This window comes from Amblyomma americanum, chromosome 1 (genome assembly GCF_052857255.1).
Source record: "Amblyomma americanum isolate KBUSLIRL-KWMA chromosome 1, ASM5285725v1, whole genome shotgun sequence".
In the NCBI taxonomy this organism is placed as follows: domain Eukaryota; kingdom Metazoa; phylum Arthropoda; class Arachnida; order Ixodida; family Ixodidae; genus Amblyomma; species Amblyomma americanum.
In genome coordinates, this window is record NC_135497.1 from 222,285,051 (window position 1) to 222,357,139 (window position 72,089).

The 72,089-nt window shown below is 42.9% G+C and overlaps 3 protein-coding genes across 6 annotated transcripts in view; 1 reads left to right on the forward strand and 2 right to left on the reverse strand.

The window, feature by feature from the left end:
* Positions 1-9,410: 9,410 nt before the first annotated feature.
* Positions 9,411-10,726, reverse strand: mRpL3 (mitochondrial ribosomal protein L3). The gene has a single exon (XM_077648544.1). It carries the CDS (start codon positions 10,709-10,711, stop codon positions 9,491-9,493), a length of 1,221 nt encoding a protein of 406 aa, XP_077504670.1. The 5' UTR covers positions 10,712-10,726; the 3' UTR covers positions 9,411-9,490.
* A 202-nt stretch (positions 10,727-10,928) lies between these two features.
* On the forward strand, positions 10,929-47,694 carry LOC144114664 (uncharacterized). Of its 4 annotated transcripts, none has more exons than XM_077648546.1 (6): positions 10,929-11,212; positions 14,852-15,130; positions 17,201-17,475; positions 21,634-21,855; positions 22,923-22,992; positions 40,855-47,694. In XM_077648546.1, exons 1-6 carry the CDS (start codon positions 11,057-11,059, stop codon positions 40,990-40,992), a joined length of 1,140 nt encoding a protein of 379 aa, XP_077504672.1. In that variant the 5' UTR covers positions 10,929-11,056; the 3' UTR covers positions 40,993-47,694. The 4 variants fall into 4 exon arrangements, with proteins under 4 accessions (XP_077504672.1, XP_077504671.1, XP_077504674.1 ...); XM_077648545.1 differs by lacking the exon at positions 40,855-47,694 and adding an exon at positions 24,074-24,429; XM_077648548.1 differs by lacking the exon at positions 40,855-47,694 and adding an exon at positions 23,451-23,559.
* A 21,403-nt stretch (positions 47,695-69,097) lies between these two features.
* The window catches only part of LOC144114665 (dual specificity protein phosphatase 12-like), a 20,378-nt gene continuing 17,386 nt past the window's right edge, over positions 69,098-72,089 (reverse strand). The window contains exon 7 of the mRNA XM_077648549.1: positions 69,098-72,089. This exon is cut by the window's right edge and continues 1,241 nt beyond it. The gene's annotated coding sequence lies outside the window, so the exon portion shown is untranslated.

Consider the following 72,089-nt stretch of genomic DNA (forward strand, 5'->3'; position numbering starts at 1 on the left):
TCTACAGTGTGTTGAGCCAAGCTCTTGATCATGACCAAGAGCTCCTTATGCCAACACTTGTTCAGTACTGATAGAGGCATTAACCTATTGGCACTGTGCGGTGACAGTGCTGCTGGTGAAATGAATGCACGTGACAGGGTGAAAAAAGTTCTCAGATATTGTAGTGACAAATATCGGCAGTAAAATAGCATCGACATGGAACTCCCTCACGGCACAATTGAAGTGAGACAATTGCGCCCTTCCTTTCCTCAAGACCAGTTTACTTTTTTTATTATACAGCTACAAAGGAAAACCAAACAGCATTCTCTGAAGCTTTGTAGTTGGAAAAATTTGTCCTGATCTGGGGATAGAATCCAGGACCACCTCCTGTCCGTATGACAGTTGCTCTTCCACAGCTAAGCTAGCCAAGACTGCTAGCAGGTGGTTGAGCGAGACCAAATTGATCGATTCAAAGTGGGAACGACCCTATCCCAATTTATTTAGCGGAAACCCCCGTGTTGTTTCGGTTGGGAGTAATTCCTCATCGTGATCCACCGCCTTTTCAGGGCAGTCTCTGTACCATCTAAGCTAGCTGTCCTGGTTAGCTTAGGTAGTGTGTCTGAACAGGCTGTAGTCCCGGGTTCATTCCCGGACCAGGATGAATTTTTCTTTGGTTTTAGTTCATGAGAGTTTTAACGTTTCAAAGTGACTTGGGCTATGAGGGACGCCACAGTGAAGGTCTCCAGAAATTTCAACCACCTGGTGTTCATTAACTTTCAATGACATCGCACAGTACACGGCCCTCTAGCATTTTGCCTCCATAGAAATGCAACCACCAAAGCCAGGATCGAACCCAACCTTTTGGTTCAGCAGCTGAGCGCCATAACCACTCGGCCACCGCGGCGGTTGGTGTTAATGATAATTGCTCCCTAGCAGAAGGCAATTGGACTTTGACAACTACAAAATACTTGTAACTGTTGCATGTTTGCTGCATTGTACCGCCTATGGAATGACTAGTGCTTCTCGAATTCTCTATGTACATTCTTTGTTTCTCCCCTGCAAGCATTGTTATATGGTTTTTCTTGTGCATGCCTGCTTTGTCTCTTCTAGCTTCTGAAAGTGCAATGCTTGGGTTTTAAACGGGACTTGAAACATCATCAGGAACATGGTAGAAAAGATTTCGCTCCCTGCTCAACGCCTTCCAGCTTGTTTTTCTGCGGGCCCTTGTATAATGTTGCCTGCTCATAATCTTGCATCTTCTAGTCTGCAATTTTCAGTCTCTATAGGTTTCCAGCTATGCTAATCTGCGGCAAAACATATTGCGTAAACCTGCCATAGACCATGATTTGTCGCATTAGTTTTCCACCTCCTTAAAGGACTATAAACACCTAATTTCAGTTGCGTATTTCCTTCTCTGTAATGATGCATAAGAGGAATGCATAGTGGTATTAGCGCATGATAGCCTTAGTTGCTTATGCGCCATTAAACCAAATACAGCACGCATAGTGGTATTCGCCTACAACTGCTAAATTTTTTATTTCTTGTGCAGTTTCAGTTTCGTCAACTGAACTATGGCTGGGACGTGTAAATAGGTAGGTAGGTAAACTTTAATAAAATCACAGGACTGTTTCTTGAGGCTTGTGGGTGGGGTCCTCATTCCAGGGTTCCGCTGGCTTGAGTTGTCAGACGGACCTGTTTTATGAGGGCTCTTTGGTCCTCGAGACGATCACTTGTCAACATTGCCTCCCACCGCTCAAATGACATGTACTGCGTCTGTAAGTGGTTCGGTTTTGCCCTGCATCCCCACGAAAATGCAAGCGATTGAGCGGCGCATCGCAGTGAAAATTTCCAACTTGTTGGTACCTCGCGACTCGAAACAGATTTTTCCGCCACTGCGGCAGGATTCGCTAGCATTTTCGCTTGCATGTGAAACAGACTTAAGCGTTCTGTACGTGGAGGGAATAGGGATGAATTGGAATGTGCTGGAAGGCCCTGCTCAGTTGATTGCTGCTCGAGCTAAAGCGTGCGCCCTTTCATTTCCCTCTAGTCCCTAGTGACCAGGGTCCACGTAATCTGGTGGTGGTTTATTGAGGGGTTGGGCACCCATGAGTCGAGCGACGTGTCTTGGGACGCGTCCTCGCAGGAAGTTTTGGCAGGCTTGCTGTGAATCGGTGATCACATGAGCACTGCGCTCTTGCGCGTCGCAGTGCCGTATGGCAAGTGCAACGGCGGCGGTTTCGGCTGCCACTGGAGGGTCGGCTATGATGGAGGCAGCGAGCACCGGGGAGAATTCGAAATTTATCGCCACAACATTTTATCGGTATCGTATTTATTGTGTTCCAGGTACGCCTCGGCATCCACATACATTGTGTGTGCCGGCTGAGATGGCAAGTCGCTTGCGTAGGTAGGAAATTGCTTTGCGCCTGCTGGTGTGGACATCTTTGAATATATGCTTTGGTACCGGAGCTACTTTGATTGAGAATCCAGGGCTCGTTTTCCGCTGTCTTGCCTTAGGAGGGCGTGGCTGGCTTGTGTTTTGTTGGAGTCTGACTGATGTGAGGACTGCTTCCTGGAGTTCGGAATATGTGTTGAAAAGGCTAAGAGCGTGAAGTTTTTCTGTTGAGGTGCTGGGCGGAATATTAAGCGCCGTTTTGTATGCCCCTCTTATGATGGTGTCAATCTGTTGCCCTTCCTGTTTCGTGGTCTCGTGAAAAGGGTCCGTACGTTATTCTACTGAGGACTAGCGCTTGGACTAATCGCGTTGTGTCATTCTCGCATGCCTTGGCAATGTCAGGTGATTTGACTAATCATGCGGGTTATTTGAGTAGTGGTAAGGTGTGTTTAGGTCATGTGAGGCTTGAAAAAAACTGCAATATAACCACTGATACATAGTTGCCATTGCAGCTTTTGGAGGTTGTTGGCCTAAAGGCGTATAGACACCTAACTTTTGCGTGCATGTTTTCTTTTGTAATGATGTGTAAGGCATTAGTATACATGGATTAGCACATGGTGTTCTACAAGCGCTAAGCATTATCAAAATTATTTCTCGTGCTGTTTTGGTCCCAGTTTCAACAGCCGAGCAATGACAGTGACGTCAAAGTGTGGTTATAGGTCACGTGAGGCATGAAAAAACTGCAATATAATCGCTGTTTCTACATTCGTTGTCATTCCGTCTTTTGACCAACTTGAACACTGTAGTGAATTAAAATGATGCAGCGATTATATCGCACTTTTCCAACCCTCACGTGACATATAGCCACACTTTGACGTCACGGCCATCTTTCGGTTGTTGAAACCGAAACAGTGTGACGGAAAAATTTGATTTGATTGATTTAGCGGTCATAGTAGTATCTCTCTATCATTGTAGAGAAAAAAGCATGCCACCACAATTAGGTGTCTATACTCCTTTAAGCGTTGCAGTGAAATAAAACTGCATTTTGGCAATTATATTGCAGTTTTTTTATGCCTTGCATGACCTAAACGCGCATTGTATGTCATGGCCGTCATTTGGTTGAAACCAAAACAGCACCAAGTAATTCGATTGTAAATTATTTAGCTGTCTTAGTGGAATACCGTGGCGCGGTTCATCTATACTGATGTCTAATGCATCATTTGAAAGAAGAGCCGCCATGGTGGCTCAGTGGTTATGGTGCTCGGCTGCTGACCCAAGAGACGCGGGTTAGATTCCAACCGTGGCAGTCTTATTTTGATGGGGTCGTAATGTTAGAGGTACTGTGTGATGTCAGTGCATGCTGATGAACCCCAGGTGGTCAAAGTTATCGGAAGCCCCACTACGGCGTCCCTCATAGCCTGAGTTGCTTTGAAATGTTAAACACCATGGAACAACTATGAAAGAAGAAAACGCCTTGCAAAAGGTCTCTTTGATTTGGCTGCACTCTGAACTAGTCGGTGGTGCCGCCAGTGTGCAGCGTGGCACTGGCTGCTTCCAAAACGAATGGTCGAGTGCAGGCCTGGTCGTTTGCTAGTCTTGGCGTCGGTACCAAATTACAGCCAACTGTGTGCCACCAACATCAACGGGCGCCAAAATCCCGAACCACATGAATTTTCAAGCAGCAAACCACATGCCCCAAGAAATTGTCGTTCCACAGAAAAAAATGTTGCATGTACGCAGACAGACGATCTAAGAATATGCGTTGAAATGCTGCCCATGTGGCTCGACCACTTAGGTTTACAATTAAGACGTCATTAACAGTTCCTCACTTCCTGCTTTCAAGAAAGAGCTGTCATCATGTCATTTAGAGACTGCTCTCATATCTTATTCGCTTCTCCGACCTACTCGTAGGCGCTGCCATATTGCTGCACTACAGCTGCAGTTCCACTTGGGAGAGTGCAAGCCAGCTAAGAACTCGTGCTGCACTAGGCTGGCACTTTTGCAAAATGAAGACTGAAGTGCAGCAGGCACAAGCCGCACTGGCAAAACGAAGGCGAAAGTGCTGCACTCCTTGAACTGGTGCGGAAAGTGCAGCCAAATTGAAGAGGCCCAAAAATTTGGCGGCTATACGCCTTTAACTGCACGGAGTGCATCAAGCCGTGTTTTTGACAGGATAGTGTTAAAGGCCCTGTTGGCCAGAAAATCCAGTGTTGGCGTTGTCGGCATTGTGAGCAAAAAATCGCGGGCATGACTTCGGCAGGTGGGCCACCTAGGTCACGTGACCTTGCAGCGCCATAGCAATCTGCCCACCATGGCTGGTGGCAGTTAGTGATTGGCCGCTCGGGAAGAGCAATCTGGGTGGCACAAAGCCCACCACTGGGAGCACCTGCCATTGCAGGGAAGTGGCGCATCGCTTAACCGCTGTGCGAGAAGGGGTATGAGGATTTCTAGGAATCTATGAATGTAAAGCAGAGAATGACCTCTTGCATATATATGAGAATTGTCCCAATACGCTATCATGTCGTACCCTTAAGGTGGAACTTAAGTGTCCCCTCCAGTTCTTTGGACATGCCACACTGATGGCTTCATGATCTTGAGAAAGCTGGTCTTGTATTTCTTGGCACCTTACTGTATATTTCTCTTCTGTTGCACTGTGCTGTGGCTATGAATCAGCTAGCCGAAACCAAAGTACTGTTCTGGCACATTGTATGAGCTTAGCATCTCGTAGCAGCCAGCACGAAGGTGTTTGGTATGTTTTGTAGTTGCTATTTGTATTTAAAAGGGCCCAAATTACTGCTGTGAAATATTTGGTTTTATTCTCTGAACAGAAAAATGATATCGCATATAGTTGATGTTTCTTCAATCTTAATAATGCCTATTCGTGGCTCGTTACATGTTACCAGACTTAATGTTTCTGGTGCTGCCCTTTGTTGCTTTGGGTGGATACTGAGCAAGTAATTTGTTTGATGAAATGAGGATGCACTATCTGAAAGTTTGGTATTATTAGCTGCAACATCTTGAACTTCTGCAGAACATTGGTAGTGCCCAGTGATTAAGTAGCTTCTAGTACTTGTAAGTGCTGCAAGTAAACAAGCCGTAGCTACATGTCTTTTGACGATTGTTTGCTGTAGAATGGTTACATGAGGTTATTTTAATTGCTTTCAGTACTAGTGATTTTTCTCTAAAATGAATGAAAAGAAACAAAGTGTACATATCTGCGAAGTGAATTGAAGGCGTAAATTTTATATTTACAAAGCATTTTTAATTTATATTCACCCATTTCACCAAACCAAAATAGGCTGACTGTAGTTGGTAACAATGCTCAAGTGCATGGCCTTTGGTGCTTATAGAAGCACAGTGTGATAACTGGCATTAACGGCTTATGATTTGCATATGTTGTTTGAGTCAAGTTTTCCTCCTCATTACATTTGCTAATAAACCATGTGAGCCGTGCTGCAGTATTTTATGAACACTTGTGGGGTCTATGCAAGTAGCTTCAAAAGCTTACAGAGCACTGGCTCTGTGAAGAAAAAAAATTGGCAGGATGATCATGGTCTGATGTGAGAAAGCTGTGACAGCAGTTAGATTTACCCTCGATGATTACTTTGAAGCCAAGGCTTCAAACGTGCTTCAGAATTTTCCTGGAGAGAGAATGGGTGGTGCTTCTGGAGGGCAGCTGGCCTTCCCACTGCGTCTTTGAATTGAATTCAATTTTGCCAATGCTTTTTCGTTCCGCTGCTGCATGGGCTTCTAGTGGGTGGAAGCCTTGTGTCGAGTAGGTGGAGGTGCTGCTGGGTGGCGCTTCTAGAAGGTGGAGGCTTCTCACACACGATGCTGGTATTTTCACCAAGTGCCACTGGTACTGCAACTGCAGTGAAATATTAATTTCTGATGGCCTGGCCACACAGACAGGAACTGGAAGATGGAAAGAGGCAGTCGTGGCACATAAGATAGATTGCACCTTTGACTTCTTTGACACATGTGTTTGCTGCACAGAAATTGTTTTTTAGCAGCTCCCATGTGCTCTGTAAACTTTTGCAGCCTACTATGTTTACTGTACACCTGTGACCACTGCAGTGTTGCACAAGTAAATACAAGGGAGCCCTGCCCCCCCCCCCCCCCCCCCCCCCCTCTCTCTCCTCCCCACCATTGCAATAAACTGTCTCGGGGCCCTCACTTAAAAATAAAAAATCTTGGCTATATATGCCTGGTGCTACAGTTCGAGCTCCTTGCTTAAGGAATCGCACTAGTTCTCTGTTTGCTACTCTAGCTTTCTTGCCCAACTGTTGGGAAATGCTGAACTGAAGGTACTCAACAAGTCGCAGCCTACTGTACAAACCAAATAAACTTACCAACGCCCTTCATTTCAGATGTCATCTGATGCATCTAAATACTTGTGAAAATTCAGAATTTTTTGTAGTTTTAATTTTGTTGTATTTTGCCATAATCTTGCCAGAATACACATCACTTGTCAATAAATTTCCTTATTGTTCATTAGGTACACTTGAAAAAATCCTGCTAGATTGCACCCCGTAGAAGCAACATCTCAATGTGCAGCCTTACTGTTCATTCCAGCCCCTACAGAGGTCGTGCTCAATGTGCCAAAATGGCATCTCTGCCACTAAAAACAGGCTGGAAAGAAGTATCTGCCGGCAAGTATATTGTATAGCCTTGCTATTGTATAGCTTCACAGCTGCCTTTTTTTGTTCAAAAAATATTGCATTCCTTTTTTCTACGTATTGCACAATCAAACATGCCGCACTTATGACACTAGATTCACTCAATTCACAAGCACGAAGTGAACACATCATGTTGGGGCATTGCTAGTGGTCTTTATGCAAGCATTAAGTGTGACATGAATTTCATCTGCTTGACACTTCTACCTGTCTGAAATGAATAGGCAAGAGCCATGCATTTGAGAAGTGGTTCACAAAGCGAAGGGGAATCAAGTGGATTTCGCTTTCATCATTTTTGAATGGGACTGCAATTTATTTCCTAGCCTATATTTGCAGACGCTAAAAAGTACTTCATTTCGGGGCATGCCTTTAACCATATGTAAGTGGCACTTGCATTGGGGTACCAGGTTACCTGCAACGTGTGCCAAATTGCGGCTTTTCTAAGCAGAACTTTTTTCAAGAACTTAACAGCTTATGTGACTGATATTTCCTAAAGCAGTCGGAGAGGGTAGTATAGGTGACACTGCCCATTTCTATATTTTATCATTTGTCGGAACTTATCACAGCTACAAAATATCAGCTTCAACTCTGTAATTGGGGTGCACTAATATAAAACTCAATTTGGGCAAAACTCTATTTGCCCTTATCACTGCATCTCCTCACAGAAAACATTTTAACAATAATTATATATTTGCATGGACGAACTTGCAAAAGTGTTTAGGTCAGTTATTAGTCTTGTGTCAATTTAGCTTCCTAGCACAAACTAGCTGTCTCTCTGATAAATTCTAATTGTTTTATTATGCAGTATGAATGTTTCTCCTACATTGAACTGCCTTTCTATGTACCCAAAATTCTGTGCCGTCAGTTGAGATGCACAACTCAAAACACCTGTTATGAGTTGTATGGCACAATGCAGAATCTTTTAGCCCTCCACCATCTGCACCTTCTCACTATTGAATAAATGTACATTCTTGTGATTTCAGCACATTGCACTGATCAGTTGCATCTGGGATGTCTACTATTTAGTTTAGTTTAAGGTAGTACATCAGGCAAACATTTTAACCTCTGCTATCACCTCCAATATCTACAGTAAGTATGTGCATAAAATTCATCATCATCATCATCATCAGCCCTACTACACCCACTGCAGGGCAAAGGCCTCTCCCATGTCTCTCCAATTAACCCTATCCTTTGCCAGCTGCATCCACCCTTTGCCTGCAAACTTCTTAATCTCATCCGCCCATCTAACCTTCTGCCGCCCCCTGCTATCAAACCAATTAATGGTGCATAAAATTATTAAAAGCCAATTTTGTTACATTCAGGTTTCAGTGATCAATATAGTATAATGAACACACCCCTCTAGCGACCACCAATCACAGATACATATTTTCCCTCCAGCAAAAGGATGTGATGAGGTGTGGCTATTATAAATAACCTTACAATGGCCTCTTGGCCTCATTTTAGGGCTATAGCTGTGAATACAGGTGATGTGCGTGCAACCATCAGGAGGGGTTTTTTTTGTTGCAGGTTTTGCAATGGCAAAACCTGAAAAGGATGCTGACTGGAATTATAAAAAACTTTAAATTTTAAAGAGCAGAAAAGACATAACTGAGCGAGAGAGAGAGTTAAAGCTTATTTTATCAAGAAAGCTGGAGACAAATGGGTAAGCAGGCTGTCCTTAATGCTGAATAATGTGGAGACCGCTTTTCTCGAAGGAACCCTGTAGGTTTATGAATTTCATGTGCCCTTCTTCCACATTCTTGCTGGTAATTTTCTACTCTTTAACCATTTCCGATGCTTTTGCTTCTTTTCGTTTCATTGACATGGAGATGGTTCTCTAATAGGGTTCCTTTGGGTTTTAAATTTTCATCTTAGCTTTCTTTTTCCACTTACTTGTTGGTCATCTTTCATTCACACATTTTTAATTCATGTAGGAGTGGCTATTTTCAGCATTTTTTTTTTGCTTTGGACAAGTGTATACGTTTTTTGAGTAGTTGAATTCGCATTTTTAGTGTTGCATTTTGTTTTGCTACACTTGAAAAGTCATGGGACGTAGTCCCAATTTGCTTTTTCTGTCTTGATTGTAGTGCTTTCTGTTGTTGACTTCTTGGTAGTCCATCAGCAGTGATTCAAGATTTTGTGGTCTCATAGTGCATTATTTTTCTTGTCGAAGGGCACCTGTGATATTGCTCAGTTGTATTATAATATGGGCAGGCATATGCGAATAAAGTTCAATTGTGAGTGGTGCTGGTCCTGTCATTTTATGTGCCTTCTTTGTACCCATTCTCTTTTGCACCATCTTCATAATCCTATACAATTATAACAAACTAGTCCAAAACAAACCATTACTGTACTGCACATGATCATGGTGTGATCATTGGTTTATTCTACAACAAATCCATGCTCAGAGCATACACTTGAGTGCCAGTAAACATATGTATGACTACTTTCGGCCCTTTGTCTTGGCCTTGACCTTGGCTTTCTTCTTGACTTGCACCTCCTCGTCCTCGAACGTTATCGAAGGTGCCTCGAATGGTTGCAGCTCCTTGTCGTACATCTCCTCGGGGAGTGGCCGCTCTGGATCCGGATAGTAGGTGGGGAACGGCGGCGGGTCTTCGGGTGAATGGGCCCTTTTGGCGTGCGTCGAGTCGTACACTTTCACTAGCGCCAGTGTATGGCCTGGCACGGCGGGCCCTTGCACGAAAAGCACGTTGTGTAGCGTGTTGATGCGCCATACGCGGAGGCCCACTACCAGCCTCCGCTCCTGGCCCATATGTCCCGGCATCCGCTTCCCCTTTTGGATAATGCCACGGGGCCCACCGATGGCACCCAACCGCCGGTGGGCCTTGGTGGTGCCATGTGTCGCTGGGCCACCTTTCATGCCCCACCGCTTCATGACCCCCTGAAAACCATGGCCTCGGGTCTTGCCGTACACATTCACGTAGTCTCCCGGCCGAAAATGCGCTGCCGTCAGCGGTGTACCCGGTGGAATCGCCGCGTCCGGCGTAATCAGGAAGCGCGTGAGCTTCTTCTTGGGCATGACGCCGGACTTCTCGAAAAGCTTCAGGTAGGGTGCCTTGAAGTTCATGGGATCAGCACTGCCGGCGCCCACCACCAAGCAGCCGCGGCCCTTGTCCCGGTAGCCAAACCGTGTCTTGGCGTATTGTTCAGGAGGAATGTAGTCAATTACATGGTTGTCCAGCACCTGTATAAGCGTAGTGAGCAGCCGTCTGCCCGTGTTTGTCCACATCGGGTAGATGCCGATCTTGCGTCCAATCACTCCCGTCCTGCGCGATTCGGGCGTCCAAGTCGCCACAGGCCACGGTTCCTCCCTCAGCGGGCTTTCGCCTGGCTGCAGATACTTCTTTTGGGCCAACTCCTGGAGAAAAGCGTAGTTTTCAGGCAGGATGTGCTCCTGATCTCGCACTTTTCGCTTCCGCGGTGCCCACCAGTGGAAAGGATACGTTTTTCGCCTCTTGATGGTCGTAGAAGTCTTGTAGCGGCACTGGATGTTACATGCGACGGCCAAGCACGGCGTGAAAGTTTGTGTCGTCGAAGCATTGTGGACGGCGAAACCGGAAAATAACTTTATTTGAGAGAAGGCCTTTACGTACCAAGCCATTCTTCGCGCACATGGGCTCCTCAAGGAGCATAAACCTACCATGAACGACAGCGCCGCTACTGCGTCGGCTTTCCAGCTACGTTGGCTACGCGATAAACCGTTATGGTCTCAATAAGTAATGAGTTTTTAATAAAAAACGTAGTTGTAAATTACAATAACAAATCATTATTTGGTCATTTGTTTTTTGTTCACTTCATAGTATTTTTATCTCTAGAGATTTGTTGATGTTAGCCAGTTTTTGAGACAACCAGCCAACATTGGCCTTCAGCAGCAGTAGCTATTTTTCCTGCAGCGCTAGGTCTTCGGGCATGTGTGTACTTTCGGTGTATATTTAAGAACTCACTAACTTTTCTCAGTATTTCACTGAATTGTGCTCTCGTGCGGGATATGGCCGTCTGCTTTAGGGCGCTTAAGGGCTCCATCAACAGCGCTCTGGGGACTGTGAAGACTGGCAACATCAGGTCCCATACCGGTCTCCTGACCCTGAGCGCCACAACGCCATGCAATTGCTATGTAACCCTAACCTCTAGCCAAGGCACGAAGGTGATTCCTGCTTTATTGTGGTGTATTTCTATGATTCGTTCACGCTGTACGCTTCTGTAGCCTTTGCAGATGCGCTAGCTTTAGTATCGCTGCGCTAGTCGACTGACACCGTCACCCCTGCCCAATGCAATTCATTCAATGTGCAGTCAAGACGTCACCTGCCGCCAAAGAATTATAACCGCGTCCTTTAAAAAAGTGTTTCATCGATTCGAGCGCAATGCTTGTGGAGTACTTATTTTAATATTTAACTGACTGCCTGTCTAGCTAATGTTAGCGGCACTGAGCAAGTTACCGTGGCGTGAATACCATCCATACCGGTTCGGCTAGGATAGCTAGGTTAAAAGGGCAGCACGCGCCTTTTATTTATTTGAATTACTGTTATTAAACTGATCTAGTCAACGCAGCGGTGGCCGTAGGGATCTGTAGTGAAGCTCAGTTTTGTTCCGCCTGCTTTCAAACTGGTCGCTGTTTAAGGAAACATTAAGCGTGAAGCAAATTGTCTTTATAACACCCTGTTACTCTAGTGCAGTCGATAGCAAGTTGGCCAGTCGAGCGGGGAAGGTTTTAATGTGGAATTCAATATCCACTGCTGGTAAATGCTAGTGATGCCCTTTGAATGGCCTTGCTTGGTTTCCACTTCACTTGTCCTCGATGCAAGAGGTATAGTACTAGTTCTGTTTTATTTGAAGCCTGCGGACTATTTATGTTCTGCCATAATGACTTGGGCATAATGTGGCATACACAAACGTGCAGTAAGGTAGCCTTCATTTGTGTGGAGCTTGTTTGATAGATTCCCACAATATTTATTGCGGGGGTAGTGAGTGCTGGAGAGGGCAGTATTATGCTCTGGCCGCGCATTTTATAGTGGGCGAAACTGCGAGATTTTATTAAGTTTTTGAACAGCCGTATTACAGAATGTGGTTTTCGAGATTTTGATGTGGCCCACAAGATAGTCTTGCATATATATTTAGAGATTACATATTTACGTATCACAGTCTGAGATTTATGTCGCTGTGTGGTGATGCCTGATTGGAAAGCAGTGCGGCTTGCACCATGAGTCTCAAACATGTGCTTGCAAGCTGCATTTTAATTTCATTTTGTTTACCCTCAGCCGCATAAAGCATTACAGGGGGGAGTGGTGGCAAAAACACAGAAGCATAAAAAGCACAACAGCAAACAAATATGATGCTAATCTAATAGGCAGGCAAACAAATACATAAACATGAAAAGCACGAAGCAAAACAAAATACAAACTAAAATATGATGGTAATCTAAAATAGGTTACTACAGAAGAGGTGACATGGTGAATTCTAATAAAGAACAGGGTCTGTAATTGACTGGACGTCTTGTGGAAGGTGGTTCTAGTGCAGAAGTGTGAAAAGCAGGAAACCAAACAATACAAACTGAAATATGGCAATATGGCTCTTAGCTAAAGTAACGTACTACAGTAAAGGCGACAGTGAATTGCGAAAAAGAACAGGATCTGTAATTGACACGTATTGTGGAAGGCGGTTTCAGTCAGCTGTTGTGCGCAAAATGAATGAATAAAAGAGTAAGTTGCCAGTTCAAAATGAAAATATGAACTTTGTGAATCTGATCGATGTGCGATGAGATATAAAATGGCGATAACACCCATCAGACTTTTTAACGGCACTTCCATCCTTGAAAACTTGCAACAAAGTTGCGTGGTTCTCTTCAGTCTGCATGACTCAAAAGCATTAGAAGTGGATGAATTTCAAAATCTTTTTCTTCGGCTCACTAAGTACGTAGTCATGGTTTAAGTTTGTCACTGGGAAGGATGCATTGACAGTGTTTCACAAACCTCACATCAGTTCAGCATACAAATTAGCTTCACATGAGCATGTTGAAGCCTGTAAATAGTTACTAGAAGTGAACGTAACCAAGCTCTGTTTGTTAGCAGCATGTGGAATACTCTAAACAATGACTCTTCTGTTCTTGAAATTCTCTCTCTTGACAGGCAAAATTTAGTGCTTGCATGCTGCTGGATTGGGCTTGTAGCTTTTCGTTTGTGCTTGCAGTGCAGTGAAGCTCATGAACCTGTGTGTAGGAGTCACACATTGTGAATAGTTTGCCTCAGAAACTGTCAACTTCTCCAATTATATTTGTTCCCAAAAGAAGGTGGCCAGATGGTGGTCAAATGATTCCTTAAGTGAGGTGCTCATAGAATACGGCCCCAGTATTTTAGACAGACTGGAGAAAGTTAAGTCATTCTTTTTTTTGCACACAACTTGCAAAGCTTCAGCCCAGTCCATTAAAACTTAAGCTAAATCAGTGCTGAACACCACGTGTATACACTAGGTACATTCATTAAGTCGTAGGTGTCGTAATTATCATGAGTGCTTTGTGCTTAAGTTGGAATTTCACATTTAAATGCTTTGTGTGCTGTACATCTGTTGTACTCAAAGAAGCCAAAAGTCTTTGAAACCAAGTTTTGTAGTGATCTCTGCTTTGTGATAAAATAGCCTCTGCTAAACCAGTGGCTGGCTGCAACTTTGCTTTTATGTGGTGGGCACTTGTTAAAATTTTGTGCAGTGAAATCTTAATATAACTAGTGATTAGATTTTTGGTTTAAACTGAAAGGCAACAAAGGCTGAATTAATTTTTCAAAATCTCATTTTTAACTGAAAAAGGTCGGTATCCTTGACATGCTTGCCCTCTTAGCTGGCTATTGAGGTCAAGTTACACTTGATCAGAAGAGAAAATTAACAAAGTTTGGAAGCCAGGGGCACAGTGACATAATGAGATTGTTGGATTAAGTAATCTGGTTTTTGTGTTTCGTGGCACTACTCCGTGACATCAGACTGGGCTGCTTTATATTCTTTCCAAGTGTCAAGTGTCTGGTAGTGCAGTGCTCACTGCTCACAGACTGTCATCACCTGCTTAGAGCCATGACTTGTTAAAATATGTTTTTCCACTGCATTGAGGACATTCAGTACATTTGAAGCCACCTTCAATGCAAGGCAGTGTGCAAGCACCACAAAAATGTCATGTTCTGGCTTCTTTGATAGTTCATTAACAGTCTCATTGCTGCCATTATCATGTGGACCAGAGATGCATAGCCCTATGACTGCTTCTGGATTTCTGCTGCGGCCACCTTTTTTTCTGACGAAGTGCTACTAACTTTTTTATCTTTGGAATAGAACGTGGGTTTGTGTGCACAAATTGATGTCACATCATGTGTAGAGGAAAGGTAAAAATGCAGCTTCACCTCTTCTATGAAACTGCAGTTCAGCCTGCATTTTCACTGATTTTTGGAATTGATCATAGGATTATATGCAGAAATAGACTTAACATCATGTGCAGAGAAAAGGCTGAACTGCAGTTTCACCCTTTGTCTGCACATGTGATGATTTCTGCCTGTCATCCTATGTCCTAATCCAGAAACAAACAGCTGATAGTAGTGCTCTGTCCAGAATGTTTGTGTGTGCCTCCCTCCTAGTCCTAGCCCAGTTTGCAAGCGCTAACTTGCAAACTAGCCCCAGTCCTAGCTCTTTTATCTCATCACTATTCTGTTGTGTATGCTGCAACTGAATGTTGCAGCATATCTCACAGATGTAATAAGCTGGCTTGGTGCTGTTGCTGACTGTGGTCTTTTGAACCTTTGCTTGTCTTTTGCAGGCCCTTGCGAGGCATGCTGCCGTTTTGCCGCACATCGTGGCAGGCACGTCCGTGCAGAGCACGTGTCGGAGTTCCAGCATATGCCTTCCCGCTACAAGACCACAGCCCGAGATCATTACAAATGATTCTGTTGCCCCAGAACTGGTCAGGCAAGAAGAGCAGGCCCCATTCACATTTTTCGAGCTGCGCAGTGGAGATGATGAGACGAAATCCTCAGGCGTAGTTTGCAGGGTTCCCACGACAGTTTTGTCTGGATACTTGGATGCCTACCCCTACAAAGTGAGTGTTTAGCCTTTGTATCTTAACAATGACTGCAGTTGTTTTTTGTACAAATTCAGCCTGTTTGTGTCTGTAAGTTGCTCTGTAAGTTGCTCTAAGGGTGTCAGGATGAACAATAAATAAAAGTTCACAGTTGCTTGTACCACACACAAGGCTTTCTGAAATGGTCTTGGGTATCATGACTTCAGTTAAAGTTCTTTTATTTTACCACTTACAAAAGTAGTCATAAGCCCTATTTCCCCAGTAATAAAATTCAGACAGCCACTTGTGGGTAAAGGTAATACGCCAAGAATTGCCAGGCAATGCGGCTGCTTAACACCTCAGCTGAAAGTGTCTCGCTGCTTGTAGCTCGTGGAGCGTGCCATCATTTGCCTAACCAATGAACCATTACAGGATACAACAGAATTTCGAGATGGAGACCTGAAGCTGATAGGAGTGAAAAAATCTCATCAGTAGTTCCTTGTTCTATCAGCACAATGCTTACAGCAGTTGTAGCTGTGCATTTTTGTCCAATTTGCACAAGTCAGTTCATGAAAGAATTTTATCAGGTTTTTAGGTTAAGGTACCATGCAGAGTGTATTGCTTTTAGCCATGCAGCTATGGCAGGACAAGTGTTCATATTTGCCACTGCATTGTCTGCATGGTGTGAAAGTGAACATGCAGCCAACTGATGAAAAGCCAATTGCCACAGTGGGACATCTCTTAAAACTATCTATGAGCCCAATGTAGGTATAGACAAATGGCCAGTCTTTCAGAGCTCGTATTTCAGCATGCCTTACAGAGGCATGTGCATATCTGCATACGAATGCCATGCAACTGCAGCTCAATTTCAGCAGAGGTGTTGCAGTTTGGTTTTTTCTGGTTGGGTTCACACCCATGACAGACATGGGCGTGAAGTTTTTAATAAGATTTTGAAGTCTGCTTGTTGTTTGTGATGAGACTACTTTGATTGTTGGCAAATGAGGCAGGTTAGCTGGAATTAGAGGCATTTATATTAGGTGTTCGGTGGATACAACTAACCAATCACATCACATGCTGAGATTACTCAGTTTCACTTAACAGATGGCTGGGAAAATCAGTAAGAGCCTTATTTTAACTAAACAGGCTGTAATAGTTACCTTGAAGTTCATTGCAACACCCACTCCCAATGTTTATTTTGTGTCAGACTCCTTTTATTATGGTCATGTTAAGGACATTAGAAATTTAGTTGCAGTAGTCACTGTGTTTTTCACTCATTCCACCTGCATATTATATTAATGATATTGGACCTACGGGATTTTGAGGAATTGTCAACAAGGTGGTTTTGGATTGTTTTATGCTAGTAGTTTTTAAAACACTTTGGCTCAGTCTGCCTGTCCTCACCTTCTTCTCATACAAGAGTGACTGGTTTTCATTTATATTTGCCAGTGTGCATTCCTAATCTCCACGTTATAATTTCTGTGAAACATGATATTAAGCAACTTCTAGCAGGGCTGAAGCTCTTATTAAACGCGATAACTGTAGTGTGTAATAGAATGCATAGGGCAGTGCGCAGTGACAACTACCAATGTGTGCAGCTTCCTTGCACTTCCAACATCTGGAAAACTGTCAAAGGTCTAAGGTCTCTGGAGTTCAGAATGCCGAAAAGCAAAAGGATGGCATAGAACCGGTCAGGATTGCAAGTTCTGTACAGGTATATACTCTAGAATTAAGAATGCGTTAATGTTGCAATATTGGAGATTTCAAGCTGCATAATTTTGTCTGAATGTTTTGTTTGGCATTCAATTATTTCAAATTAAATGCTAAGCCAGACAAACCAATGTGGATAAATTTTTTGGAGGCATGTATATTTTGGTTGGCTGCATTATTTAAAAACATTATAATAAGCTGGAACCCATTTTCTTTTTTTTAATTTTTCAATCAGATAAGTTTGGTGCAAGCATGGAAGCTAGTGAAAGGCTTGTGACATTAACTCAATCACCAACCTGCAGTGGGTCATGTTTTTATCTTAGGAATTCAATCAGCATGCACAAAAACTGTTGCTCATATTTGACGAACATTCTTTGTCCATCTTCTCGTGTATATTGCCAGGTATACTGTTTCGATGTGGAACGGCGAGTGGCAGCAGAGATGGCACTATCGGACTATGAGCGAGAGGTACTGCAGTTTGCGGGCACATCGGTCGCCCTGAAAAACTCCGGGAGTGAGCAGCTGCCAGACCCTGGTCGGGCCACGGAGCAGCAGCTACAACGGATATCACGCGTCCTGGCTGAACATTTGCCCCGGTTTTTCACAGAGCCCCACCACTACGGGTTATACAACAAGAACATTGTCTTCAGAAACAACATTCGTGGCGTAACGACAAGGTGAGAGGATCACCCCCTGTGCTGTACATTTACATGCATGTGCGCAGCTGTTCTCTCAAGCTTGCGAGCCTCTTTTCATTTAAGTACAAGGTGACTGCATGGCTTCTAGCAGTAAATGATATGTCATGAGGTTGCAGAGAAAAAGAGGTGAATGGGTGGGTGTACAATGGCAAGAAAACACATTAGAAGCAAAATTTTGTTGCAGAAAGATCATATTTAATAGGTTGTGATATAGTACAGAGGTCAGAGTTGGTCAGTGGCTGCAGATTTGGAAGCAAAAATTTATGTAGCTTGTTTTTACTGTGCACTTGTATAGATAACACATGGCTAATATATATGACTCGAGCCATTTTGCTCAAAGACTATTCCTCATGATAGTAGGATGACATTTATTAACTTTGGTATGGATAAAAGTCTGAAAAGTTATATTACCCAGTCTGTGCTGTGTAAGGCACAACAGTCTAACTAGGATGACATTCATTAAATGGGCGGCTGGAAGACAGTAGGAAGCTTCTAATTGTTATGTTTTGAGTTTATGATTGAGAATGTTTGCTCATCCAAGACCCTGTCTATTGGGACTCACAAAGCCATTGCACAGCTTTGGCCACATTGGTGCAAAGTACCGTCTTCTTTAATTTGTTTAGGCAGTTCACCAGCTAGACAATTGTGGTTTATATCCTTGGGTTCAGTTGACATAGGTGCTAGGTTTTCTTTTTATATATTCTGGGTGTTTCATTAAATACCTACTGCAATGTCAGGTTTCACAGTTAAAAAAAATGGTCTATCAGGATTGTAGTTTCCGCAGTGCTAGGCATCAGAAAACAAGTAGATCATGTTCACTGTAACAAGCTCATGAACTAAAATATAATACATATGTAATTAGCTCTTAACCATTAGACTTGGGTTTCTGCTGGCCCTGAGTTATGGCCATATCAGCTTCTACATTTTCGAAAACTTGGTTCTTGTCATTGTTGCTTGTATTATTGCATTCTTTTCTGCACTGTTCCATAAAAGGTGAACTACCAACTAGCCCTGTCATCCATCTTAGTGAACAAGCCCGGTCTTCCATCCCAGTGTTGCAGCACAGGGAGTTCTGGCTATTAAGGAACAGCAAACGGAAATGGCTTAGCTGAACTGTGCATGAAGCCACACCCATGAGCATGTGTCTATTGTCCTTTTCTTGTGTCACCCTTTCCTGGTGCAATGGGTCATTGCCAAGCATTTACTGGCTGTGGCCCACTATTTGTGCATAGTGTGTCGTGGCACCCTTGAAAGCATATGAGCTCAGAGCAGGAACAGGTTAAAAGTAATATTAAGGACTGCACATTAGGGTAATAGCATGGCAGAAATGTGCAGCAGAAGGTCTCAAGGACAAGACCTCCCACCTTAGTGCAAGGAAAGTAATGGCGTGCATCTGAAAGTAGCCAATGGCAAACTTCTTGTGCACATGCTGGCACTGCATTTGTGAATGCTGCACTGTTCCAGGTCATAATCTCCTATATTTTTCATGCCTAGGCATCTGCTGAAAAGCGGCCATTCAAGCAGAATCAGGGCAATTAGCTCCTCTTGCGGGCAGAGTGCGAGGAGATCCCGAGATTTCACTACTTGCCAATGGGCGCGTGCTGGTGGTTCACGTGTATTTCAAACTCTCTGCCCGATGCGGGTTTTCTGCGATGCGAGTGCCACATTACGGCGAGCGGCAAAACTAGGCTCACTGCGGTAAACCAGGTGATGACGAGGTTTTAGGTATTCTCTGATACCAGCATCTCATCGTGGCGAGTGCCCTATTTATTGCCGCATGCCTACTTTTGGCGATCGTCGAGAAGCTGCGCTCGAAGCCTTGACGAAAAGTACGAGGGTTAGCATCCATTGATCTTGGTGCCGATGACCAGGCAGGTAAAATATAGGAGGCTATACCCAGGTATTTGCAAGTTTGCCATGTAATGTAGCCGGTTTTGGAGCTCTGTGAGTCTATTGGAAAGCATCAGGCCTACATTTATGTCCAGTCAAATAGTTTTTATGTGTGATGCATGATTACTCAGTGGTGAACGCTTCATGTTTCTGACTTTTATGTAATGCTACCAGTTTTGCATGACAGTCAGGAACAGAGCGTATGAAAAGAAGCTGTATGAAATGATTATTTCTTTCCTAAAGGCCATTACATCATTGGATAAGGTGAAAAGTTTGGCTGTGCGGGCTGACAAGACCATCTGGTTGCATTGTAATGGATTCCTATTCATGTGGGCACCTCTGCAAATGGAAGAGTTGATGAAGCTACTCATGCATGATTGGATCTAGTGCAGATATAGTGTAGACTCTGTAGCTCTGGTAAAATCTTGAAGTGAACAATGAATGGCACATGAACAACCCCACAGAAAAGCTACAGTAATGGAAACCATCGCTGCAATGTGCTCTGTGGAACATAAGTTGGACCTGTGCCTCTAATATGTAGTCATCATTCGAGAAACGAAGCACTTGGAAACAACCCTTTGGGAGTATTGGGTGTAGAACTCACTGTTTTAGAAATTGACAAAGTTTACCCACATTTCAGCTGTCATCTTTGAAGACAGCTTCTTTTCTTCAAATTCAGGTTTATTTTTTTTTAATTTCAAACCACCTGAAGTATTTAACTTGTTTTATTTATTTATTTATCAAAGAACCCATAGCGCCAAGGCATTGCAGGGGGGTGGGAGGGTGGAGCACATTAAGAATTACATAAACTACACAAATTATCGCATCTTTGCTCCTAGGCAGAGTAAAAAGTACAAACACCAGAAAAAGACAAAAGAATTGTAAAGTGCTAGACATGCACATACATTTATAGCATAGAAAAGAAAGCATCATTTGATGCAGCACCCACAACATCACTCGGCAGCCTATTCCATTCGCTAATGGTTTTAGGAAAGAAATACATCGTAAACAATTCATTTTTTGTAGCAATTTCCCGAACCTTAAAATCATGGTCAACACACTTAGATTTGTAGTAAGGCGGTTGCAAATACTTTTCTTGTTCAACACGAATAGTTGAATAATAAATAGAATGAAAAAGCTTGAAACGTAAATTCATTCGGCGCATGACGAGCAATTCCCAGTTGAGTGCTTGTTTCGTACGCGATGCACTGAACTGAGACCCACGTGTGCCCGGCACAAAACGAGAGGCGACGTTTTGCATCCTCTTCAACTTATCTTTATCTCGAGCAGTAGGTGGATCCCAAACCGTAAGCTTTATATATTCTAGATATTTTGCATATGGGCAGTTTAATGCTCTAATTTCAGCTTATTCAAACAAAGTTGGATATAGTTGACAACTAAGTTCCTGAAATGTGGGTGTGGGGAAAAAATATTTCGTCACAGTCACATAAGCCAATCACCTGAAATACCTGTACGAGCTCTCTTGCATGCTGCATTGGCTTTTATTAATACCAGGCAACTGGGTTGCTACACAGTGCTTCAATAAACTTATTCCTTATTCCTTAGCATGCAACACACACCTTGTAAACTTTTGCTGATGACTGTACTGTCTGGAGCTGAAGTTGTGTATACCCACGCAAGCTTTGTTTAGACTATATTTGCCCCACTTTGCAGCAGTGTCTGCTGCCGAGACAGGCATGTGGCACAGGCTGGAACATTTTATTTTTTATTCCTTTTTGGGTGTCCCTCTTTAGTTTTTTTGTCGAGAGGGGCACGGAGGTGACCGTTTTTATATAGAGGCATGTTAGTTTGTTCGTTTCGATTTGGGGTTCTCCATGGCAGAAATGCCAAATGGTATTGAAAGTGCAGTGAACCATACAGCCACACATGGTATGCATCACTTTTGCACCTAACAATACATGTTAACATTTAGTAACTTTTTTAGTTTAATTTGACTTTGATAGGTGCTTTATTGCAAGGCTACAGCTCAGATGAATTCCCATGCAAGGTTCTCTGAAACAATGCATGAAACAGTTTGTACAGCAGCTTACATTTTTTAGTTTATAGCTGAGATTTTCTTCTTTTTTTTTGCCTCATTGGAAAGCAAGGAGGCTGTAAAGGCTCCAGAATGTTGTGCTAGTCACATTAACTTCCATCTTTTTTGCTGTCATGGCTGGTAACCAAATCAACTTGCTGCTAGCTAGCCTGTTAACTGCTCCAGGCTGATTGCATGCTTTTGCCAACCAGGGGCATCACAGGCTATGTGCAGCAGATGGCATTGGTGCGCATCCTGGGGCACCTGCGGTATGCACACGTCCGCATGGAAGTGCTCAAGATGACCACCCACAAGGAGGACAGCACCGTGCGCGTACGCTGGCGCATTGTGGGCATCTCAGGCTTACGTGCCCTATTCATGTTCTGGAAGTTTCGTATCTGGGAATGGCAGAAGATGATTTCCCAGGAGGCTGAGTGAGTCCCCTGCCTTTCACTTAGCTTTTCTTTGTCTTTGGCTCACCTGAGTCAAGAGCTATCCATTCTTCCGCTTACAATGGGAATAAAGAGTTAAGCCGACCATGGTGCAAGTTATGTTGATGAAACAACCCAACTGTTGGCACACTTGTGTAATTTGGGGTTGCCCCTATATTATTGTGAATTAAAAAGCCAAGCTTTGGCTGTAATGGGCCAAAAGTAGTGGCTCCTTGTCGGTAACTTGGGCCAAATTCCCTGTGAATTCTGTGATAATTGATCTGTGATGGCATACATTAGTTCCTTCAAATGCACATTGATTTCACATGGGGCCTGTGAAAGAAAGCAATGAGAAAGTGTGTTTTTGGTATTCGTTTGAAAACTGATGGCTACTTCAACTGAACAAACTACAGCTTGATAAATTAGATGATTGCGTACAGTAGATCTGCATAACTTAACTCACGCTTGGGCACCTTCTTAGAGCACATGGGACGAGACTCACGCTTGGGCACCTTCTTAGAGCACATGGGACGAGAGCTGTACTTCAAAAAAAAAAAAATGCATGCTATGAAAATTGCACAGGTTCACCTTATATAGGCTGTGCATATCCCATCTAACATTGTACTCTTTCGAGGCATGTTTAGCTGTGTGTACAACTCATGTGATGGATGCTCCGAGTCATACATCATTACGATGCTATCTTACTGGCTCTTTCTGCCTTGCTGTGTGCACATGTCTGCTTGAGAGAACATATTTTGTGATGAAGGCCTATTTTTGGTTTTGGATAATGAAACTGACTGCCTCTTTTTTGTATTATTTTCTGGATGGCTTGCAAAGCTTCCTTTGGTGGTCTCATTCCAAAGTTCAGACCTTTGTACGGTGTAGCCTCAGTATAATGAACACGAATATAAGGAATTATTGGCTGTATCGAACTCTTTTCAAAATATTGTTAACGGAGGCGTGTGAATATTAAAATTTTCTAATACAAATTGAATACGAATATGAACAAAAAAAATGGCTGTGAATATTGAAGAAAAGGATGTGCGGATTTTTATTTTTTGCACCCCCAGGTGGACTGATGGTTTTTCAGTACTTAAAGTTGGATCTGATGGCCTTATATATGAGCACATTTGTGACAAGGTAAGCTCATCCTTTTTCTTTCTTTTTTTCAATGTTCTACTGACTAGTTTAGTTATCATAGTACTCAAATTTAGTATCATTTGCTTTTTAATTTTTTTTTCTCTTTTCCACTACCATTGCCTCTACTGTAAAAACAATGATTGAACTCTATATGCAATTTTTTTTTTTCACACTTAGGCTCATAACCCAAGCACGTTTTACTACATTGGTACATCTGATACAACTGTCAGGCTGGCAGTTCATGTCGAAGTTGTGTATGGCTACAGAAAGGTCTTGATCTGCAGTGTTAGGCACATGAACTTTGCAGTTTTGTTGCTTTGTGATTAGTTTTCTTGCTCTTACACATATGGCACTGGCTGCTTTAGAAGGGCTTATTGTGTGCAAGTTTGATATTAACGTTATTTTTCATCAAAGCTCTGTAGTGTGTGTGTGCTCATCTTGCACTAGCTGTATTACAGAGGCATTACTGGGCTTGACCAAGAACTGAAATGGCAGCACACACAGGTGGATACAAACTAACAACTGACATATATTTTTGTGAAAGCCAGTACATAAATTCAATTTTCAATTTCAGTTCACTTGTTTCTTCGCATCTATACATATACAGATGGCATGCAGCTGCAGTGGCTCAGTGGTTATGGTGCTCGGCTGCTGACGCAAAAGGCGCGGGTTCGATCCCAGCCACAGTGGTCGCATTTTTGGTGGAGGCGAAATGCTAGAGGCCCGTTTACTATGTAATGTTAGTGCATTTAAAGAACCCCAGGTGGTCGCAATTATTCGTAGCCCTCCACTACAGTGTCCCTCATAGCCTGAGTCGCTTTGGGATATTAAACCAAAACAATAAACATATACAGATGGTAGGAGAACAGACAAAAAGCCACACAAATTCAGCTTGACTGGACCTGTACCCCACACAGAAATGGCATTGTGTTCAGTAATGAAATACAGAAATAGTACAAGAATTCATACAGTAAAAAAAAAAGAAAACTACCCTATTTACTCTCATAATTTGCACACCCCAACCTTTTACCTGAATCGTTAAAAAAAATATATTTACTTGCATAATTTACGGTCTCTGCAGCGCCAGACCACCAGCATGTACTCGGGTGCGCGCAAGGCAGGCTTGGGAAGATCGGCGCGACCGCGTCGCCGTGTGCGGTTGCAAAAGTGGCGAGGGCACGAATTGTGCGCCGTCCACCAGGCATGCTCGCTCTGGCAGTCGCTTTCCTGTACGAACGGTTGCGCGCATACCCAAATCCGAAACTACTGAACTGTTTGCTGTTTGGTTTTCCGCCAGTCAGCTGAGCCGCACGCGAGGGCGCCGTTTTTTATCTCCCATTACCTCCTCTGCCTTTCAATGCTGGTTTCGCAATTGTATGGTTATGCGTTTATTGTGGTTTGAGCTGCGCACGGGCCGTCATGACATCCCGTGGGAAACTACATAACATAGGTCGGGGCGGGAGGGGGTATGCGTCTTATATTTGGAGTCAACTTTTTTGTTTGCCAGCGAGGGGTGCGAGATGAGGGGTCTGCGTATAGGCGGCAGTGTATAGTGTATATTGTGCGTTATGACCTTTGTAGAGTTTTTATAGGACGTGTTTAGAAAATTTTCGCGTAATTTGTACACCCTTACTTTGAAACCCTAATTTAAAGAAAAAACTGTGCAAATTACACAAGTAGACTATTGGTAATTCAAACTTCAAGGGACCTGATATTTTTGTTTGAATTATCAGAAGTGCACCTTAATATATAATCCAAGACTGAATGCAATTTGGTTTATCGATATCTATACATACAAATTGTATTTTGGATCTATTTTTCTGTGCAGATGTAGCTAAATGCTTTAGGGCCGTCGTACGATCGTTTTTAAGCAGCTTCCGCCAGGCTCGCTTCGCGAGCGGGCCGACAGTTTTCGGCCGCCAGGCGGACGTGAGGCGGAAAGGTGTTGTACGATCAAAAAAATAATTGAACTTGCAGCCTTTCCTAAGCATTTGCACAGTTCTTGTCACTTTAATATGTAAACAACCCCCCCCCCCCCCCCCATCTACCTACAGTCAGCTGACTGTTAATGCAAAAGACATGCTTATCTAATCAATATATAAGTTGTGTGTGTCTGAATTGTGTATGCATTAAAAATTCACATTTTAACACACTGCTGTCAAACACAAATGCAAATTCACATGAGAAATTATGACTTTTCCAGCTGTTTGGAACAGGTAAAATCAGTTGTAATTAAAGCAGTTCTGCATTTTACAGAACAGTGACAATGCAAAAATAGTGACTTATTTTTGTTGTTTTTCAGTCCATTATTAAAGCCAAAATAGAAATAGCACTGTGTGGCTGCAAAGGGGCTTAGACATGTTATCACTTGGCTGTAGTGCAAGGCTTTGTTCTCCACAGTGACAGCGGGCCATCAGGTAGTCCTTTAGCATTCCTTCATGAGCTGATATTGCCGTTGCACAAGTCAGACTACAGCATTGAAAACAAGTATGGAAAGTTCTGCTGAAGGCCATGTCATTGTTGCCATGTACAAAATAAGCTGGCATATACTCTGTGCAACTCCAAAGCATTCTCAAATGTCGCTGCGAGTGGAAAACAAAGTGGGTGCCTTTGTATTGCATAAAAGTCTACACATGTCTTTCTATTACTATAAACATAATGAGATGTGGGAGCCAGTAAAGTGGATTACAGGTAGAGGAAATGCAAGAACCAATTTGGAGGGTTTACATTGCAATGGCTCCTGGCTTAGGCTGAGAAAGAATACTTTGTACAGTCAGGGAAACAGGATACAATGACCCTATAACCTGGTTATCTCGAGCAAACACCAACATCTGAAGCAGAATTTGTAAACTTGGATTTCCAGTATGAGGTCTATGATGTTGCACAATAAAATGAAATAAAAATTGAGCCATTTAAGTATGTTCTCTGATACAACTTTAAAGCAATGTTTAAGAGTTTTCACTCAATAGTAAAATGTAGACTGATTGAATGTAAAGGTGACCAGTTCCCAATCTAGCTAGCAAAAGTGAGCATTGCTTACTGTTAACTGATGTTTATACCGCTCAACATGTGTTGAATTTTAGAGTGTGCTATTAGTTGCCGACTATCAACATTTTCAACAAAATATATCTATTTCTCTGCCAGTCTGGTATTCAAAGAAAGAAATTAATTGAGACATGGATAGGAATCAGAAACTTGAAAAAGACCAATTTGAAGTTAGCCCGAAGAATGTCGAAAGAAAACAGAAAAGCAGTGATGAGTTTTGTCTTTACTGGTGTCTCTTTGCTGCAACTTGAAGTTGACGGTTTTGTGTTTAAGATGAACCAACGGCCCTGTTAACACTATCCTGAATATATAGAGGTCACACAATAAACATGCATTCGTAGCATTCTCACTGAGCCATGTTATGAAGGCGGTGCGTTGCTTAGCTGAAGAGACGATAAGAGAGAGAAACCAAGAAAAATCTGACACAGATAGGCACAATAATGCATGCTTAGCTTTTCAGTGCACAGGTTCAGTTGGCTAGACCTAGCTTGTGCGCAGTGTGCAGGTTAGCTTAAATGCAACTGTATGCCGTCCGACAGAACTATTGTGTAAATCTGCCCCAATATTACTTGAAATAGATTGTGAGGAAAGTTCTTACGCGTAAGAGAACATTGCATTGGCTAGCCGAGCTGAGCAAGTGACTAAGCACTTCATTATAACAATTTATTTTAATATTTATCATACCTAAACAGTACTAAATGACAATACTTCAGTGGTCAGCTTTGTGTAAAAGTAATCAACCATTAGAATCCAAGCACAGCCATACGGCTACAAAGGAAAGCTTTGTAGCTCTTCTTTGTGGCCTTATGGTTGAACTTTGGTGGATGTCAGTGGGTGATTACTCGCTTATTACAAATATTCTCTGCCTTGAGGGAATTACTTCAATTAGTGGACGAGCATCATCATTTATTGCGTGCATTTCTGCAGTGACTAGCTCAAGGGACAAGAGGTTAGTAAGCCTTGTGAGGTGGAAGGCCATTCCAGCCTTTAGTGGCAAAAACAAAAATCAATATTGAAATGCAGTGGCATGAGCTAACTAGGCACAACAGTACTAGTGCGGCTAGTGCAGAAGGAAACATGAGTCACAACAGATTAGTTGGTTATGTGACAGTAAAGAGTGAAAAAAAAACCCTGCAGTTTCTGCACGACATGAAGAAATTTGAAGATTCACCTTTGGTGCTGTGAAACTGGAGCTTCAACAATAGTCTGAGAAAATAAAACAAGGGCTCAGGTCTGAACTCATTCTAGGATTTTAGTTAAGTTTGGTTTGTGCCATGTTCCATTATAACGTCCAAGGTGATGTCACACAGGGGATCTGAACGCAATTAACTTGAAAGACGGCGATACTAAGTACATGTTATGGTGTAAATATCCTTATAGGTGGGCGTATAAGCATTATGAGGTGAGACCATGCTACATTGCGAGCCATGTGAATGGCTGAGTGTTTGAACCAGTATACAGTGAGTATACATTTCTCGGTAAGACCTTATAAGTAGGCAAAATATAGTTTTGCTGACAATAAAAAAAAAATGAGTGCATTCTTAGTAACATTAGCAAATAGGCCATTCTAGAGCATGCAATATGTTGTTTTGGAGAACTAAAACATGGGTATTTATTGCAAGATGGCCGACCCCTTAATATAGCCATCAGTGAAGGCATGTAACAAAACACTGAAGGGAAAGCCATAATGTAGGCAGTAAAAAGCTGAGGCTCAAAGGCATTGCCTTTGGGGACATCCAATATTGCAGGAAAAGGCAGGATACTTAAGAATTGACAAGGGAAATCTGCCGATGGCTGGCCTGGATCCAGTTTAGAGCTATTGGCTACAAGTTAAAGCACGACAAAAAAAAGCCATGCATAAATAAGCGAATCATATGCTTTTTCACAGCCAAGAAAAAAAGCATCGTTGGGGATATTGCAATCAAGGTGTATGTCGTGAAGAACAAGAGCAAGTTGGCTATTGCAGGAATGTTTTCTAAAAGCTTGTCAATTTGGATGAAACAACTTAATGGGCCAAAACAATCTAGGAGGGCAAGAGTACAAAATGTGTTTGGTGATTTGCAGCACATGGCAATGGCATAAATAGGGCCAAGGTGCTGGGTAATGATCAGTAAGAAACATAGAGGGGCCAAGATATGATGAGGCAGGAAGCTATCCGCTCAGTATGCACTAGATATGCGTACACCGTGCTTCCTGTCCTGTTGATATTTGCTGCAAATTTCACAAAACTTGGTACTAGTGTATTGTCGGGTGAACCGGCGGTAAGTTTGCATGTTGAAACTGCGCTAAGGGACGAGGACAACAGAGCAAGAATTGCTACTATGTGCAGTGGTGCTGTTTTCCGTCGACTTTGTTCCTAACATACCTTTCCCAGCTCCACAGGGCTCATTTTGCAGCCTGCTGTTTTAATTGGTGTCAGGTAAAGCCAAGCGCTATTCTTCAGCCAACAAACTGCTGTGCCATACAACACATCCTTCTAATCATCTTCATAATTTGCAAGATAAATGTACTTCTTTAGTCACGTATTCAAAATAACACAGGTTAATTGCTTGTGTCATCATCAGTACTAAAAAAATTAACCATACTTTCACATATACAGCCATTCCTCATTAGTGCAGTCCTTGTTAATATGGACTCAAACCATTAACAGTGTTTCTGGGGAAAAAACTCTTTGCAATGCACTTACACTTTGCTAACATAGAAACTTGCTGATTAGAGTGGACAGAATGAAAATGCATACGGCCCATTGTCGCATGTGTTCTTGTCCCATTAATGTGCAGAGCAGAAAGATTTAAAACTTTGGATTTGAGCAGATAAATCGAACGCTGCCTGAATCATATACCTTTCTTGCACACTGGAATTGCCATCACAATGCTTGCCCCACTGTCTGCACTGACTGTTATGCTAACCCATGGGCTGCCAGGCGCACTGACTTCTAACCAGCTCACACACTTTCTGGTTGCCAAAGAACTTCTCTTTCTAGTGTAAAAATCACTGTCAGGGCTCGGTGACTCACATCCTGGCTTGGATTGCTCATTGCACAAAATGAAATAACCTGCTTAAAATTAAAACAACAGAATCGCTTGATTATATTATAGCCTCACATATGCCTACCCGCAGCCCGCAGTGCTTGGTTAGCACTTTTTATACTGAGTACACTGCAGAAGAAAAGAAAAATGCAACACTCCTGATTCAGGCATGCGCAGCGGGCAAGAACAGAACCAGGCGCCGGTGCAAAGCGGGAAATCTGCTAAGGCAAGCAGCAACAGCCATTTCATTCAAGTAAATGAATGAGTTCAAATAAAATGTGGTCCTTGCCTTGACAGTTCAACAGTTCCATTGATACTACAGGACTCTCAGAAACAAGGCATCATCGGTATTGCAGAACCAACCGCCATGCAACAATGCTTAGCACATTTCAAAGAACTGAAATAAGCCTTGTTATTGTAGCTTTGAATCTGTGCAGGAATGGTACTGTTGTGACCACACAAATGTGAATGGATAAGAGGGCCAGGAAACCTAGCCGATCACTGAGGAAGGTGCAAATATGCGTCTGTATGTCAGCAAATAAATTTTTGTTAGTGTAAAATATAAGGAGGATTAAGGAAATCTGGGAAGCGTTCTACACTGTCGATACACGGCTGATTGTGCTCGCCATCGCCGTCACTCAGCAGACAAGTAATCATGTCCGTAGCAAGCAGTCACAGGCAAATGAAGGTAGCAGGGTGCATGTGCATTCATGACATCTCCTTCTCAAGGCTTCGAAATTGGGTTGTTAAAGTGGTGCGGCTGTCCCAGGGAGTGCTGCTAAATAACCGCTTAACACCAGTGAAGCAGAGTTCACGAGCTGCTCTGCAACAATAGCATTGTGCACACATCCACTTTCGTACCGCTGATCTCCTGATCGAAAGGGACTGTGAGCAAAATCAACAACAAACAGTGTCACAGTTCATGAGGCGCGTCAAGATCACCGCATTTTTCTGATTACAATGGAAACCAAGATCCCACTTCAACTTCACATTGCCAAGAATTTTTCAAAGCAAAAAGAGAAAAAAGCAATGGGAAAGATTTTCTTAATATATATAGTATTTTTTTTCATCAACACTCGTTATGCCCAACTTGTTCTGTGGACAGTTTTTACCCCGTAAGCTGCTGCCACAGTTATTTTTTTTTTACGTAACATAGAGTTGAATGCTCATTGAAAAGTAGACTCATGAGTTAACACATATTAGAGATTCTGCACTGTGAACTAGCCATGATTTAAATGTGGCGATGATTCTTGTTCGTATTCGCGTAATATCATGTTGTCACAACCTAAACTGAAATGGCTAGAGGAAGTGTTCAGTAACCCATTCATCGCGCAAATATTTATTGCAGACAAATGTCCGCACAGCGGGCAGGAAATAAAAAAAAAATGACGCCCCCGAAGATACATCTGCACTGCACACCCATGTTTTCACACAAGTCACACATTGCCGCCGGCCACTCGTAACCCGAGCACCCGTATTCACAAAATGTATTGAATGGAGCACCAAGACGCAAAAGGATGGCGGCGTTGCTTTGTCGCCGCAAAAAACAGTCCGACGGCCTTGCAGCCAAGATCGTGTCACGTCGCACACACGGCAGTACTCGAGCACAGTGCCCGCACGAATCGCGATCAAAATGGTAATGGATACGTAGCAGAAATAACGTCGTGTGGTCGCAATCACTGTGACCATCGCAACGAATGCGTCTAGCTGCGCAAAGCCACGATTATTGAAGCATTCAAAAAGCATGGCGTCCGTCGTGAGCTTTCGCAGGTGCACATTTCGCTGCCTTGACGTAAAAGCACTTGCTCCGATCGCAATCACGATCACTACGCGGACACTTGTCCTTGTGCTATGCAGCTCATGCACGCACAAGAAATTCACCATGATCAGCTGTTACTCGCCACTGTCTGTGATGATCCTCGCAGGAATTAGGAATGCTTGCAACAACCACAAACAGCTCCATATAAACACTTCGTGACACCGCCAATGCGTAGGTCTTGCGTCGGTTTGAAGAGGCGCTCTGTCAACTCCATCAGCGTAGATTCAACTAGAGGAACTGTCTGTTGAATTACAGAATTCAACTAGAGGAACTGTCGCTCGCCACTGCTGCACGCGGCGAAGTTCGCAGTCACTCTGAACACTCGTAACATCAACAGGTGGCCAGTATAATACGCTTTGCGACAAAACTGCCACTGCCCAGGCCTCGCTCCCCAGTTCAGTCGATGGACGGCCATCTTGCCCCGTCAGAAGTGAGCTGCGAGACGTCACTGACGTCACGGAAAAAGCAGCCAATAGCTGTAATCCGGTCGCCGGCCGGACCCGCTCACCCGTCCGAAAGATGAAGTTGACCAACTTTCCATCCGTTCGCCGGACGAGGCGGATCCGCCAGGCCTGCTTGGCGAGCGGGCCTGGCGGTAGCCGCTTAAAAACGATCGTACGACGGCCCTTAGCACAACTTAAGATATGGGTGAAAGGCAGTGATATATTTGTTTACTCAAGTGTTGTTGTAAAAAGTTATCAATAATGTGCTGGTTTCGCAATAGAGTAAAGACCTCAAGGGACTGAAAGAAAGGTCCAAGTCATTTGACAGTCGAAAAGTATAATGGCTCCAAAAAAAAAACTTCCAGAACAGTTTTGCACCGCAGCAAATTTAATTGATGAAAAAATAGGCAATGGTTGTCTGCTTTTAAGTGAAAAACTGCACGGCAATGAAGTTTTTTTTTTTTAATTCTGTCATGGTGTACTGCATGCCCACTGTTGGGCATGCAGCTTCTTTCACAGATGCGACGCAGTAGCAGTGGAGCCTCCACACTCAGCAGTGTTCATTAAGGAGGCTTCACCACACAACAAGCAGCTTGTAATGAGCACACATTATCGACACATAGGGCCTTGCGGACGGACACGAGGGGAACACACATTTGCACTGGAGCAGCAAGGCATTTTAAAGAAAAAATGCACAGACTATCTTGTCGTCGAGAGTAGATGTAAGCAAGAAATGCACTGCAGGAAAGGTGTACCGTAATCTAGGACGGCTCATAGATATATGCTGATAACTGCACACTAGTCTTGGGGAGCATCCCTCATCAGCCACTTTTCCTTCGTTTAGCTTTTCTTCATGAGTGATAGTGCTCCCGGCTTTCTTTGCTGCTTTTTTATGCATGGCGACCCGCGCGACCAGTGCTCGCCACGTGCCGAAGAAGAGGGGACAGAACACTGGGACATTTGCCATCATGACCACCACGTCAAAGAAAAAAAATTAGAATTGGTTACTGGCCGTGCTGATAAATGGCCCCACATGACGTGTTGTAGGGTTCGTGTGCATTACGTAATGACAGCACTTCACTGGGCACTGTCGCCTAGCTTATCAAGTGCCGCCAAAACTGCGCTTGTGCCTCTCGAGCTGCAAGGCAGAACTTAGGCTCCTTCGTACTGCGCGTTAGCTTTGCCCACCATGGGACCACAAATACGCTGTTTTTGACACATGCGCTGCTCCGGCAGCAGCACAGCACACAGCCCCAGGCAGACTGAAAGCTTCATCAAAGTTTGTTTAGGTTCGCCTCTGTGTTCTCCTCCATTCTGCCGCCAAGGTTACCCACGGCGCACCGACAGCGGGAGCTAAAAAGCATTTCATGCTTGGAAAAAAGGAAAAAAAAAGACGAAGTGCCGTATTCCGAGTTTGTGTCATAATAAAGAGCGTCATGATCTGCCGCAATGGCCACAGCTTATTGGTCAAAAAACCGGAAGCGGGTGTCGGTTTGGTTGCGACTGTGAGCAGCGGCAGGATGTCACTGCGTTGCGGTTGCCACAGTGAAACGTCCAGCGGCGCTTTTGCTCTTTGCCGAGAAAAAGAACGCTACCAATGGGACAGAAGAAACATTCAACCGCAAGTTTGGTTGCGCATCGGATTCCACTGTAAAGGAGTAATATCAAAGCTGCTTTATTTACCGAATTGACTTCAGAAGATACAAACAATATAGTTCAGGCACTCTTTTTCTGCACCGTAAAGGCCGGAGGTGTATTTAACGAAGAAAATATTGTATGCAAGCACGCATGGCTTTTCAGTGACAGAAGGCAGCCTCTACAGCCATCGTTCGCCGATGGTAAATAAAAGGCTTGTTCACACAACACGGCGTTTTACATTTATCTTGAGGAAATGGGAACGGAGAGGAAAATTCGTAGCATGCACTCACTCGCTGCACAATGTGTGCTTCGTGCTGGGATGAAGCAAGACGCTGTGAAGACTTGCCGTCTGCAACATCACTGAATGTAAATTGGTGCTGTGATCGGACAGTTGTGCAGACGGTAATTTACGTTTAGTTTGGTTTATTGGGGCTTAACGTCCCAAAGCAACCCAGGCTATGAGGGATGCCGTAGTGAAGGGCTCCGGAAATTTCGACCACCTGGGGTTCTTTAACGTGCACTGCCAACGCAAAGTAAGTACACGGATCTCTAGAATTTCGCCTCCATCAAAATTCGACCGCCGCGGCCGGGATTGAACCCGCGTCTTTCGGGTCAGCAGCCGAGCGCCATAACCACTGAGCCACCGCGGCGTCCCTAGTGCAAACTGCTGTGTATGCATAAGCAATGTGTAATACGCCCATTCCAGGAAAAATATGCAAGTTTCTATTGAGTTCCTAATAAGCACAACATTTGATCTTTGTACTTAGCATGTGTCTATTAGGAACATGGCATCCTTCTTTGTGCGGTGTGTTGTAACTGCTAGAACTCATTATCAAATCAGATAACCTTGAAGTAAGATTGGTGTTCTATTTTTTCCCGTGGCGAAACATTTGAGTAGAATGTCATGAAAGAAGGTGTAGATAGGTTGTAAATGAAAGATGCTAAAGAGAGGTTCCATATGTGCGTCACATGAAGAATTAGCAGTAGCGCACATGGCTTTCTTCTGCAATAGAAAAAACTTACTAATGTTTGCATTGTGGTTTTTCCCCAGACTAAATGGCAGCAGCTTAAATGAGAAAGGAAGAGGGAGTTTTACTATAGCTTCTTACACTGAATGGAAGAAAAATTGAAGCTTCGTAATTGCTCCTACAATACAGGCAAGCTTGCTAGCCACAAAAGCTGTATGAATATTCCAGTGTAAATCCTCCTCATTTATAACTGAGGAGTTTGACTGAGAAACCAATGTGCAGATGACCATCAGTACTCATTTTGCTTTTTTTGAAAAAGCACGTTTGATTTTTTATTATTTATGGCTGGTGAATTTGGCAAGCTCTTTTGTTAAGTTCTCCTAATGCAGCGTTCGAAGTAGTTAACAATTTATTGACATTCGCGGACTTAAAAAAAACTGGTATCATCATCATATTTGTTGAATTGAGCAGTATTATCAATGTGTACTATATGTCATTAATGAAAATATTAAACAGAAAGACCCAAGGATGCTTCCTTGTGGTACTCCAGAATGAATGAGTAAATTATTTGAAAGATTGTTTTCCATTGGAATCCTCTGGTATATGAACTGCAGATAACTTCTGATTAGGCTAAGAAATGTTTGATTTCATTTCATTTGTTAATACCCTCACAGCCGTTTGGCATTACAGAGCCGTATACAACATAGACTGCTTATGACGCATACCACGGGAATCGGGGAAAATCCGCGTTATAAGTGGTACTGCGCTGTAACCAAAATTTATTTCATCTTTTTGTCGAAGTGTCATAGTGAATGTAAGAACAATGTTATTTTAGTCTGGTGCTGCGATTGAACTGCGTTGCTAATGACTTTATCTTCAAAAACAGTGAGGCACTTGAGCACTTACTCACTGAGGTTTCTGTGAGCAAAGTAGAGGCGCAGTTTGTTACAACAGTCGAGCGCGTCTTTGCACGAAACTTCTGCCGCACTTTCACTCACTTCGTCGGGCTCATCCTCGGATAGAGGCTCATCGTGACCGCGCACCGCTGTCACGATGTCTTCATCTATGGTGGCTACTTCACACACAACGCCGTCGGAGTCGACGACGATGAGCTTATCTCGTGCTGGTTCTTAAAACGCTGAATCCAACCATTCAGTGGGTTGAAACCATCATGCCCCAAAATGTTTGCAAGCACCTGGCCTTGGCTTGCAATATCGAGCTACTCGCAGGAACACTTTGTGCCTGGACCTTGCGAAACTGTTCAAACAAAGCAGCGACATCTTCGTACTTCAACGCACTAATCCGCTTCCTTGCAAATGGCGCGGAGTCTGTCTGCAGCTGTTGTTGCAACTTGTCGCTGTTCTTCCAAATGGCGGGTACAGTACCGTCGGCAACAACATACTTCTTTTGACACCGTGGCCTTTCTCAAACCGCTCTTGACGTCCTCACAATGGTCTGCTTGGTTTCGAGAGCTTGCAGTTTCCTGGCTTTCGGAGGAGCAGACACCATCGGAAATGAAGACAGCCGTGGCTGGTAGACTTGCTCACGTTGTCAGCTGACTTGCTTACGTTGTCAACTTTTCGCTACACGTGACAATACATATCTCGCTCATGGGCTCAGGCGTAACAAGATGCTGCTGCACGTGCGCGTGGCACAAGCAGCGCTTGCAGCATCATGCCATGCACTTGCTGCCGCTGCCGCTCCAGCATGCTCCAGTCTGGCTGTGCCATCATATGCTTTCAAGTTTTGTCCAATCAGTGTGCCCAGTGGAGGCGCATCGGAGAGTGAGAGGAAAGCACCTGCTTTGCGACTTATTTTTTTTTTTTCTATCCTCTCTTGCCTTCTGCCTTGCCTTGAACCATGCTGACCACGCTGATAATACTCCCCAGCCCCACCTGTTGCCTCCTTCTTGCACAACCTGGGAAGCGCACTCGTCGCGCTCGCTGGTACCCACAGGCCCGTGCCGTTAAGCGGGCTGCCAGGCTTTCCAGAAACCGCACTATACGTGGTCTCCGGTTATGCGCTGCCGCATATTAAGTGGTAGGCCAATACCTTGAACTCTATGGGAAGCGAAGCGTTTGTCACAAAAAGCCACATATAATGCAGTCCTGCATTATAAGCGGTTACGTTATAAACGGTCTGAACTGTAGTATTACTAGTTGTGTTAGCAGAGTGGTGTGATTAACTTTATCAAATTCCTTTTATGAAAATGCCAAGTGCCATTAGATTTGGTCAGATGCTTGTAGCATTAGTTCTTTCTCTGTTAGTAGTGCTAGTGGGCAAGTAACATGCAACAAGTTGTGTAGTTGTATTGTATTGTACTGTATGTGGGGTTTAACATTCCAAAGCGACACGTAGGCTTTGACAGACGCCGCAGTGGAGGACTCCAAATTAATTTAGACTGCCTGGAATTCTTTGATGTGCACTGACACCGCACAGCACATGAGCACTTTTTCATTTCGCCTTTATTGAAATATATGCGCTCCAGGCGGGTTTAAGCCTGCAACCTTGGAATCGGCAGCTGAACGCCAAAGCCACTGAGCCACTGCACTGGGTACTGTATTTTGCGGTGTATAAGGGCGCGTTCACGCTTCTCCAAAAATCTGGCGAGCGAAGTGGATTCACTCGCCGGAAAAACTAGGACCTGTTCTCATCTATTGATGGCCGGGCGAGGTGGAACCGCTGCGCCGCTGCTGTTTCTCGGACTTAAGGCAATTTTTTTTTTTTTTTTCTGAAATGTTTAGACATGATCTTTCGAACCCGACTGCAGCGGCCGTGTTCAATGGAGGCGGAACACTAAGGAGCCCGTGTGCTGTGTGATGTCAGTGCATGTTGAAATCCCCGGGTGGTTGAAATTATTCTGGAGCCCTCCACTTCAGCACCTCTTTCTTCCTTTCTTCTCGTGGTCCCTCCTTTATCCCTTTTCCTACGGCGCTGCGGTTCAGGTGTCGGGTTCAGGTGTCCGCCGATATATGAGACAGATACTGCGCCATTTCCTTGCCCCAAAAATCAATTTTCAATTTCTTTTGCTGTGCCCAGTAACTATGTTTGAGAAGAAAATCCATGTCTAAAAGATTAAAAACTGTTATTATTCAAATGTTATTTTATGGGTGGAATCACATAATGTCGCTACAGTGGAACCCTGCTTTGGAAACTCGGTTATAGGGAAAACTCTGATATATTAAAGTGAAGCTGCAGTCCCATTTGCCTTCCACAGACGACTGTACATTTTTTTTGTTATAGTAAAGATTATTTTTCGAAAAAAACGGCTATAGTAAAGAGCGTCTGGCCGTGCCGATGTACTTCCCGCGGAATGATGACATTGCGGCTCTCGCGAAGTCTAGGATCACGAGGCAGATACCGAATGCGCCTTCGAGGTGGCTTCACCGCCAAGCTTCAGAGTCGCAAGGAGAAGCCAACTTTTGAAAACCTCGAGCCGCGAGGCAAAGCGTGCGGCGCCCACGGAAAAAGCAAAGCTGGCTATGAACGTAGAAAGAAGGCGGCGCATCTCGCTGGGGAAGGAAAGCCAGTAAAAGCCCAGTGAGGAGTAGGAAAGGGAAAAAAGGGCGTGCGTCCATAGCACTGCAGCGTGAAGCATGGGAAAGCAGCGGTAAGAAGCGGAGGCGCGTCGGAACTGCGTTGGCTATTTTGCTGTGCTTGACTTCGTCGCGCGCGTTTCTCAACTACTGCCTCTTAAATGATGCTGAAGCCACAGAAGATGACATTGTTATCATGGAAAGCTTTGGTTTTCACACGGAACCAAACTCTCTTTATTTATGAAGCCATGTTGTATTCATGTATATGCGTGTATATGCTTCGACAAGACGTAAATAATGTCAAGACGTAAACACCTGATAACATTGGATAACTAATAATCCCATAAAGGGTGGTAAGAGCAGGATGTAAGGTATTTCTGAATGTTTGTTTTATAAACCAACACTTCGTGCTTAGTAAGCAGCCATGCCATCACAAACAACGGATATAGTAAAGACTTTTGCTGGTCTGAGCTACTTCACTATTGAGGGTTTCTACCGTACAACCAAACTGAATGTGGTGTTCAGTCCAGCTGGTCCAGCCGTTTTCTCGAAAGTTTTGATTTTGGCTTTGCATCCATTTGGCTTCACGTGCATCGTTCGTGCATTTTTGCTCAACATGTCGTCACCTGTAGGCGAAGGAGCTGCAATACAAAATTCAAGTTGCGTGCCATTGGATATGCGCTGGAGAACGGGAACCGAGCAGCAGAAGGCAGTTCAACTTGAGCGAGCAAAATTATCTGGGACTTGTGCTAACTCACAAGATTGTTCCGGTCAGTGAAGCTAAAATATTGAAAAAAAGAAAAAGGCTAAAATTTTGGAATTTGTTGAAAATACAACCGAAGTAATTGAGTATGGCAATGTCTCTAAATTACTAAAATATAATTTGTATGGAACAAGTCTCATCAATTGGCTGCTTGCTACCTGTGCACTGTACAATAGTTTACACAACTGCCATGTTTTCCGGTCAGTGTTCGACCGCACTTCGAACTCGAGTTCTCGAGCACTGGCCAGTGTGCCTTCTTTCTGCATTTGCCTCATCTGTCAGCTCCATTTACTGGAGTGCGCCTTCCGGTACAAGCGCAGTGTACTGCTGTTAACATCTCCGCTGAATGTTAGAGCCATGCATACCCCTAAAGGGGCTGAAAATTTAATGCCCATTTACACGCTCTTTCAACAAAGACAGTCTTTTCATTCACTCCATCTGGCATCTAAGGCGCACCTGTGTATGTGCAGTGCCTTGTCTGCTCGTTGCGCCTGCTGTTTTCATAACTCTGTTCGTTTTCACACGCGCACGCACAGAGAGAGAGAGAGGTACAAGCGTTTTAGTTTCTTGTCCTGGTCCATTTATGGCTGCATTGTCTATATGCTGTGCTTACTGAAAGCTGCTTATGCATTTCTGTGCCCCTGCCCTTAGTTTCGATAATGGTGCTTCACGTTTAGTGAAACGCACCATGCTGTGCTGTCTCAATATGACAATTGCATACAGCAATTGCATAGAAACGAGTAAAGCACGAAAGGATACCTGGCAAGGCAGAGTTATGATGTGGATGTTGGACATGCACTCTGCCTACCCCTAGAAGTGGGGCAGGAAGGAAAATTTCGCTTGCAGACTCTGGCTGCCTGGATGAGTGCGAAAAACTGCCTCCGTCAGGGCTCGGAAGAGGGAATTGTGGCAAAACTACTTGATTGCAACTGCTTTAGCTACGTTGTTAACGAGTCTCTTAAAAATATTTTTACGCTCACACATTCCAGGGACAATGCTTGACAATCACTCCAAAGTGTAGCAAATTTCTCGCCAGAGGGTAGTCAAGGGCCTTTTAATGTTTAGTTGTCATATCCAATTCGTATCACCTTGTATTTGGTGCATAATTGCCTTGCCTGTCACTGCGGCTTGTATCACCTTGCATTTGGTGCAAAATGGTCTCACCTGTCGCTGTGCCATTAACCCCGAACTACTACTACTACAATACTGCTGCTACTGCTGCAGACAGTTGCACAACTTGTTGCATGTTACTTTCTTGTACTTTGCGCTGTGCAAAATAAATGTTGAGGAAAGTTCCCCTGAGAGGTCAGCTGGGCAGGTTTGTCTTATAAATCATTTGAAGAAAGGCACAAGGGGTTTCACACTAACAAGTGCTCTTTATTGTTTATTGGAAAGCTCTTTATTGTTTACTGTTTACTGGAAAAGGTGTATTAGAAGAGCTACTGCAGGATGTGGCTATAAAACATGGTTAATTTGCAAGGAGTGCTGTGGTAACATTTGAGAAAGTGAACAAGTGGTTAAGCAGGCAACATTGCTAGAAAAATTAGCTATAGCTGCAATTTAACTACTGCTGAACCTGGTTAGAGAGCGAAAGCTGTGGTGTATTGAGCAAGTAGACGTGGTTTGGCGTCTGTAACGTTGAGTGCGTTCCGCACACTGGATAGACAGCGCACCCACCCTGCCACCTTGCCAGGTGGCAGTTAAATTAATGTTTGATCGCAAGAGGCTGGTCACCCAATGAACGCTGCAGGTGATTGCTGCAGTGCCACAACACTGTCAACGCTAATGCATGCAGCCCACGTCTCTCTCACCATTGCTACATATCTCAAAGCACGATTGAGGCATCCACTGACCCAGGGAGCCAGTTAGGCACTCTTTCTTTGCTCAAAATCATCGGAGTCTAGAACGTTGTCAATGCCAACGCCAATGAACACAATGGAACGCCGACGGCGTGTAGCAACAGAGGCGAGCGCACAGTTTCTGCGGCAGCGGCTGAGTGATGTCATAGCTGTCTCGTGGTTTCTCCTCGATTCAAGGTCAAACTTGCGCACATGGCGAAGAAGCTACAGAGGGGAGTAGTAAAGCTTTCGTTTTAAAACAGAGAAGCCCAGCAGAAGCAAAAGCGCACTGTAAGCCAACTAAAACAGCTCAGAGAGCTCCTTGATGCAACTGCCAGTCGTCCCTGTGACGCTAAAGATCTTTCTGCTCTGCTGGAACATATCAGTATGCAGTAGGGATCGTGGTAGATGGGTGGCACCAAGAGCTGTTGCTACAGGTGCGTGCTATGATGCTCATCGATGTATGTAGGGGGCGACGGTTCTTGCTCTGTTCGTGCAGCCAGGTTCTGGGTTGCATGACTCCACAGCGGCAGTTTGTAGTTTGCTATTTTCGTTTGAGCACCATGTGTTTTCTCTTTTTTGCCGAAGTCCTGTAACATCTCTGCAGCACAACTTGAAGATGGTATTGTAATCCAGTATCCTTATGAAATAGGTGTGTGTGGTCTTGCACTTGTGTACAATTTTACTTATTGTAGGTTAGGCATGTAGAGGCTTAGAAATGACGCTGATTGTAATTTGTGCCGTAATACTCTGAGTGTTGATTAATCTGTCCTTTCTTTTTAGATGATGCCTGATGAAGAGCTAGAAGAAGTGAAGCCATCAAATGTGGCTGTCAAGCTCGCTTTGTTGCTGGGCCTGACACCACAGTCTTTCAGCTTTGGCTCACCAGCATTGTCCTCGAGTGAGAACAGCCTGCTCTAGTGAAGCGGACACCATTGCTTCCGTTCTCCTACACAGTCCATGTGTGCAGTGTACATAGCTTAGGAACACAAACTGAGATCCTTGTAGGCCTTGAAGATATCTTCTCGCCTTCCTGCCGCATTGCAGGCAGCACTCTCGTTGCAAAGAGGTGTGGTATCTGTGAAAAATGAAGAAAAGGTAAAGTTCTTGTGAGAGAGAGCAGTTCCAGTGAGTAGTGCCTAGAGGATTGTGCTTGCCATTGGATTTGGCACAGCTGGTGTAGAATGCAGCGCTAACTTTGGCTGATGGGTTTAGATTTGCATAGCGCACAATGATAGGGCAAGAACCTAGAGACAGAAATAAGCACCTGCTTGAGTTCTTTCAGGTGATGGTGTGTATGCTTGAAGAATATTTATCGCAGCGTTGCCCTTGTGCTGTCTTTTTGTGCTGTTAATCTTCAAATATGACGCGTGGTGCGTTAGGCTGGTCTGATAAGGTTTTTATCTTTTTTCAGTCTTGCTGTTCATTGTGTGTCTTTGAGGCAAACAATTGTTTTTTTCATTACAAATGGCACTGTTTACTAATATGTGATGAGGTGCAACTGAGGCATTGTTTTGACATTGGTTCTTAGCGGCAGTTCATAAAGGCCTGTTGTATTCAGCAGTGTGCCCTTGCAGTGTTGCTTATGCTGGTCTTCTGTTGGCTTCAAACACTGTTATTTAGCATTCGTTAAAAATAAAGGGAATTGCATAACTTACTCAGTGCAGTTATATTTGAACCGTATATATATTAGGTCGTACTACAGATGGTGTACTTGCGCTTTTATTTACTGAAAAGAGTCTTTAAAGACTTGAGGAAAATAGTTTTTAAAGCTTATAGAACCCTTTGTTCTCAATCTGCGAACTTCCTGCTGACAAGATTTGGAAGTGTTTTGTCTTTAACAGTGGTGGGAATGCTATGCCGATTGCGCAGAGCTGCTCCATTGCATTGATCCTGCTTGTGCTGCTACAAATGGGAGTTTTGTCAAGAAATTGTGCCGGCACTGCAGCACAATACAGTTCCATTAACCACAACTGACACGAGGTGCCAGGTGCTGTCGCCCTGTGCATGGGCATGGCTCATTAGTTAATTGGATCTATGTGTGACAAAAAGCATGCTTGTTAGAATCCAACCCCATTTCTCTTTTGTGCTCATTTTTTTTTTTTTGCAGCTGATGCTAGCACATGGTGTGTGCACATTTCACACATTTGCCTTGGTAACGCTCCACTGTCATCGAAAAATGAACACGGCAAACGCACAAGCAAGAAAAAAAAATCTGCTCAGAGGCCCATTTGCATGCATCCCAAAGGGACATAATATTATAGTCACCTTGTTCATGCTGTTTTCCTGCTGCTGCGGATGCTAGTCCTGGTTGTGTATTTATCAGCCATATCAAGTGCAGCCACTAGCCTTGCATCTTGCAATTTTTCTGTGTCTCTGGACCCCACGCATTGCAGAAAGTAACCTAATGAATACCAGACACCTTAAAAATTTAGCTAATAGCCGTAAAGATATAAATTTTTGTACTTGAGCATAAAAAAGGGAGACCTATGTCGTATAAAGGCAGAGAGCCCAGAAATTGAACCTAAGAACTAAGCATCAGTATGTGGGCACCATTCCATTGTACCATAGTGCCAACATTGGGACTGTTCATGGCGAGCTTGACATGTATGATCATACTGGATCTACTACATGGCTGCCGCTGGTGGGGCTTCAGTTCCTTGCTGTGCTTGAAATGGCTAGTAATGATGCATTCTGGTCAGCCTTTGGAACAAGCCAGATTTCAGCTTCCACCTCCCGTCGTTGCTGCTTTGTCTTGTGTTCTTGTTTCTTCTGCAGTCCCCTGTTCCAGATGTTGCGCTTTTTCCTCAAACTTCATGCTTCCATAGTTCAACTCCCTTGCGGACTGCCCTTATATTCCATTGCCTTTTACCATTATAGAGAGCGTCAGCATATCAAAGTCTGCTCCCATGGCCCTGAGGAACAAGGTGCAAGTGCACATCTGTCTCTGCGCAGGTAGTGACAGATGTGTGATTCTACCCGTCATTAATGTCAGCTGCACCTGTGCATTTGGTGGGTCATGGTAGTGGATTGCACTGTGCTAGTACTGTTGGCATAGTGTGGTCTGCTCGCAAGGTGAGCCACTTGATCTGTTGCTTGCACCTGTATGGTCTCGCACCACTTCCACTGACTAGTTAGGCAGGCAAACACCCAGTAGTTCCGACCCTGCAGCATTACATGTGGCACCGCCTGCAGTGCAGCGATGCGTGTGCCACCAGACTATAACACTGGCATCCCACACCTAGTGGGGCCGTGCCTGAACCTTGCCCAACTATGCATGCGCCCAACACTGCCCTGCCCGTGTCCTTACTTTTAATGAGTCGACTAAGCTTTGCAAGAGGTGTAAAGAGGTATTAGCCTCACAATGGACCTTCATTTTAGAGGCCTTCATGGCAAGGGGCTATTAGCCTTTTTTTTCTTCTGTTCGCCCCATATGACATTGTGCCGTCCCCTTAGAGGTAAAGTTAGCCTCACCTCCTTCACCTGTCGCCAGTATAAACTTCGCATGCACTGCCTCTGCAGTAAGGCAATTCTTGTGTACCTGGTGTCTCACTGAAGCATATCTCTATTCTTGCTACAGCCACTGTGCTTCAGTCTTGGCCAGGAGCCTCCCATATTTTAAGTTAATTGTCAGCCTCTCACTCTTCCCACAATGTTCGGGCTGCTGCCCAGACTTCTGGATGTACATTTGAACCCCTCTATAGTAAAGTAGCTTGGACCAGCAGAGTCTTTACTATATCAGTTATTGGTGATGGTATGGTTATGACTATGCTCTCTGGCTGATTACTAAACAGGAAGTGTTGGTTTATAAAACAAACAGTCAAAAATACCTTACATCCTGCTCTTATAGTCCCTTTATGTGATAATTGTTTATTATAAGTTATCACATGTTATCACGTTTTCAATATCGTTTACGTCTTGTGGAAGTACAACATTAACACGAATACAGCATTGCTACAAAAATAAAGTGAGTTTGATTCCATGTGAAAACCAAAGCTTTGCATGATACGGCGTCTTCTTCTGTGGGTTCAGCTTCACTAAAGGGGCTGTGAAGGGGGCTCTAATAAAGTTGCGGCATGCCCGAGATATTGAAGCATGCTGCTTTACGAATTTTTTTTTTAAAGCAAGGATTTTTTAAATGCGCTTTGTAGAAGCTGAGTTATCTGTAGTTAAAATTTGAATTTCAGCGTCTTTGCGCCTTTCCCTCTCCTCTCGTCACTTTTTGCACGCTGGAAGGTAGGTGCTCCTTCGCCGACCCCCCTCTGGGAGCGGAGCTTCCCGACCCGCCGGAGATAAGCGGCTTATTGGCAGCGGCTACGGTAGCTGCCTGACGTCTGAAAGAATGTAACCAATGGCCACCTCTCACCTTCTCGACGCAGATGCAGGGGACGGAGGAGGGTGCGAGCATGAAAACGTCGCCGGGAAGGGCTCGCCATCTTTGACGCGCGATTGTGGGTCGTCTGCTGCGTGTAGAAGAGTATTATCTGGCTCCGATTTTTATGGCAACACAGTGCAGTGATTAAGTGAATTAATGTGCTCTCCTCGGAAGGCGTTTTAGAGCCCCTTTAAGAGGCAGTAAAGAAACACGCGGCAAAGTCAAATGTGAAAAAACTGCGTATGCAGCTCCACCGCACCTCTGCTTCTTGCCACTGCTGCGCAATGAATGCGCGCCCGTTTCTTTCATTTTCTACCCCTCTCTCCACTTTTACTGACTTTCCTTTCTCAGCGACCCGCGCCGCCTTCTTTCTACGTTCATAGCCAGCTTTACTATTTCCGTGCGCGCCGCGCGCTTTACCTCACGGCCTCAAGGCCTGATAAGTTTGCTTCTCCTCGTTATCTCGAGCGTAGTGGTGAAGCCACCTCAAAGAGCGCATTCTGTATCTCATTGCCTCGCGGTCCTAGACTTCGCGCGTGCCGCGACGTCATTATTCCGCGGGAAGTACATCGCCATGGTCAGACGCTCTACTATAGCCGTTTCTTCAAAAAAAGTGTTTACTGTAACGGAAAAAAATTGCTGGTGGTTTAGCTCTGGTTAGCCCTGGTCGAAAAGAAAAGCTGCATCTCCCTCGCTACATTTGTGGTCGAGCGACTGGCGGTTTCCACAGATAGCCATACTGACACACACACAGTAGTAGGCAGTTTTTATTTGTTAAACATCTTGCTTTTTTCGAAACGACATTAAAGGTGCTCGCACAAGACAGTATATATTTAATATTGCTTCGGTGATATCTACAACTGTTATTGCTCATTGTATGCGGAGATATGGAACCAAATCTGGCTCTAAATGACGTGCAGACCCTGCAGATAATTTATGAATGCCAAATTGAAAACGAAATTGGTTTTTTGGGGAAAGGAAATGGTGCAACGTGAGGCAGGCATCATTTCCTTTCCTTAAAACCCACTTTCATTTCACTTTCCTTCCCTTATGGCGCAGTTAAGTGTCCAGCAAGATATGAGACAGGTGTCATTTCCTTTCCTTCAAAGCAATTTTCATCTCTTTTCCTTCCCTTAGGGGCGCAGTTCGGGTGTTCACCCAGATAAGTGAGACAGGTGTCATTTCCTTGTTTGACCTCTAGCTACATTCAAGGTCAAGATGGGACTGCAGCTCCACTTTACTATGTCCGAGTTTTTACTATAACCGAGTTTACTACAGCGGGGTTCTACTGTATATCTTTCGTGCATACTGTGTATTCTTGTTGTGCACAATGGCGACACTTTTCCCCGTACACATTACCGAACGTGCCACCAAAGCATTATGTCTCGTATCACCGTACCCAGGCTCTGAGCATTTAAGTCCGACATCACGAACCCATTGCCTTTCATTTTCCTTCTCTGTGCTTCCTTGTGGCCATAATTTATGGATCCACTTTTAGTGTCTTGGGCGTTGGAAACCTTATCCATTTGAAGTCATTCAGCTAACTTGCTCTCATCTTCTAGAAGGAAGGTATGAGTGGTAGAACACATGTTCAGAAACGCAGGAGGGTTGCTTCTTTGGAATATATAAAGCTGAAAATTTTAAATTACTGATATGTGTGGCTGAGCTCCTCTTATTACATTATTTTTCATTCAATTTTTATCTTTCTCCTAGCTTCTTGTTTTATGTATTGTGTGTACTGTGGAGTACTGGAGTTTGTATTCTTCTAGTCAAGAGGTATCTTTGTAATGAAAATTATGAGTTTTCATCTTTACTGTGAGGTTAGCATTGGGTTACTGCCACAAAACATTAGGAAGCTGCTACAAATTTACTTTTTGCCTGCTACAAAGCCTGCACCAGAATGCTCACCATTCCCACCACTGTAAGTATGTTCTGTGTTATGTACTGTTGGCAAGAAAAGTTTACGGAATGTGTGTCCTCTGAAAGAAAAATTATTGTTGCAGTGACATGCGACCCTGTTACCTGGTAATGTCTCCGGCTAATGGAGCATGCACATTCTCGCATACGTTCAGACATTTCAGGCAAATGGCTTGCATGACTGCATCAAAATTTATTTCTTCCTGCACACGTCCATACCATAAACTTTTGCTGCCACAGTAAATCGCAATGTGAAGCTTGTCAAGGTACATTTGGAGTGTGCAAAACTGGCACCATTCTTTTATTTTCTGTACAGAGTAGTCCATGAATGCGCACCTTCAGTAATTGTTTGCATAAGCACATAAAAGTGCCGAGAGGGTACAGCCTCTACCTTAGTCTAGTTCTGATCTCTGTAGATGTGTAACATTTACAGCCACAGCTACAGTGCACAAAGACAATGTGGTGTCATCAACTACTAATGCCTTGATGTAGAACGCGGGGTCATGTGCCGCCATCGCCGAAGTATCTGCTTCGGCCAGGCCAGCCCTGGTGCTTCAAAGTTCCTTGTGATTGCATGAAATTGGCAATGCTTTGTCATTACTTTTGCACAGTCTCAATAATCATTGGCAATGTTTTGTGCCAGGTGAACAAACTTCAACGTAGTTCCCAAACATTGTCTTGTTAAACTTCACACTCCATGCAACCTGCAGCCACTGTTGTGGAAATATTTAAATGTGTCGCTGAACTGAAGTGGCCTGTGGGTTTCTGATGGTGGTGGTAATACATATGCATGAAAATATATGAAGCCATGCTAGGTATTCCTGTTTTTATTTTGTTTCTTTTTGGTCTGACGTGTGTGTAGTAATTGTGGGACTTGAAGCGAGTTGCATACGAGATGTCGTGGAAATATGTTTACTAGACATTCAGCATTTTGGTGTCTTGTTTTTTCTTAATTTTAAGAGCTTATGTTGGCATTCATTTTTTGTGAAGTTTTACACTTATTCGTATGACTATTTTTTGACAGTGCTGTCTTTTAGGCACTTTCTGTTCTTTGTTTGAATTGCTCACGTATGTATACAGTAGTAACATAACTTTGTGACAAAAGTAGTCAAGGAAAATAATTACAATTTCAACATGTTAAAAACTTGTGCTTCTTTCTTAGTGCTGTCGATGCTCATTTTTGTTTTTATTGTCATGCCTGAGAAAACTTGAGCTCCACATCACGTCGATGCTGAGTACAGAAAGTGGGAGCAACTTCCGCACTAAGTCTGGGACACATGGCCAGACCACACTGTTTGCTGCTTAGAAATAAACAGGCTCATCCTTATCAACCACTGTGTAGAGCATGTGTACTTTTCACATTATTGTTGGCAGTGAACGGGTTGTCTGCCTCACTTGGCACCATGTAAAACGTCTTTTCAATCATTGGACAGCTTGTACAAGCAGAGCTTTTTCAAACAGTCAACACTGCTGATAGTGGCCTCTTATTGTCCGTAATTGCACAGTGCTTGCTGACCTTTACGAGTTGTCTATCAACCTGGTAGGCTACTTCTGCTTGTGCTACTGAACTACTGAATAGTTTCTCAAAACATCTGTCTCCTTTTTTTTTCCTTCACTTTCACCAGTTCTCTCCGTTCTCTATTTTGAGCTTGTTCGCTGGTTCGTGTCATCAGGAACCATGCAGTTAATTACGTGGAGTCTTTTTTTGTTGGTGTGGACTGAAAAGTCCGTCTATTGTGGCAACTTTTTGAGTGTGAGGTTATAACAGCAAAATGGCTCCTTCACACAACCTTCCAGCTTTTCTATGAGTGCTTTTCTTAGTTGTGTGCAGTTTTGTCAGCCTTGAAGCACAATGCAAGAGTGCGGCAAGCATTGGGGCCAGCATGTTTTTCACATTTCACAGAGTGGACAAACAGTAATAAAAGGTGCAAGAATCTGGAGAAGAAAGGCAGCAGGGGAATGCTTGACACATGCAAAACTGGTTCGGAAACAAAAGTAGATTTTGACCATAGAGCCCCACATTTTGGACGTCATGTTTACAACGGGGAAAGGTCTATACAAAAGCCCACTCACATGCCAGTATGCCAAGTGGCTTATTTAGAGTAATAAGCCACTTGCAACCAGTCTCATCATTAATCCCGCAAACATTTGCAAAAAAAAAAGTCAACGCGACACAGAAGAAGCAATCAAAATGCCCACACCTCATTTGTTCTTGCACTGCATTCATAAACTTCTCAGTAGTAACATGCCCATGCTTTGCTGGTCTGATGTGACAGCCATGCCGTGCCATTTAACAAAACTTGCTGCTGAGCTCGTTGATTAAAATTGCAGTCAAATGTGTTAGTGCAACTAAAAACAATAAACTTAGAACCAACAGAGACAGGACAGGCACCAACTTGCAACTGGTTTGTTTCGAGCCCACTGGACCTAGAAGCAGCTAGAAGCATGTTGTACATATGGTTTATGGGGGTTTAACGTCCCAAAACGACTCAGGCTATGAGAGACGCCGTAGTGAAGGGCTCTGGAAATTTCGACCACCTGTGGTTCTTTAACGTGCACTGACATCGCACAGCACACGGGCCTTTAAGAATTTTGCCTCCAACGAAATTCGACCGCCACAGCCGGGATCGAACCCGCGTCCTTCGGGCCAGCAGCCGAGCGCCATAACCACTCAGCCACATGCTGTATATATGCTCAAGCAATCTATATCCCCTTCAAGTGCAAATTATTCAAAGGGGGAAAAAATTTCAAATTTATTGAGCACGCCAAGATTGCACAGAAAGAATTTCCATCCTCCCAGATGTTTAATCACACCATTTCTGTTGAGGCCTTGCAACCCCACATCGTGACTCAACACTGGTTTTAAGGGCCTTGATTATACTGCTTTTCACCTATTCCTGTCATATGAGCTAGTTATGAAACAAATCAGCACATATAAGCATTTTAAAGCACTTATCCTTGCAAAACAAGACAAAATGTGCACTGACCCAAACCTACCATAGCTACCAAGACTACTGTGAAATACAGAGGTATTTCACAGTAGCGCTGTGCGCGTGGGTTTTTATTGCTCCGTCATGAACTAACCACGCGCACAACCTGTACACATTTCTTTTGGTGTAAATAGTTTGTGTATATTACCTCTCCCCTATCCCCTCTTCCTGTCCCCTCACCTCTTTCATTTCATTTCTCCATTCTGCCTGCTATCCTTTACTTCCACTGCCCCAGCTCAGGTGCGTCAGTATCGATGGCAGATGCCCGGGCTAGGAAAAATCTTTTCCTTCCTTTTTATTATTATTTAAATAAAAACCACTACTTTGGCGTTTGAGGCAGAGACGCTACCACTCCGCCACGACGGCTCAAGGTTTAACCGTGAATAAAGGCGCATGTAGTGAATGCGCGTCTTTCATATATTAACTCTTCGAACTAGATATCGCCGCGCTTACGCTACGCATATCCTGGCTGTCGATAGACAAGTGTCCGTCTCTCGTCAAGTCCTTTTTCGAAGACCCATGTGGAGAGCTCTGGCTCTATTTTCTGCATTGTCAAGCTGCTATGTTTGAAGCTATATACTGTACTCCAAATTTTAGTTAAAAGACAGCTGTGGAAGTCTACAGCGCCTTAAGCCAGCTGCAGACCAAAGTGCAAGAAAGATTTGAGCAATCATATTTCTGCCGCCAAGTGTGCGCTCAAGGGCAACAGAGCTCGAAGAACAGCTAGGGACAAGTTCGAAGAGAAGAGGTTGTGAGTACTGTGGTGAAGTTTTATGCGACTTGCGCGTCATACCTCGGCCGATGGTGTCAGCAGTTTGATGAAGTCAGAAGCCTTCTATGGGTCTCGCTTGGGTCATCCCCATTAGAAAAACTAAAATGGCTTTTGAGTGTTTGAAATAAAAATGTATGATTAAATGGTCACTTCGTACTACCCCCCCCTCCCCCCCCCCCCCGTCCCACTTTGGTTTCCATAGAATATGGTCACATTAGCCATGACCTGAAATAACCAGCTGAGAGTTATCACTTGTCCTGTCCCATCTTCATTGGTTCTGTGTTTGTGTTTACTTTTCTTGTCAAATTAATAAAGATCTCTATCTGATAACAGCATGCTAAATATAATGCATTTGGAAGCACTGAGAGGCTTATGCAAAATTAGGGTGGCTTGTTTTATGGCTCTTCACATCTGGTGCACCACAGTTCTGATGGTCTGCTGGTTTAGTAGCTAAATTCTGCATACCCATTTTATTGTCGGGAACATCTGATTAATAGGTTTTGCATTTTTTTTCCGCATACTCAACAAGCCTCTCCTCATTATATCTGCTCTCCTTACTGCGCTAAACGACTGACTGAAGTGCTTCGGCTATATAATTTGTATTGAAAATGGTGTGTAACAGTAGAGATGTTTTAGGAACAGGAAAAATTGTTTGCTTTGGTAAAGCTACAAAAACCTGATTAAAAGATCTCTGACAGGGTTTGACTATATCAAGGTTTAACTTATTACATTTTAATAAACGTACGTTTGCACACCACCTTTCTACAGTGAATCACAATTTTATCACACTGCACATGTGTTTAATCTCTCTCTTGCAGCATGTGAAGGAAGCTGCTTTGGTACAAAGTCGAGCCTGGATATTTCAAGTTATTGGCTATATCGAACACACAGATTATCTATTTGAAAATCCTGTGTAAAAGTATTGGAAAGGCGCGCTGTATATCAAACTGCTTTTTGCCGCTCGTTCGATATATCGAACTGCGCGCCACGCCCCTACCAGTGGCGTTTCTCCTGATGGCACTCTTCACTTAGTGCATGTAGATACAGGTCGGCTGTGCAGCTGTGGGCACCTTGCTAGCAGCCTTAACACTGAAATCGCGTGACGAGATCAACATGAGGCGTGCTTGAAGGTGGCCTTCGGCCTCTTGTACTCATTTTCCACACCACGCTGCTGTCATGCAGTAAAGCCAGCCTAACTAAAGCCTAGAGGTGGCCCTCACATGGCGTGCTTCGCTGCTGAAAGTGTGGCAGGAACCAAATGTACCTTAATTTCATCCAGTATTCTATTCAAAGCATACTGGTAATAGGATTAGACATCCTCACTTTGATGCGAAATAGCTGCAGCTTTTTAGTGGACAAACTGGTGGCATGCAGCAGTGAGAATCTTCGTCTACGGGCTGGCATGCATATACTGTGCATATCCTAGTTCATTTTCTGATGAGTGCATTCTTCTCAAGTTTTGGAAGTCCAAATGCGCATGTGGTTTGTAGTAACATCATAGTCTCTTTTTGTGAGCAGAGCAGGATCTCAGATGTACAAGTTCCCCAGTACAAGTTAAATTTGTTTTAAGAAAAACTAGTGAAAAGCTGCTCTGCAAACCAGAAGTAGTTCATGTGGAATGTGGGGTTTAACATTGCTGCATATGGGTTATGAGATGCGCTGTAGTGGAGGGCTCTGGAATAATTTCGACCACCTTGGCTTGTTCAGCATGCAGTGGTATATCACACTGGACATGGGCAATGCTGTATTTCGCCTCACTCGAAATTCAGCCACTGTGGCCAGAATTGCAAACCTGCAGTGTTAGGCTACTTGAACTAATCTATCAGCTATACTTCAGAGTCAAAATCAGCACCCACAAGAGAGAGCTGTTTCACCACAAACCAGTGAAGACCACCTAATACAAGTTTAATTGGGTGCCAACGCAAAAATGCAACTTAAATGTCAATTTTAATATTCTGTTCAGCTTTTTGTAGTTAATTTCGAATGGTACACACTTTTTTTGCTTCACTAAAATTCTACAGCTAAAGATACTAAATCTTTAATTCATTGAATTTAAGTCGTGGCCAACTTTTTCTGCACTGATTAGAAACATTGTGCTAATGGACATTATTTATACCACTTAATGCATTTTGTAAGGATAATGCACTTTGCAAGGCTTAATGTAAACCTGCTAAGCTTCTTTATGAACAAACACTTATGGTTTTAATTCACATGTCCATGAAGGTCAAAGCATTTTGTTTTTCTGCAAAACACTGCCCAGCTTTCTCAGAAATAATGGTTTCGGTTTTAATACCACAGAGAAGGATATTACTCCTCCTCCTCTATGGTATTAAAACCATTTGCAGTGCGTGGTGGTAGACTTGCAGGGTGCCAGCAGTTGCTCCGCCTGAGTACTGCCTAGCTGTAACAAGATACGGATTGTTTTGATAAGAAAAGGAACATCATGTTTTCATGGCATCCCTAATTTAATGCACTAACCAAAACAGATATACAGAGGCTACGTTTGGTTTGGTTTTATGGGTTTTAACGTCCCAAAGTGACTCTGGCCATGAAGGACGTTGTAGTGGAGGAGTGCGGATAATTTTGACCACCTGGGGGTTCTTCACATGCACCGACATCGCACAGTACACGGGCCTCTAGCATTTCACCTCCATCGAAATGTGACCACCACGGCCAGGATCAAACCTGCGTCTTTCAGGTCAGCAGCCGAACATAACCACTGAGCCACTGCGGCTGCTTACAGAGGATACATTATATGTGGGTCAGACAGAGCTCGGGAAACAGCCTGCCAGACCCAGCGTACTCAACAAAGCTGAGTGTCAGAGCTTGTACAACTGGTCAGCATTGCAAAGAAATTTGAGGAGGTGAACAACCTCATTTCTCAATGCCCATTATTCTTGTGGGATGACTATGTCAATTCTGTGATGCTGCTGTGCACCTTGGTTCATTAATTCATGACTACTGAGAAAAAAGAGAAAAAGTGTGAAAAGAGTGTATACTATAGGTTGTTTCGCCTAAAACTACACAATTTTTAAAAATGGGCTTTTTGAGTAAGAAGAGCACTATTTTTCGGCACAGCATTGTCAGCGGTGTAGTACATCAGAATACAGCTAGAACATGCTAACTAAAAGGCTGGTTAACTAATATTGAATAGTTAACTTTTTAACTATTACTGTTAGTCTCCTTGCTTATTGAGAGGCATGTAGCCCACTGTAAGTAATGTCCATATCAGTTTTTAGAATTTCGAAAACACTGTTACCCTTGTTGCTCTGGCCCAACAAATTTTGGCTATTTCGACGAGTTACGTGCACTGGAGAGGTTGCTTTGCCTGCAAGCTTCTCGAAATTGCATGTATTTTGGCACGTTGTGGGCAAAATTTGTTGGTCCACAGCACCGAGGGCAACGGAGTTTTCTAAATTCTAAAAACTGATACGGATATTACGGCAGCCTATACACCTCTCTCTAATTCAGGAGCCTAATGGAACAGTTAAAAAGTTAACTATTCAATATTAGTTAACTGCTAGCTAGCACGCATTAGCTGTATTCTGATTACTGAACTGCTGACAATGCTATGCCGAAAAAAGGGCTCTTCTAACTCAAAAAGCCTATTTTTAAAAATTGTGTAGTCTTAGGTGAAACACCTTGTATTTCCCCTTCATGCACAAATTATTATCCATAATTTCATAATTTCAGATTTTTGTAGGGAGCATATGCCAGGACTGTACATAAAAAATTCCAGCCTTTCACAATGATCAATTATACAATTTCTGTGAGGTCCTCATATATCCACATCATAAGTTGGCACTCTTTTCAAGGTCTCGGTAATACTTCTTTCGACTCATTCCTGTCACAAGTCCTTATGTAAACAAAGCAATACATTTTAGGCACTTTAAAGTGTTTACGATTGTTCCCGAGTGAAAATTGACGCCTGCCAGCACTATACCAGAGCTACCATAAAGACTGGAGCCGTCCATTTAAAAAGAAGAAAACTGATTTCTGAATTCATTTCACATGCCTTCTTCGGTATCTTTCTGCAAAATATTTTTCAGACCTCGGCAGATTTTTTACAGCCACATACATGGAAATTGTGCCTTGTAAGAGACTTGATAGTGTTCAGGTCGCATCAGCATATGTGGATACAGTGCCTGAACCTGAAGGGATATACCGGGTGTCCCAGCTAACATGAGCCAAGGGTTAAAAATAAATTAATTCATTTATTCACTGTTAACAACCTGCAGTCAAGTTCACAGCAGAGTGCTGCCCAGTGGTTTGCATTGTAAGTTGCTGGAACAGGTACAAGGAATGATTGGAAACGTCCCAATGTGTGCCTTTTCCTAATATCTTTCAGACTGATGAGGACAAGCATGTTCCGCATAATTGTAGTAAATCATATGTTGCTTAAGAAAAAGCAAAACACAGATGGAAGCAATTACTTTAGACCAAGTTTACTTGCAATTCTTTATATGAAAATGACTGTGATGCATATACAACTGACTAATATAACTTGACACAGCCTAATTCATCTTTTTGTTTGACTGTGAACAAAAGTCTTGACAGCTGCCATGCTTTATTGAGGGAAAAAAAATTTCAATCTTTTAATGCAGAACACTGGATAGTTCAAACAAGAAATTCATTGATGTGAGGATTAAAGGCATTACCAATGTGTTAAAGGTGCTAACAAAGAATTTTGCATTCAAGTTTTGGGGCCAATTCCAATAACCTTAATGAGCTTAAAATATGCCCGTGCGCTAAATGCGGCACTTTCTGATGACAAAAAAAAAAAAGAGGTAACATGAGCGGAGTGTTGGGGGCACGAGGTAGGGGATGAACTGAAGAAAGGGTGCTCCTAAGGAAAAAGAACAGCACAGTTACCGGTTGCATTGAAACTGTGCAGCATAGTGATTTTTCCTTCCTCCATGTTACAACAGAATTGGTCAATATGAGTGGTCAAATTTTCAAAGCTGGCGCAGGAATAATTTGAGGGTAGGTGATGGTTTTATTTTCATATTGTTTGGTGGTGCGTTAGCACTGATTAGTCAGGCACCATTCGGATATGATGGCATAATTGCAAGTTCAGATTTCTATTACGTGAATCAGCAGCATGCACAAATTTGCACGGTTGAAACAACAGCAATGTGGATGCTTACCATCCATGATCGCTAACTGTTAAAGTGTTGGCTGTGCTTTGCTTAGCTTAAAAGTTTTTGCATGTGGAGACAATGTTGGTCAGGCTTTGCAATGAATGGTATTGCAGATTGGGTACACAGGTGAAGCAGCAGTAGTAGTAGTAGTAGTAGTAGTAGTAGTAGTTTTTATTTGAAAACAAAACAAGAAAGGTGGACACTGGCCACAGAAACTTCCACCTATTCCTCATCAGCAGCTGGCAGAAATAAAAGGCATAGGCTAGAAGATAGGGAGGTGAATAAAAGGTAGGAGGGATAGTAAGAAATTATGGAGAGGGTTGCATTTATGAATAAATAATCATATGTGCAATAAACGTGAAGGTGAGTGCAAATATGAACTATGATCATAAGACGTTTGCAGTAAATGTTTAATTTGGTGAAAATTTTAAATGCACCTTTTAATTACAACATTTTGCATGAACTAAATTCAACTAATGAGAAATGGCTGTATGTTTCGGTTCTTCAAAGAATGCGGGCTATTTACCATGTACTTTGCCTAAGTGGCCATGTTTCCTTTCATTTTACAGCAGGCAAAAAAGAACAAAATAGCATGGCTAGCTCTTCATTAACCCTCTGGTTAAGGAACCTGCATATGCACCTAGAGCACAGCTACACAGTGACTACAATAATGACACTCGGTGACAGATATTGTTCTATTCGAGGCATAGATGAAGCATCTCAGAATAATGCAAATTTTTGTTATGTTTTACAGAGCATACAGACCTTTAATTTCTTTCCTCACTTTTAGGCAAAATACTTTGCTAGGTATCAGTGATGGCAGCATGAAGCACCATCTAATTGAAATTAACTCTAGTGAATGGAATAATGACTGTGACCTTACCCATGCCTTAAGCTGAAGAAGACAGAACAAAGGCCGGGACATGGACAAAATTTTTATTATGAAGTTTCTGTGGAAGCTGTATTAGCTTTCCTTTGTAGCTGTATGGCTGTGCTTGGGTGGATGCTAATTAGTAATTAGTCCCATTACCACAAATCTACTCCTCTAAACATTGGACTGAAACTACTATTGTTCCGACTCAAAACTGTGACCACACTGCATGAATGTACTGAAGACAAAGCACCATTTAAATGTCTGGACAGGATCCTGCAGAATCTTCATGCAGTGTGACGAAGCAACAGGGGGCACAGTTGGAGGCAAGGAATAAGCTCAGATTCTCTAAACAAACCTCAACAGATTATTGACAAACACAGATATAAAAGTTTTCTAAAACTATATGTCTGAAATGCCAAACATAGTGACTCTGCTTCAGAATTGTATCAATTCCTGGCATGGCAGAAGGAAAAAGCTTAGGAAATGCTGCAATGTAACTTTTTGTGAAGTCAAAAGGGGCGCACTGCGATCTTGGCAAGCAAGCTTCTTGCTCATCTATTTACATTTTCTTTTTTGTTTTTCACCATTTGTGAAGGCTTCAGCTCCTCTCCACTGAGCTGTTGTCTATTAGCAACAAAATCACTGCTACAGCTAAGCTTGCCAATAAGGATTCCATAGCAAAGCAAAAAAACCTTAATCAGTTTTCAAATGTACTCAGCACGGGTAGGGCCCCTTAAACAACCTATTCCTCTCTCAATGCCACTGTGACTTCCTCTAGCTTTTGAAATGCATTTAGTAAGGGTAAGACTACGTGCAGCCTTTGCCTCTTCCATGCTTCATGGTGTTAACTGGCGACTTCATGTGCACATGAAAAACCCTACCAAACTTATTAGCCGCTCAGGCCTGGCCACGAAGAAATGAGCACATCTAAAGACACTCAGTATAAAACCTGTTAGAGTATGGGTTTAATAGGAGCTGCTAGCTACAGCATGACTCTATACAATCTACCTGTGGCTAATGTTTTCACAACCTTATTTTTGCGACGAGCATGACCGTGTTGTGGCTTGTCATATTAGAAAATTTTCAATTAATGAAAAAGCTTACTCATGCACATACTTAAATAGCTGTGAAAATTGTTTGGTTTAGTATGGTTTGTGGGCTCCGGAAAAGGGCTCTGGAAATTTCAACCACCTGGGGTTCTTTAAAGTGCACTGACATCGCACAGTACACGGGCCTCTGGAATTTTGCGTCTAATTGTGACCTTTCACCAATTATGACTTCATGCTAAAATTGGAGGCAAATAAATTCAGTACCATTAATCTCTCTAAATTGCACATTGCAAGTCAAAGCAATAGAAAACTTCACTTCTGGTATGGGTAGCAGCATTTAAGCACAGTAAAAGATGTGCTATTTAAATTGAGATGACAACAAACATTGGCATTCATAAGCAAACTAAAGCACTGAAAACTAAGTGAGATAAAAATAACTGATCAATGTTTCATGTTACAATTTGAAAATGTAAGCAAATGTGAAAAAAATGAGCAATGCACAGTGTTTTTCATTAGGAACCAAGACGCAAGTTGAGAAAATGCAGAACTGGCTTCCACAGTTCACATATCACACCACATATTTATACAGGAGGTTTGCATTTTACCACTAAGATTGAACGGAAAACATATCTTGCTAAGCAAGCACCAAGAGACTTAGAAATCTTTCAACAACCTTCATTGCAATGTGCGCAACCACTAATTGGACATCCAAGCAAGCTCAAAGTATAACTTAAAAGGACTACAGCTACAAGGAGTACACAAAATCCTGCATGTTGCACAGAAAAGTTGTGTGGGCAAAGAGTACGACAAAATTTGGCTGCTGATCAAAAGCACACATCGAAAGGACATTTCCATGCACAGTTTGGCAATGCTTAATCACAGATCACATAGCTTCCTCCATCGATTTGTGATGATGGGCAAAACATGGGTCACTACACCTCCGGGTCAAACCAGCAGTGAAAGCAGAGAACAGCAGCTGGTGAAAGCACTCCAAAGACTGCAAAAATTATTCTGTCAGCCGGAGAGGCAACAAACATGCACTGTTTTTTTAGGACAGGCAAGCGACTATACTTACTGATTACTTAAAAGAAGGCAAACCAACAACAGAAGTATATTATACAATGCTACTGGACTCTTGTTTGAAAGAGCTGAAAAAAAAAAGGGCCCAAACTGGTACACTAGAAAGTGCTTTTTCTCCGAGACAATATGCTTTCTCAAAAACCTACTGCTGTAATGACAAAACTAAACAAATTGTACTTTGGTTCTTTGCTCTCCCTCAATTTGCAGATTATGTCCCATTTTATTTATTTTTGTTCGTAAAAAAGATTTTCATAAATTTAAAATCTGGCTGGGTCCAATAAAAATACTATTGCGCCGCTCTCAATGCATATTTTGAAAGCCTTATTCTGACAGCAGATGAAAAAGCTCGAAATTTGATGGAATACAGAGCCCTCAGCAGAGACTGTTGAGAAGTAATGCAAATTTTTGCCAGAAAAAGGTATTTAATTTGCATTTTCAGACTTATCAAACCATGGACTGAAGTTCAATGAGCAAACAAATCAAAACAAACTGTGTCTAAGATTTGTATAGTACGAACACGGCACTTCCTTCTTTGTTCTGTGGCAAGAGGCCATTGTGCTAGTTTTAATACATAAAACCAACTGTGTTCAAAAGCCTGTCTTGAGACATGTTATAAAGGGCAGCAAGGTAAAACATGAATGATATAAGTAAAAACTCTCCACATATATCTTTCCATTGTTTAATTTTTCACTGTAAGCTACAAAACAAAACAATTGTGAATCAAGAAAACTGCTCTATGTAAAATTAATATTTGACTAACTTCACAGCAGGAAATGCATCGACATTCTATTTTGTATGTTCAACAGAGTATGTGACACTGCGAAGTATGTACAGTATATGTCCACGAGAAAAGTCCAGAAGACAATATTTACAGAAGTAGTATTTAACATGAGTTTCAGTTTACACGATATCTACACTAAATTAATATACACTCCAACCCCTCGATGTCTGGGCAACATTGTATCATCACAAGCCATCAACCATTCCTTTGCAGTCTGGTACTCATTGCATATGAGTGCCACCCAGTGTGTGCGCAGTCTCCTCTAACCCAGACCAATCCAAGCAATTCGCTGTATTATGACACCATCACCCTCCATTTGCACCCTGACTCTCCTTTTACTTTCCTTTCCCCCTTCCCCAGTGTGGAGTAGCAGGCCAGGGTCACTGTACATACCGCAAGCCAACCTCTGTCCCCCTTTCCTTTCATTAAATTACTTTCTCTCTCTTCACTACTGTTACGTAATTAATGGGTCTATATTTTAAGCCGCACAATCAGTTTGAAACCACAGAGAAGTAAAAAATGAATTCGAGATCAAAACAAGTGGCTTCATTTTACAAGTATAACAGCAAAAACCATTTTTTCTTGAGACTGCTTCAAAGCAATTAAATATATTTTCCATGTCTTCTGAGCACCATTACAAAAACAAAAATTTCATGTGTCATACGCAGCCACCAAAAAGGCAGTCATAATTTTTTATATAATTGAAACCATACCAGCTGAAAAGAAATGTACGATTGAGTTATATACATCCAGTGTCGAAAGTATACGAGGCTTGAAAGTGGGAATTTCATCCCAGCCATTGTGTGTAACCGAAAATCAAAATGTGCAGCCTGTGCTTAAGACTTGGACCTCAGCAGACTGCCTGTCAATTATGGTTCGAGTGCCAGGACTACACAGAGAAAGCAGTTTTCAGAGATTCTTGTGCCCTGTAAACTTTTTAAGGTGGGTGTACATGTCAATTCTATAACTGTCACTTCAGTTGAACACACCGTGCCCCTGGCATGCTCCCCTCCTAAAAAAAAAAAAAAATTAGAGGCACAATGTCGGGTGATCCCAGTCTCAACGATGCTGTTTCCTGCACCATCACACAACTGAAGCTTTTTCAGTGTGCGTTGCCATCTTTTTAACCCCTGACATACAAAAGCATAAAACAACACTTAACTATTAAAATAATATCATAATAAAGAAATATTAAGCAAAAATAACAATTAAAACAATATAAATTAGGGAATTTCAATCGGGACTGGCTATATTTTTGTAACATTAAACTCTTTGTAAGTTTCACTCCTTTTTTGCTGACAAATTATGCACACATGCACCTATGCCTGTGCATAGACACGCGCATGTGCGTGCACACTATACGTTCAGATTGGCCATCACAATAGACCAACTTCACCACATCAATGTGCATGTGCACAGCTTGTGCGGCTGCATTGCTCACTGGTCCACTGCTGCTCTCAAGCTGAGGCAACAATGATAGACACAAGTACCCCATCTAGCCACATCACAGCAATGGGTTTTGGCTGCTGGCGTCTTTCCTAGCGCACTCAGAGGATAAAATTTTGAAAGGCTACACATAATGAAAGTAATGTTAAAATGAAAATTGGTTTTGGGGGAAAGGAAATAGCGCAGTATCTGTCTATCAGCGGGCACCTGAACCAGCCTAAGGGAAGGGATAAAGGAGGGAGTAATCGAAGAAAGGAAGAAAGAGGCACCATAGTGGAGGGCTCGGGAATAATTTCGACCATCTGGGGATCTAACATGCACTGACATCCCACAGCACATGGGCACCTTTGCGTTTCGCCTTCATCGAAACGCAGCCACCGCGGTCGGGTTCGAACCCGGGAACTCTGGATCAGTAGCCACGGGTAATGTTAAAACCTCAGAATCTACTTTTCAGCAGCAAATAAGAACCAATTCCTTGCATTTAAATTTCAAGTTTCATTAGAAATGTTTTCAAATAAACTAAATGACCGGTCAGTACAAAAAAAAACTTCACAAATCTACGTTTTCAACGATAGTCACCACACAGTGTTCACGAAGAACTACTACAACTGCTAGTATCCTTTTCAGCAATGGTAATGTTTAGAAACGTTCAGTGAAATGGTCTATTTATATGAGAAGGCTGGGGTCAAAATACAATGTCATACTTAATACATCATCATTAAATAAAGTGTAAAAACAAAGGTACTTATCTGTTTGTTCTGGAAATTGCAGAATTCAGCACTGAACTTCAGATCTTTGAACTGTTTTACACATGTCAACTCAGAGCCATGAAGGCTACAATATAGCAGGTCTATGTAAGTGGACACTGAAGTTGCACAACCAGTAAGTTCACAGTTCAGCAAAAGGGAACTTTCCACTTTCTGTGCCAGATTTTCATGAACAATTGCCAAAGTTTGGCTGTAGGATAATGCTCACATGCAAGTCTTTGAGATAAATGCCTTAAGTACAGCATGATATGACTAGTTCAGCACTGGGTAAAATTCTAGACCACACACACATCTGGCAAATGACAACTGCACAAATATCATTAAAATATTGCAGTGCTTGCAGAAAAGCAGCTCACTGCCAGCTGCTCCAGGCCATCAAGTTGAGAACTGATGTCTGCCATAAGCATTTGTTCTTGTCCATATGCACAAAACACAGTGAAAAGAACTGCCATTTTGCACAACTTCAGTCTCAGCAAATAAATTTCATAAATAGTGCTGAGTATTCAGTAAGTACCATGCAGAAGAAAACTGCTGCTCCTAGGTAAGTCAGTTTCACTTACATGAGCCTAATGTTTTACTATTAATGCATATATGCACAAGACAATTACAAATGGGCAGCATGCCTGGCATAATATTCGTTGGTTCCTCTTAAATGTGAAGATGATAGCTCAACTGTTATCTGTGGCATGAAGCACATTCGATAAAATGCACATAATGAATAGCACACTGCTCCTATAGTTGGATACAACTCAAGAATGAAGCGGCAGATGCCCCTCAAAGGAGGCTCTCCAACCAATGGCGTTGACCGATTTTCATGAGGCCATGGTTAATCTGATTTAACCATTGTTATTCTCCACTCATCTGCCACCCCCTGCGATTTCATGCTAGCAGGTCCAAGGGGATCAGTCAAGGGGGATAATTGGTCGATGCCATTGGCTGGAGGGGCTCCTTCGAGGGGCATTTTCCACTTCGTTGTTCAGTTGTATCTGACTATAGCAGTCAACAATAAGCGATTCAGCTCGCAAGGTGTCATCATGGCCTCTAATATGAACATGAATAAGCTGTGGCAGTACAATTCATGATGTTAAACAAATATATGTAGGCAGTGATCAATATAGTCAAGCAAAATTTGAATATAATAAATGACATTTTTCTAGTGTAAAAAAGAGCATACAAAAACCAGCAATAAAAAAAATGCAAGGACCAGAAGAAAGTGACACAAGTGCCAGACTTGAGAAGTGCATTACAGATGAAGGAGCCCACCATGGTGGCTCAGTACCAGCAGCAATTGGTTGCTGAGCACGAGGCTGCAGGATTGAGTCTTATCTGTGGCAGCTGCATTTTGGTGGAGGCGAAACACAAAAATGCCCATGCACTGTACAATCACAGTGCAGGTTAAAGCATCCCAGGTGGGCGATCTTATTATACAGCCCCCTGTTACTGTGACGCTTACTCCCTTCCTCTTTTCACCTCTTCTATAGCAGCATGGTTGTGGTGCCTTTCTGGGTCTGGTGCAATGTGCCTTTCCCTTCCTCATAACCACCCCATCACTCAAGCCCAGCATCTGCTTCACCACTGTTTTTTTGGGCTTGCTCCTGTCTCTGGTTTCTGTATGTTTTCCCATGTACCCAAGGACCCAACCACTACTGCATACAAGCTGAACAAAGTGAATGCATCATCTCTGATAGTCAAATGGAAATGAGGTAGGTCTGGCATTCATCGCCTAGTACCAATTACATAAAATAATGCAAAGTGGCTTTATTTGCTTAACCTACATTATGGCAGAGCTTGAACATAGTAACAAGAGGTCAATGCTTGAATAAACACAGCAATCCAATCCACACCAGCAACAGATACCCTGCCAGTAATCAATATGACAAAGAAATGAAGCAGATACTTCGTGAATGTGGCTGTGCTCACACACCTGACACAATTCATTTTTCTGGGAAGATGCTTTTCATTACATTAAATCGTCACCAACAAACTGCTAGTTAAGAAGTGTTACCTTCCTGCTCATGTGTGGACTCCGTACCCAACATGCCCAATTCATTTTTTTGTGGAATTTACCAGAAATTTTGGAGAATGGTAGGTTGTTTTCATAACATCCAGCATTTTTATGCAGTTATGCAGGATGTTTTATGAAACCAGAACTAAGCTTTCAAAATTTACTGGCTCATTTCTCGAGAATGAAGCTCTGACAATACTCTTGAAGGCTGCCAAATACCGCTGCGTGCACACAAGAGTATTTTTGTTCGGTAATGGGTAAATTGTTTATTTCAGACTGACCAAGTAGCTTCTGAACCACTGGGCATATGTGAAAAGAATCAATTCTAAAGTTTCAGGACGTCAAGAGAGGCACAAAATACAGAGGGTTCCGTTAGAATGAACCTGGCCAAGATAAATTCTCTAGGAAAATAATGAAGAATAATACAAGACCCCTTGGTTGGTTTCCAAAGACTTAATGCAAGGCAACAAAAAAAAAAAGGTCTGCTTAATATGAATGTACTGTATGCTTCCTGGTGAAGACAAACTTTTGCAGTGAACACAAACCACGGTGACCCGCACAGTGGTACTCATAGAGCATATGTTTTACACACTTGAAATAAGCAAGCAAGAAAAAAAAAAGGCTTTTTCCATGCCTGTTTAAGGAAATTGAAGCAAGCCATGCACGCAGAGCGCTGATACCCAACATAGCCAGACATCTGCACTGCACGGATGTCACTTGCCTTACGCACTGTCTCTGGCAGATGTCAAGCATTTAAGTGCATCTATTTGTGGACTAGGGAACAGGTGGAAGGATCGTGTGAGCTTGAGCCTTGCCGTCACTTCACTGCTTTTGGTCATCTTGAAATTGTCTCCTCACTACAAGGCCACTTCATTCACAAGTCAAGCTGCAACCTGGCACACTTGCACACATCTTCTGTGGGTACATTTAATAAGATGAGCAAGTTTTTGTTCCCTTCAAGAGTTCCTAAAAGAGAACTCTCAGAACGGTAAACGTTTCTAAATGCTCTGAATGCCTTTTCCTTACACTGACAAAAAAGTGTGAAACTGCTAAGATGCTCCAGATTACAGCTCTTTGTGTGTGCCAACAGTGCTTATGGCTATACCAGGCAGGGTTCACCAGGACAACAGCCCGTCACTGTGCCGTACGCATCTGATCATTTGTTTTTGTTTATGGGAGTTTAAGGTCTCTTTAAAGTGAAGGGCTCTGTAAATTTCGACCACCTGGGGTTCTTTAACGTGCACTGACATCGCACAATACATGGGCCTTTAGAATTTCACCTCCATTAAAATTCAACCGCTGTGGCCAGGATTGAACCTGCGTCTTTCAGGTCAGCAGCCGAGTGCCATAACCACTGTGCCACTGCGGTGGCACACATATCTGATCAGAGCAGACAACTGTGCAGGGAGCACTGATTTTTGCGCCTTTTGCCCAGTGCTAGAAAAACATCCAGAATAAAGCTGCTGTAACAAAAATGACACCACTGCGGTTTTTTGCTACGTTTTAGAGCATTCTCATTGAAAATTTTCACTGATCTCAAGAAGCGGGTAATAACTGATCAAGCAAGGAATAAAAATACTCCAGAGAACACTATGTGATTCCCAACCATCCCGTTTGTTTTATTCTTGCAAACTCTTTCACTCCTCTCAAAACCTTTGGTTCATTGTGTGAAACACCCAGTATACAACAGATTTGATGCCTTCCTTGTTGAGAGTAGCAAAACCCAGTTTGCACGAAGGCAGAAGTGCATATAATACCGACTCTCCATTAGCAAAAAAAAAGCACTCAAACAACATGATGTATGTGGCTTGAACCTGTTAATTCGTAACAAATCTGTAGAGCTTATGAGTGTCAAAAAATGTTTAGTTTATGGTTTATGGGGGTTTAACGTCCCAAAGCGACTCAGGCTATGAAGGACGCCGTAGTGAAGGGTTCCGTAAATTTCGACCACCTGGCGTTCTTTAACGTGCACTGAGATCGCACAGTACACTGGTATCTAGAATTCTGCCTCCATCGAAATTCGACCGCCGCGGCCGGGATCGAACCCGCGTCTTTCGGGCCAGCAGCCCAGTGCCATAACCACTCAGCCACCATGGCGGCTACAAGTCTGAAGATTCCCCATTTTTTATTACATTGGTCTAAGTTACAGCTCAGGGAAGTGTAGTTCACTTTGATGCTATACACGAAGAAAATGCTCATAATTTCACTGGCACATTGGGAATGAATACTGGCACAATAATTGGTAAAAAAAACTAAAAGGGTAAAGTCGGTTGGTCTCAGAATATGTAGCACAGAAACTCATCGCCTCCTTTTTTTTCAAGCAGTCAAAAGCATTTCAGTATGAAGCACAGCCACTTTACACCACCAACCAGACTTCCTAAAAGCTTGTCAATCCCATCGGCTGTTCCAAAATAACCATTTGTCAGGTTCAGCAGCAGTAATAGAAGGTCATTGGTTTATTGGGGTTTAACACCCCAAAGTAACTCAGGCTATGAGAGGCGCCATAGTGAACGGCTCTGGAAATTTCGACCACCTGGGGTTCTTTAACATGCACTGATATCACACAGTACACGGGCCTCTATAATTTCGCCTCCATGAAAATTCAACCACCGCGGCCGGGATCGAACCCGCGTCTTTCGGGTCAGCAGCCGAGCGCCATAACCACTGAGCCATCGCGGCGGCTGTAATATAAGGTCAGTTTTTGTTACTAATAGGGTGTATAAGCAAAGATTTCAAGATTTTGTTCTGGTTCGAAAGAAACAGTTCAATTCGGTTCATGTTCAAAATGAAAATATAAAATGCTGGCTTGAACTGGTGCACATTTGCATATTCAATGAAAGCATAATGGCAGTAGTAAATAAGCTACATTTATTTTGATAAAAATGCAAGGTAATACTGAGAAAAACTGAAAATAATCTTAAACTGCCTGATGAAAATAGTTCTTACAATATGCTTCAGTGTACTTGTCAAAAGAAATGAGTTGCAATGTGCCGAAATGTCTTGGGAGCAGCACATCATGCACTGGATCTGGAAAACGTATTCCAGTGCACAACAGCAGATTTGCAGAAGCTCAAAGTTCTGGCTGGTGCTCCTTCCTTCACCCCCGCCCCCCCTCATTATTGAAAAAGTGTTCTTCAGAACTAATTACCTTGCGATGTCAATGTGGCTTACTGTATTTGAGGTAAATTTTTTTTATGTGTTAATAGGACACATCGCAACCCCATGTCAAAATGTTATGTGGAAACATTGCTATGACAAATTCGGTGTTGATACCACTGCTGTTGCAAACTCTGCTCACACATTCCATCTTGGCACAAAAATGTCACAGTATGCCACACGGCCTCCTGTGAAGCTGCTGGTATGGTACATTAACCGAGAAAATTCATCGTCCTGTCAGTGACCACGTGAATTTTAATGAAAAGTATTAATCATGAGGGAAGCAATTTACCGAGGCACATTTTCCCAACGAGGTAACACAATATCCACAATGACAAAGCTACCAACTTGGGTAATAGCAAGCCATTCAGATCAGCTCGTTTTTACCAATGATACTGCCTATTCCAAGACCCTAAATGCAGCCAATGCTAGATTGAAAGTTATTGTGGAGAATAGCAGACTTAACTGAAATCTATTTTTTTTTTTCTGGTTTCTTTCCAGAGTAAAAATTAGAAAAGGAGAAAATACAATATTCAAGGGTACTTCAAGTCCAACAACATTTTTTTTTCCTTTGATATACGTTTTCCTTAATGCAATGGTCATTGATATTTGCATGTGTTTTAAATTTCAAATTTTTAAAGTAAACTAAAATATGCTGAGAGAAAGTCCCAGAACAAACTTGCTGAACATTTTTTTTATTAAAAAGACCTTGCAACATCAATATCAACAGGCCTTTTTTGACCTCTACCGATAAACACCAAATTGTTTTGGTATGATGAAAAGGTACCAAGCTGGAAAAAATATTTACGAGTCTTGGTCTGAGACCTCTGTGTACAGCACTGAATTAGTGTTTACATACTAACTAAAGTCAGGTACACTGGCGTGGAGCGTGTGACAAGTGATAAATGTGCTCTGGCAGCATTGTATTCATCAATGAGACACTCAGTTTCAAATAGTTCCTCTGAACAAACAATGTACCTTTTCTTTGTTTTTACCTATTTTTCCTTTCTCTTAAACATTTTCTATGCAGCATGTAACCAGCATCTCATCACAGGAAAGTCCTGAAATACATTCGTTGCACTCACAAACCTGTTAAGGCAACAGGATTTGTTCTGACATGGCAAACTGTAATAACATTATATTTAAATACACAAAAATGTATAAATATTTTACAAGGCTGATTTTGTCCCTGATGACACACAGTAGCCATGGAAACATATCAACTACTAACAAGTCCACGTCCACATTTGAACGCTGATGCATGAGGCCTGCTAGCAACATACCAGCAACTATCTGCCCTAGAATGGCACAGGCGACAAGCACTGGTATTGCTATAGAGAGTATGCACTGACGTTATATTGGCTGCCATTTTGTTGTTCATGGAGCATAGTGAAAGGCCACGGGCATAACTAATTGGCTTGCCGCCACCTGCTCTGGCCTGCACTGCTTAAGCTGCACGCTGTACAGCAAAATGGCATCCATCACATAGCATGGATACCCCCTATAGAACAGGGGTCTCAAACACACAGCTTGCATGTCACATGTGGCCTGCTGGCCCCAAAGATGTCACCCCTTGATCCGGGAGAACCTTACTCACTGCCCCTTTTTTGTCCTCTCCTGGCCTACAGCCATACAAAATTTCTTAAATCATCTGGCCATCACTGCCACCTCCAAGTTAGCTAGCTTAGAAGAACAGAAAACTGGGTAAGCTGGCAATGATTCATGTTCACACAGTTTAGTTTAGTTTAGCTTATGGGGTTTCAATGTCCCAAAGCAACTCAGGCTATGAGGGATGCCGTAGTGAAGGGCTCCGGAACTTTCAACCACCTGGGGTTCTTTAATGTGCTCTTACATCGCATAGTACACGGGCCTCTGAAATTTCGCCCCCATCGAAATTCGACCACCGTGGCCGGGATCGAACCCGCGTCTTTCGGGTCAGCAGCCGAGGGCCACAACCACTGACACCACGGCGGCTGTTCACACAGTGCAAACAACACAGACAAGAAGCACAAAGTACACGCCACAGTGCTCATGGTGTGTAAGTTTCTCTGCCTCTTGTGTGCGCTATTTTTGCTGTGTGAACATGAAGTTAGCTAGCTTTTTGTGATAAAAGCTTTGAAAACGAATACGAAACAAGGAATTGAAAAAAAAAAAAATCGGTTCTCAGGTGGCTTTTCATTCTGAGTTTCTTCTTCACTTTCGTTTTTTTGTTTGAATTTACCCATCTATTTCTGCTAATTTTTTACTTTAACCTTTCCTCTTTTCTCCTCCACTGTATTTGGCAAATGGCACAGTGGGGACATAGTGACCTATGCCATGGGAATTGATAAACAAACTCCCCTAGTTCCACTAGGCACTATGAGATGACTCCTCGTTAAGCAACCCATTCGTGAGCAGCATTATTTGAATGTGCTACACGGGTAACAACTGGCACCTCGACGACAAAGCAGTAGCTCAAGCCTGGAGTCCTCTCGTTTTTTCAAGCGTAACTTGCTTGCCACCACCCCTTGCCTTCGTCACTGCACTCCCTAACTAGTTCAAAAAAAAAAGAGAGAAAGCTTGCCACACGCATATGGTGTGGTTGCGCTAAGGAGTGGCAGGCTAGCCAAACACCAAAAAACGCTGAGCGACAGCATCCGGTTTCTATGCCAACGAGATAGTTTATTTTTTTTTCTGCTGGCAAATTTTCACCACTTCGCAGATAGAAGTTGCTGCAATTAAAGGCCCAGTTTGGAGGTGCGAGAGTGGTACTTTATCTGGCCACTGGCATCCAGTGCATTTCGCGTGCTCTGTCCTCACCACTCTTGTATACGTTATAGAAAAGTAACCCGTTACTAATACAACTGCTTCACCTAAACTGTAACTGATTTCAGAAGTCAGTTTCAACCCCCAAAAATTACACTTAACAATTACGAAAAAGCAACTGATTAATATTATGTTATTTTCCTTCCCACTTTTATTAGCATAAGACACGGGCTAGAATGAGCTGGTGTGGCTTCCTTTTCCTGTTGCCTGTGGCAATTCATACACTGCTAGTTTTCACCAACAGTGGCTTTTCCATGTTTCCGAATGAAAACTTCAGCATCGACACTGAAGACTCCCTCAGTGTATGTGCTGGAGGGAAGGGTAGGGTCGTAAAGTACGAAGACCTTGAGAATCAGCTCGTAGTTATGCAAAGTGCTGTGCTTTGTTGTTGCTTGTGCTATTAGGAAACAAAGCTCAAGCTCTCTAAAAATACGTTCTATTGCGCCGTCGTAAAGAAATTGAGCAGCAGAACATGGGACTAGTCAATGTAGGCCGCTCAGGCTTACATGTCTGGGCACCCTTGGCGTGCGGCTTTTACATGACTCAGGCTCTGTTTATCACAAAGGAATATATTTTGCACTAGCACCAGTGTGTTCCACCACGGTCAGGTTCTCAAAGTTTCATCGGTGGTTACAACTTGTTTTTAAAACAGAAATCAATCAATTCCTGAAAAATATAACTGGATTATTGAGACCACAAAAAGTAATCACTGCATTGTAAAATTTGAAGCAAATATAATTTATTACAAGTAATAACTACTTTTAACGTGCTTTATGCAACTCTGGTCCTCACTTATACCAGGTGTTTCAGGGAAGCCCAGCAATAATTTTTAAACATAGGCTTTTTGAGGTAAAAAGATAGCTTTTTCGGAAAAGCAATACCAGTGTTGGTGTATGTCAGAAAAAAGGTAAATCATGATGACCAGTAAGCTTGTTAACTAAATTGTAATAGTTAACTTTTTAACTATTATATATAGATACCTGGCCGCCATTAGACTTCTAGCTCACCATTAGTAATAGCCATATCTGTGTTTAGAATTTTGAAAACGCGACTGCTTTCCATGCTGTGGCTTAACAATTTTGGCCATATATCACACAATTCGAAAAATTATGTGCCTGCTATGTGCATGCAGCGACATTCATCAAATTGAGTCACGCACCATGACATGCGTGCAATGTGATATTCTCTGTCCTGCCCATGCTGTGCTGCTGCACTGCTCATCGCACCTCACTGCTCCTGCCGAGGTGAGGATGAGAAGGTTACATGACACCTGTGCCCCGAAGTGACGCTCACTGGTGGACATCACTTTACCCACAACACGGGTGTGTGACTGTCGAATTGCACAAGAAGTGGCCAAAATTTGTTGAGCCATAGTGCCAAGAATAACTGCGTTTTCGAAATTCTAAAACTGATACGGCTTTCACTGATGGCCAGCTACATATCTCCAACTGTAACCAGGTGCCTACCAGTAACAACAATTACTGTGGGACTGAGTGCAAGGTTGTGAACTATCAGTGTGTGCCCTGTGTACCCTGCAAGTAATGGCCAACGGGCATGTGGAAAAATGATCATCTCCCTTTGTTCTCTCCCCTTTATATCTCTCCCTCCGTTCCCCTTCCCACGTGTAGGGTAGCATACCGGCCGCTGCCTAGTTAACCTCCCTGCCTTTCCGTTTGTCTTTCTCTCCCTCTCTCTACTGTGGGACTGTAAAAAGGACGAAAAATAGTGTCCCTGCCTGTGAAACAGTTAGAACAATTAGAATTTACTTGAATTTACTTAACCGACTTAATGGTTAACATGATTCACCTCTTCCCCGACGTCTGCCAACAGAAATCACTATGCTGCAAACGGCATCTTTTTACCTTAAAAAGCTTATTTTTAAAAATGAGTGGCGGGCTTCCCTATAACATATGGTATATCTTGAACCGTGCCAACAGCAGACAAAAGTTTGTCCATGCAACCTGCGTGGCAAATGAGTTTGAGACCGCTGCTACAGAGCATATATCTCGCTGGTCACATTTAATGTGCCAATATCAGACAGAAATGGCAACTGATTATTTGGAACGGCTGCAGACTTCATGTATAAATAACAGGTATCCTTCTTACAATCATGCTAATTTTGCTGTTGTCCAAGAATCCAAGTGTGTACCCCAGAGAGCAAAATACCTCTGAGTGAATGATTCAGAACCAGTACACAATGCCCAGCCATACTAACAAATGTAGCATATACCTATTTAACCTACAATGTCATTTCAACTGTTTGTGCAGTACACTTACAACCAAATGAGCTTGTGCAGCAAATAATGAGCACCTTGCTTGCCTTTAGGCATTTAATGCTTCTATGTTTTCGAGCTGCTTTTCATCTTTCAACACAGAATTATTATACATAAGGTATTGTGTGCAATGCAGACATGCCACGTGTCTGCAGATGACCCTTTCCTAATGCATTCTGCGAATTAGGTCTAACAAATGCACCTGAAAAGAAAAAGCCATGAAAGGTCATAAGAATGAAAAGGTGCATTAAGTCATCCACACAATAGGAAGCTGAAAGCAAATTATGTAAAGTTGCACCAATGGGCTCTCTTTTCTATAGTATACCCACTGCTCTGTTTTCTCAAATACTAAGTTTCCAGTTGGTAGCAAGATGAGTCAGATGACACACTGCACCATGAAAATAATAGCCCATGTCTTCTTGCTGTTACAAATCTGCACAATGCATTTTAACATGACGTTACCATGCATGCTTACAGCGCTGGCATAATGGCATGCAATGGAGGTTCTTTCACACATGCCAGGCATTACGGCTAGTTATACTACAACTTTATGGCACCGCTATGAAGAGAATTTCAGGCCAGTTTGA

Coding starts and splice junctions, on each gene's coding strand:
- mRpL3 (XM_077648544.1), bottom strand. CDS start 10,711: ATGGTAGGTTTATGCTCCTTGAGGAGCCCATGTGCGCGAAGAATGGCT.
- LOC144114664 (XM_077648545.1), top strand. CDS start 11,057: ATGGCCGTCTGCTTTAGGGCGCTTAAGGGCTCCATCAACAGCGCTCTG. Junction 11,213..14,851: donor CCTCTAGCCAAGGCACGAAG/GTGATTCCTGCT, acceptor TGTCTTTTGCAG/GCCCTTGCGAGGCATGCTGC. Junction 15,131..17,200: donor TGGATGCCTACCCCTACAAA/GTGAGTGTTTAG, acceptor GTATATTGCCAG/GTATACTGTTTCGATGTGGA.